General features: G+C 36.9%; 1 protein-coding gene across 6 annotated transcripts; it reads left to right on the forward strand.

Annotated features, from left to right (window-relative positions):
* The first annotated feature begins 1,982 nt into the window (after positions 1-1,982).
* TMEM196 (transmembrane protein 196) lies at positions 1,983-55,116 on the forward strand. Of its 6 annotated transcripts, none has more exons than XM_040472477.1 (5): positions 1,983-2,279; positions 43,643-43,699; positions 47,717-47,971; positions 49,136-49,209; positions 52,373-55,116. In XM_040472477.1, the coding sequence occupies exons 3-5, from the start codon at positions 47,717-47,719 to the stop codon at positions 52,377-52,379; spliced, it is 336 nt and encodes a 111-aa protein (XP_040328411.1). In that variant the 5' UTR covers positions 1,983-2,279; positions 43,643-43,699; the 3' UTR covers positions 52,380-55,116. The 6 variants fall into 6 exon arrangements, with proteins under 6 accessions (XP_040328411.1, XP_040328406.1, XP_040328407.1 ...); XM_040472472.1 differs by having other exon boundaries at positions 2,163-2,565; XM_040472473.1 differs by having other exon boundaries at positions 2,163-2,547.
* Positions 55,117-65,025: the final 9,909 nt, after the last annotated feature.

Here is a 65,025-nt window from a genome sequence, read left to right on the forward strand (position 1 = left end):
AAGTATTTTAACAACTGGCTGTTTGGTGGACTGGGTTTTCAAGACGTGGAAAATGAATTCACTAGTTAATCAACATAAATGTTTGAGTTGTTTTCCAAATATCACAATAACTGAGGACTATTAAAGGCCTAATAACTTATAATTCTTCCTTCCTGCTTTTATATTTTTTAAGGTGAGAGGACTCAATTCTTTTTAAATGTAGAATATAAACACATCATAAAGAAAGTAAATTATAATCATTTGATAATTTAATAGTTTAGTTTAAATGATTAAATAAGCCCCAAATCAAATTTAAGAGAAAACTGAAATTGACACTTAGGCTATACAATATGTATCACTCAGCTTTAGTGATCTCAGCATTAGGGCTTTAAAAAAAGAAACTTCTAATCAGAGAGATGCCTACATTGCATTAGTCTGCATGTATGCAGAGGACAAGATGCCCAGGTTTGGTCTAGTATATCCTCACTCAATCTTCCTCTTTTTTTTTTTTTTTAATTTTTTAATGCTTATTTATTTTTGAGAGACAGAGAGACAGAATGCAAGTGGGAGAGAGGCAAAGAGAGAGGGAGACACAGATTTTGAAGCAGGCTCCAGGCTCTGACCTGTCAGCACAGAGCACGACATGGAGTTTGGGCCCAGGAACTCTGAGATCATGACCTGAGCCAAAGTCTGATGCTTAACAGACTGAGTCACCCAGAAGCCCCTCTCCTTTCTTTTATTTTCCTCCAATCTATCTCCAACTGTGAAACTCAGTTTTTGAGAAAGATGGCCCACACCCCAAAAACACCTTCTCATCTCTCTGTTTCCTGAGTCTCCCTGATGAGATGCCTTGTGATTTTTCGTGAAGTAAAATCAGAGATATGAAAATGGGAAACAGACACAGTGATTTCCATACTTCTAGAACACCATGTGCATCAGATTATAACACAGAAACACCTAAGCTAGGGTTGGCTCCTGCCCTGATGACTCTGACAACTGTCACTTGTTCAAAGAGCCAGATTTTTGTTTTTAATAATGCCCTTTCCAACGTAATACTTAAATGTACACGTCTTGAATTTCAGTGTGAACACAAGGTCCTAGTCATGCTCAAATCTGGCGACGCATCCCAAACGGATAGCAGTGCTACTGGATAAGAGCAAGGGTCTGCTGAAGAATAAGGACCACCAACATCCCCACTAAAGTGTGTTCGGCCCATTGCGTCTCCACACCTCCGCTACCAACACGCAAGGGACTTGTGGAAACAAAGGAGAGTTGACGCTCCCTATGAGCAGGCTTGAGTCTAGCTCTTTAGAGTGTGGAATTCCTGGGTGAAAGTCCATAGGGGTCCTAGTGAATTTAGGAGTCTGGCCTTTCTCCATCCCTTCGGCTCTCTCTTGCCTTTCTATTTCTTTGCCCACTGTGCCCCCACCCTACCCCGTGTATACGCAAAAGAAAGTTTTACACAGAATGAGCTCCGCGTTGACGTAGGCATCCCTCCCCTTCCATCTGGATACAAACCCAGAAGGGAGCAAGCAGGGGAGATGCGAAGGCAGGGATCGCGAGGATCATTGTGGTTAGGGTCCCCAGGGGGGGCCGATCAGGAGCCAGCCAAGAGTATTGGTTCTAGACCCACAAATAGATCAGGCTTTTCCCTCCTCCATCAACCTCTCAAATCCCAATGAGGTCACTGAAATGAAAGAGAATCAGAGCAAGAGGCAGGGGGAGGAAGAGGACGACGAGGAGGGAGAAGAAACCCAGACGGAAAAAGGCCATCAGACAAGGTCGCTTTTTCTGGCGACACAGCAACTACGAGGAGCGTGGTGCTGAATATATCCGCCCGCTCAGCCTGGGGACCGAGGGACTCGCAGAAGCACTTTGTGTTACCACGAAAACAAAGGAGAGGAGACGAGAGCGAGAGGGAGAGAGAAGCTCTGAACAGTTCCGCTTTGGATCTCTGGGAAGCAAGGCTCAGCTCCTTGGCAAGGAAAGAAAGGGAAGCCTGAAGGGTCTGGGAGGCTACGAAGGAAGCAGGTTTCCTGCAGAGACTTGGGACGCGGCAGAACTCTGGACAGCGCCTCTCGAGCAGGGCTCCTTTCCTCCTGGCTCCGCCAGGTTTCTGGCTCCTTCCTGAAAGCCCTTCGGGTACACTCTCCTCTCCTGACCCCGACCACCGAACCCGGGAAAATCCGACGATCGCTGTCAGAACGTGCCAGGGGGCGGAGCGACTCTTGCCTCTGGCCCGGTCAGGGAAGAGGGTCTCCGGTTCTGGAAATCTAGTCCTTGTGGAGAATGCTTCGCTGGTGAAGAAAGAAAAGTTTTGGGGTCTGGTAGGGGGCGGAAGGGGTAAGGAGGATAGTGGAAGAAAGAAGGTGGATGGTTGGTTTCCCTCTCTGATCTGGAAGGAATGATGACCGAGGAAGGATGTGCACCAGCGGCCAGATTATTGGGAGCCTCTTGGTGCTCTCTGTGCTGGAGATAGGGCTGGGGGTGTCCAGCGTGGCCGTGGGGGCGGTCAGCTTCAGCCTGGCCCTCCGAGAGCACAAGCCGCAGCTCGGAGACTCGTCCCCGGTATGGAGCGGGGTGTGTGTACGTTGAGCCATTTCACTCTCTCTTTACCTCTTTACGGTGATGGTCAGTGTGCGTGCGTTAGTCACTCCCTCCCTGGGGAAGAAAATCATAAATCTCTGGCTTGCATGTAGGTTCTTGTTGGCAGATTATTCCTCTTTATGTTTGTCCCTTTATTTACTAATTGGCTTTTCCCCCCTCACCTTGCTTAAGACCAAATTAAACGGCTTTGTTTGAAGTGGTGGTGGTGGTTAGGGGGGTTCAGCAGTTTCCCCTGGCTGAATCTGCAAAAGGCTGCCTAATAGTGCTGATTAGGGAGTCACACCTGTCAAGGGCAGACTCACTTAGCCTGTTTCTTTTACAAGGAATATCAAAATGAAAGTGTTACATCATTTCTTGTATCAGGAACAAGCAAGGGTAGATTGATGCATGTATTTCTGGGCAACAGTGTCCGACTAAAGACAACACTGATAAAACAGAAAGAGAAATGTGGTACGCGTGTAAAAGGAATATTTTATCCCAGAAAACACTGCTCTTAATTTTTCTTTGCTAGCTTTCTGATACTTCACATCTAAAAACTCTTCTGTAAGTTCTAAGCAATAAGTTAAACAATAAATGGTAGGATATGTAACTACATTCTAATTGGAGAATAACTCGGCTTAAAGAGTACCTAATGCTCAGAGAGAATGTCATAATTTCCTCTAGGTCAGATGTCAGACCCAATGACCTTCTTGTTTACTGTGGGTGGAATCTCCAGGAAAGCTTTAGAGACTCTTTCCTTCCACCAAAGACCAATAAAATAACTCAGCACTATTCCTAGTGTGGCCCTGATTGTGAAAAATCATTTTTTTTCTTCTCCTTTGAGTATATAGAAGCTATATCCTTCTTGGTTTCTAGCTTGATTCCAGTTTTCAAGATAATTTAATAGGATGTTGTTCTGTCACTGATGATCAGTAGGTGTAATTAACAATCATGGCTTGAGTATTTTTGTTTTAAGTCAATGAAGAAGAAAAAAGACTATTTGTTTAAGAAAAATCATTTCAAAGTAATTCAGATTTGAGAGACCTTCCAGCATTCCTAAAACTAGTACAATTGTGCTGTGGAAAATTAGTTTTTATATTTTAATTTTTCAAAGTGAAGCAAATGTTTTTAAACTGCAGAAGTTAAAAGGAAAAGTAAAAATGGTACTCAATTCTACCACTGAATGTTTCCAAAAATCCTTGTTCTGAATTCAGTAAGTTACTATCATCTCCAAATAATTAACTTTTTCTTTATTATGTAAATTTTATCAATATACATTTTAAAGTTAAGTATGAAAGGCTAAAAGGCAAATCTTAAATTTGAGAACTTTACATCTTATATGTATAGTGATTATTTTGAGAGTTGTAGTTATCACTATTTAAACAGAATTAGTCAGACTTTAAAACTTCTATCAGGCAACTATCAAAATTGGATATAATATCAACATTTAAAACAAATGGGGCAAAATGTGACCTTTTGATGACATGAAGGAGAATCCTCAAATACTCTTCAAATCATTTCCCCTCTTAATTTTGAGAAATTGGATGAATAAACATAGGTTGTCTCTAAGTAGAATTAAAGTATCCACTTTATCTTTAAGAATTAAAAGAATGGTTACATTTGCTTGGCATCACATAAGGAAAATAGATTCTTTTTTTCTCTTCCCAGACAACGTACCATTATCTAAATGAGGCAACATATGTATTTGTTACCAAAAATGAAAGTTTTGAATCTGCCCAGTAAAAAGCAAATAAAATAATTATTTATATATAATATACATGTAGTCATCATAAAGAATTATTTCCATCTTTAACTGGCTCTTTAGAGTAACCAAAATTCACCTAGGGTGCTCAAACAACAGTTCTAAATTCTATTGTCTGATTCAATAAAATTTTTAAAAAATACATGTGATTGAACGAATGGATTGAAACAGGGATGCCCCAACAAGTCCCTTTTGGGATCACTTTTATAACCTCAAGTTAAAAAATCAAATTTATGAAGAAATACTCAGTTTTGATCATTATTTATTAAATTATAGACTTCCTAAATTGATTTTTTAAATTGTTTTTCAGAGGTCATTTGTGATATAATCTCAATTATCTCTTATTTCTGTCAATGATGAATTCATATAACCAGTATTTATAGAGGGCTAACCATGTGCATTTTACTATTTAATACAAAGATTATTAAGATAAGTCAGAATGACTAGTAAATCAGACAAGATGAGTATGTCACTAACTTTATCAGTGGTGAGAAATTAAAGTTTGACCTCAGAGAGATATAGGGGCAGATATAAGGGTGAGAGTATGGGGTGGTCAGTGAAATATCCATGGGATAACAATTACTTTTCTCTTGATCTTGGAAGTTTATTGGGACTTGTAATTTATGTATCACAGTGTTAAGTAATGCATCACAGAGTGGACTCCAAAGTCTGCCTGGGTGCGGATCTGTCATTTATTATCGAGATAACATCCACAGTTCTCATATTCTGTAAAACAGGCCTGTTAAAAAGCATAAATGAAATAATGCTCTTAGTAAATATATGGTGTGTAGTGAGCACTGAATAAATGCAAGCCACTAATATTGGGTGCACAAACTGGCAGAAGGGCGTAAGAAAGGAAAGCCTTTCAGACAGCATGGATGAAGGCACGAACTGGGATGGGATGTGTTATGTTCCAGAAAGAATAGGCTCTCCTACTTTTCTGGGGCTTATGTGTGAAACGAAGATAAGGATGGAAAGAGTGGTTGGGGCCAGACCACGATGCAAGGCTGTGTGCCAGTCTAAGGTAATAGACTTATTGCCTCATATTTTTAATAATAATAATAATAATAATAATACCAATTCATACTTCCCAAAGAGATTCAAGGAGAAGCAGAGAAAAACTAGATGAAAAAAATTGTTAATCTCTTTGGTATTTTATGAATTAAAAATATGTGTTAATGATAAACACTAGCTGGGATTTTACAATAATTAACCTGTCAACAATAACCACAGTCTATAATCAGAGTATGCTTTGATTGGTGCCATGAAGTTTTTTTCAATACATTATTGTCATTATTACAAGATGTCTGAATTAAATTTTAGAAATCAATAGAAATAAAACTGTACTGTGAAGGAATCATTTTTTTTATATATGGACTCTGACATAAGCTTTTTATCTAGTCTAGTACAGTAAGAATTCAGGCAACTATTTTGATCTTTGAACCCAAATATGCAAATTTTGCAAAATGTGATTTAAAAATTAAATAGTAAAATAAAAATCTTAGAAACCCAGGGGATATATGCTTATATTTCTAGTCACTGTTTTATAATGAAGCAAAGGGTGATCAGGTTCCTGTCATCGGTTTAAAGATGTGGCCAATAAGCAGGAAAAAAAATTATTTCGCTATACAGAAAGAAAGTTATAAATCCCTTATAGGATTTTTGCTTCTTCCTGTTCATTTGTTATAGCTGATATAGTAACCTTGTTGAAAGAAGACATTACTGCTAGATAACAATGAATGAACTCTTGAGTAAGCTGCTTTGGAAAACAAAGTCATGTGAAATATAATTGACGTGTACAATTTATTGACAGAGTTCAATAGACAGAGCTATGTTTCCAAGTTGCTGTATGATAGTTACATTTCCCCATCAATAATGAATCTGTAATGGAAATGGGCTGTATTTAGTACTACACAGATTCATGGTTCCAAGAGAATTTTATTTTGCTGCTCTAGGTTGGCACTTGAAAATGTAGGGATTCAGATGGTTGTGTCCAGAACAACATCTAGTGCTAAGTTGTATTTGAGATATAGCATGCTAAATTCCATCCATCTATATCTAATACTCATTCTATAAATCAAAAGTATTAAAAGAAACTTTTCTAAGCCTTGTTTAGCCCACAGTCTTTTAAATATTCAAAAAAATATTTACCTTAAAATAATTAAAAGTTTGAATGACTTTGCTTATTTTTCTGGACAATACTTGATTTGTATATTATAACTTTCTCCAGATAATAAATCTGATACTTTAGGTGGGTGAAATTTATAGCATAATCAAGGCCACCTGTTATGTGGACTCCTGATTTACCATTGCAACAACTCAGCCAATTGGAAGTTTGTGTTGAAATTAATCCTACATTAGCAATGTAAGGGAGGTGCTATATATAAAATGATATCTGCCTCAAAGTGTTATTTTTAATTTTTAAATCTATCCAATTCATTTAAGGAAAAATAAAACAATAAGGAGAAATAAATCTGAAACATTTGAAGTTACTTCAAATGCACAAAATTTGAAGCTAATGTGTCTCTAATCAGGTAATATATCAATTTTCTCCAGCTTCAAAATATATAACATAAGAGATTTGTATATCTGAGCATGAGATGAAAGCTCTGCCCCACCTTCATAAAAATTACAAATATACATTTAAAACCAACTTTGGAATTAATTTTAATTACACAAGTAATTCATACATATTCTCATATCAAAGGGTTAAAAAAAGAATCAAAGCTGATATTCTCTTTCAACTCATCAAAATTAGCCACCATTATAAATTTAGTGTGTAATCTCACAGGCATTGCTCCACATATAAATAGTATTGTTTGAACATGTAGATCAATTTTGATTAAGTTTTGGATGTAGTGAAGCCCATTCATGGACTCTGTAAAGCCCAGGCAAATAATCTCTTCCTTATTTGATGTATACGATTATTGTCAAGTGCCACTTTTATCTACTGGGGTTAGGGCCATTAGATATTGGCAATTAAAGAAGTTGGATAAGTCAAACTACTAGGAAGTGTAGTTATTATTCAAGGAACCATACTATGTGTCAAATGAAACATAAATAAAATTCTATTTCTGGTATTGATTGATAATGGTATAATAGAAGAAAAATGGTGACTTTTGTCATTATCTGATGAAGTATTTTGCTTTAGTCTATATTTCATCCTCATAAAGTGACATGTGCTTAAATTTTTATCTAGGGCCTGTGACAAATTATGTCTCAGGATTTTGGCCCTGATCTGAGGGTATAACTATCTTGAAGACTTTGGCATAGGAATATTAGGGGATAATTGATAATAATTGCATCAGTCACCTTTTTGTGGACAGTTTCCTTGATACAAACATGATTTGAATAAAGTCAAACCCTTTCATTTGGATGATTTTGCCTAAAGTGTTCAAGTTGGTTTTCTTGTATTGACATGGTTATTAACCAGATCATCCAATACATGCTTCAAATGTGGCCAAGAGATTTAACTTTCTATATTAGCCCTCAGATAATATTTAATTTTATTGGTTGGTGGCATAACCCACCCATCCAAACTGAAATGCTTGTCTTTAAAGTTCTATAAGAACTAGAATAGATTTTGGTGAAAGTGTGTGTACACAACTACTGGAGGGGGAAAAACCCCAAAAATTTTATGTTCAAATAATGTTGGGTCATTTACTTATGAAGTAAACAGACTTTCATTTTACTACTACACTATATATATATATATATATATATATATATATATATATATATATATATAAACTTATTCATTCAAATGACATTCTATAAATAAATAAGCTCAGAGTCTTAAATAATATTTGACTTTACTGTCTTAGTAATTTAGTAAAATTACCAGGTGGTCACTCTGCAGGTAGATGTTTATTTCAACATGCTAAATGGACAATTCGAGAATAAGTGGGTGGCAGTATATATTTTCATTGAGTATATTTCTAGGAGACAGAAGAAATTGTATGAGTACTTTTTTCTATTATATCGAAAACCATGCAACTTTTCTTGTGAATGCAGATCCAAGCTATATATACTATAGTCAAATTGAATGACAGGTTGGATTCATATATCCTACTCATTATAACTGTGGCACTGGATAACTTCTGTTTCTTTATGAAGTCAAGGAGAGAAATGCCGGTACCAGTTTCATGGATTACCGTCAATACCAACATTGGCATAGAATAAGTGCTCAGTGAGCATAAATTGCTTCTTTCTTCAACTGCCCTTATACTATCCTAGGACTGCCTGGGACCTAGATAACACCAGTACTACACTGGGTCTCAACATTTCTTCAACACCGTTGATCAATTTTAGTTTGACTCACCTTTTGTTTTTTTTTTTTTTTCATATGTGGTATGTGTCTAGTTACCTTTTGATTTAATTCACAAGGTACATTATCAACTACAAAAATGTACCAAAATATCTGCATTAGACAGGTCATGTAAAATATTCAGCTTAAAACTGAATGGGGAAACAGCAGTAAGGCACTTTCTCTCTCTCTCTCTCTCTCTCTCTCTCTCTCTCTCTCTCTGTTTTTCTTTTGGGGGTAAAGAGAATGGTAAAAATTCTATCATAAAAATATTCAGTAATAAGATAAATTAGACAATTATCTAAGTCAGACAAGTCAAACAGTGAGGATGTAGGAACCATTATTTATGCCATAAATCAAAGTCCTTGAAAACATATAAAACTATATATGTTCTCATCATTAGTCAAAATAAAAGTACAAATTAATACTTCTAATAAAGACACATAGTATTGGGACACCTGAGTGGCTCAGGTTAAGCATCTGATTTTGGCTCAAGTCATGATCTCATATTTCATGAGTCCGAGCCCCGCATCGGCCTCTGTGCTGTCAGAGCAGAACTTGCTTCAGATTCTCTGTCCCCCCTCTTTCTGCCCCTCCCTTGCTTGCACCCTGCCTCTCTCAAAATAAATAAACTTAAAAAAAGATACATAGTATCTTGGAGGTTTTTATGGTTTTGCTTTTGAAGCAATATTTATTACATGTTGTAGTATTAATAGATGCATCAATGAAATACCTAGATTTCAACAATGATTCTTATTAATTAGGGCTCATGGTTTTTAGCACCAGTATCAAGATTCCTGAGAAGAAATTCTTAGCTCCATTAGTTCATGATTTATTATTAAATATTGGACAAAATTATGTGGTCAATACAAAAAAAGAAAATATTAGTGGCTTAAGAAGACCATTTTGGGAGACAGGGTGCCTTGAGCTATTTGTCTTGTAGAAGTAATACAAGATATGATTTATTAATAGTTAACTGTGTTCCAGATGTTTTTATACACATTATTTTTTCTAATCTTAACAACGTTGTAAAGAATGTAGTATTATATAAAATTTATGTAGGGAAAAGGACCTAGAATCCACTTTTATTTAATCAGCTGAGTTAGTATTTAAAGATGGACAGTCTCATTTTAAAATCTGCACTTTTTCTATTGCATTGTGTGGAACATGGGAAATTGTCATGAAAAAGTCATTCACTGAAGTCTGATCTCATTATTTGCTCCCATCCCTGAATATATGAGTCAGGCAGAATGGCATAAAGATCAAGTCCCCATCACTGTTTGTACCTGTTTCCCAGAAGAGACTGACATAGTCAACTGATGAACAAGCACAACTTCCATATTCCCAGAAGAATGTGAAATATTAGACCAAATCGTTCTTACCTTTAGAGCTTAGGCTTTAGCCTTAAAAAGTAAACTGAAATTATGCATCTCAAATGATCATTACATATTATGAAAGCAAGTCAGGAATATACAAACCATATTTAAACGTGGTTCAAAATGTGAGTTATCAGTGAGGGATCAGGGTTGACTCCCTTGTGGGGGGAGCTCTTTATCCAGGCCTTGGAGATTGGGCAGGTTTCCAGTGGGCAGAGGAGAAAAAGAAGATGTGCTAAGCAGAACTATTAACATGTGTAAAGTCATGAAAGGGACGATAAAATGGAGAGTTCGTGGAGGATTGAGGAGACTAGACTTGTTAAAGCAAAGAGATGTTCACATAATAACTGGCAAGTGAAGATGTAGCTCATCCAGATACGATAAGACCAGCTTTAAAAGGGTCCTGAAAGAATGGGAAGACTAATCTGCCTTTGTGCCTTTGATTCCTAACTAAATTTGGTGAGCTTTGCTGGTTAGAACTTGATGATTATGAGGCTAAAGCAGTTGGACCGGGCATTGGTGCTCATTCCAAGGCAAAACACCAGCTCTTGATTCCAAGACATGTATCCTGTATCAGAAGAAAGATGTGAGGGAACTCTTGAGACTTGAGGGAAGTGTGAATCTACCATCACAAACGTAAACCCACGTCAAGTGGCTTTCCTGTTGATGGTGCATTTGTAAGATGTTCAATAATTCTTACAACTGCCTGACATATAAGAGTTCACTTATTTAATTGGAAACATCAGCATTACATTAAGAAATGAAAATAGATTTGGAGGCATTAAGACTTGGGTTCACATTCTAGCTCTAACATTTGTTAGCTTAAGTTTGAGTAAGTCACATTATCTCCCTGAGCTATCAGCTAAGTTATCTGTAAAATAGCAATACTAATACCTATCTTATGGAGTTCAAAAAATTAAAATGAATACTTATATAAAGGGCTTGATACATGTTAAGTATTTAATAACTATGATGAGCCCACAACAATGACTGCATGCTATTGCTGTATGTCTGGAAAATCAATTTTCTGTACGTGGTTTCTATTTTTGTGTTAATAGAAATTTTATTTTTATACATTTCTGAAGGGTAGCTTTTTGTAAGGCCATTGATGAAATTGATCTTGGACTCAATGCTTGGTAACATTTAGGTCATATACCCTCTCTTAGAAAATATGTGCTTTTCATAACCAATTTCAAACATTAATAGTTGTGATTTAGAGTTCATTTTCCAGGGTCCCAGGAATATTATCTAGGTCAACATTGGGATAATTTTTGTGTGTTCTCCCAAATAGAGATCATGTATTTGAGTTTATCATTATTTTTGGCTAGGCTGTTGGAATTCTTATCTCTTTCTCCACTTGTTTCCTGCTGACTATTTTCCTACATTGTTTGCTCTGAAGAATTAATAATAATAACAGTCACATTAACAATAGTAACACTGGCAGCTTTTATTTCGAATATGCTGTATTGCCTAAGATTTCCAACTGCTGTGTTAGACCATTTATCTCAGCAGGATGAGTTTCTTCACCTAAGGAATGAGTACCTAGCAGATTTAGGATTTAGTGATCTAAATCACCTGAAGAGATAATGTGTGCATGTGTGTGTGTGTGTGTGCGTGTGTGTGTGTGTGTGTGTGTGTGTGTGAACACATGCATGTGCTCATATGCGTATGCAGGGGAGATTAAAAGATAAGAAATTCATACAAGGAAGTTGATAATTGTCACTGATATGCACTATATGCTGCGTTTAGGCTGCTAGTAACCCGACTTGGGTACAAGTTCACAATGCTGTGATCCTCTATGAGCTGCAACTTATTTCCATAACTGGCTGGGTTTCAGAAACTGCCAGGCATGTTGGGTGGACATTCTTCTATGGTGTTGACAATTCTTGGGAAGAACATAACTTCTACCCTCTAGTCCCCTGGAGTCCCTGGCTATTTTCAATTCTGTGAGAACAGGTCACAAATCACAGACTCAAAGCTGGCACGTACCCAAGGAAGTATTTTTTGTTGTTGTTGTTTCATCTTCACCAAATGTATCTTCTACATTTTAAATTTTGTTGTGTTTTCCACATGTATCAAGTTATGGACATTATATTTGAGTGTTGTCCAAATACATTACAGCGTCTATGTTAATCTTACTCGAAAATGACATGAAGAAATCTTAAACATAAAAATATAAACAAAAATTATGCAAACTAGGATAGCCCACATTAATGTAAAATTACCTTAAGCTATATACAAATACTTACTAAATTGTCATCACGACATAGGTCATAGAAAGGCCCTATATTTTATATATATATATATATATATATATATATATATATATATATATATATATATAAAGTTTAAGCTGCTTTAATAAACAGAATGTTATTGACAATGTTTCCATACCTGGGTGTTCAATATTGATGACAACTTCTTGTACTTCCCTCCAGAAATAATTATCTTAAATTTTTATGTGTTTGAATTTTGAAATTCATTTATTTGTTGTAATGGCTAAAATAACAAAAATTTGGACTCAGAAGATAAACTCTTCGATTTTGTTACTGCTATATATGAGATAGTTTTATTTTGTTCCATTTTAAGGATTAACATGAGTAATGACTATACCTAACAATTATTTGGGTGATTGACACCTAAATGTGTAGTACTGCAAATTCAGTCCCTCCTACCAAAATTTATAATTTTCTTGCTACTTTTGGAGAAGAAACAGCTCTAACATCAAAAGCCTTATTTACTCAGCATATTCAAAATAGTCAACAGATGATTTTTTAAAAGAAAAACTATCACAAAGCAGAATTGGAATAGAACAAGAAAGACAGAGTTCCATGAACACTGAAAGGGAGATGTGAGGGAATGGTGTTGTGAGAATCAAGGCTGATTCTTTCTATACATTGAGGGATTTGGATCCAGGGGCAGTCAGAAGTTTCTGAGGTTTTTGGGCTTGGATTCATCTAGAAAAGTTTGACATGCCAATCAGCTACGTGCTATGTTTGATGATTTCTTCTGAAATTCATTCTTGTGATTGTTGGTTTCATTCAGTTACCTTACAGTCTCTGAAAAAGGTTTACCTCACTGCCTGCTGTGCATCCCTTTTTATCACTGTGGGGGTTTTCTTCCCATGTCTCCCTTGAGTGCTTTTGGTTCAATTTATTTTTTCACTGTAGTTGCCTCTTGCCCCATGCTACCTGCTAAGTCACCAAGATGGCCTGATGCTAATGGAGAACTGTTCAGCACAACAACATTATCTGTTGGACATTTTATTCCTTTGGTATTTTATTTTTTGTAAAGGTGATCATATTTGTGAGAGGTCATGACTTTCTTGATAAAAATGTACACTTATCCTTTTCCAGTTGAATTTTTGAAATATTGAAAACTTCATAATTTTGTGGAGTGAAAGAAACATGGTATATGGATCTATGTGCTTTGCTTTTTTCAGTGCTCTGTTTTGGGGTGGAAAATAAGAAATTAGTTCTAGCTTAAGGGAAAAAAATGACACTGCATAATTAGCAGGGTTTTCCATGGACTAAGAAAAGAAAGAAATATAAATAGGAAAGTGGAAAAGTGACTTATTTTAAAGATGAACATTATGCTAAAAATGCAAAAGAATTGGGAGAGGGGAAAGCAGAGGTCATTAAGGAGATTTGTAAATCTAATAAAGGCAGACAAATCCCAGGGAGCTGGGTTGTGGGATAGCATAGCTCAGGGGCAAGGACCCCTAGGGGTTAGGGATATGGAGATGGGGACCATTCCATGTTGAGATCAATGGTAAAGACATTTAATGGGCCTGAGCTCATCCCACTGGGTTGGGATGAGTCAAGAAGAGGAATGACAATGTAGCATGGAGAAAGAGCTAAAACAAATCAGAAGAGTCAGGTTCCCATTCCAATTCTCATGCCAGATGCTTATTCTCCTTAGTTCTCTTTCCTATAAGATTTTGTCAACAAATATTGATTCTACAGCTACAGCATTTTACAGTCTGAGTTAGGTTCTGAGGATCTAGCAGTGAATACAATAATCATGATTCCTGATCTTCTGAAGCTGATAGATAGATAGATAGATAGAGACATATAGATAGAGATATATTATATATATATATATATATATATATATATATAATATATATTATATATACAATGAACAAATAACGCACAAACATCTAAAACATCTCAAGGGAGCAGTATTTTCTGAAGGATGATGAGGCATTACCCGGATGAAACAGGGGAAGAACACTGTTCCAACTAGAGGGAACAGAATGGATAAAGACCCTCAAATAGGAAAGGTTTGATGTATTTGAAAAACTGAAAGAAGGCCAGGGTGACTGGATTTATGGCAAATGAGCAGAAGGAGATAGAATGCACTCAGTGAGGTAAAGAGGCAAAAAGGAAAAAATCACTTAAGGCTTTATACACAATTTGCAATGTCTTGATTTTTCCTTAATTATAATAGGAGACTATTAAAAATAATGGAAAGGGTTTAAACATAAAAGTGAGAAGATTATATTTGCATTTAAAGAAGCTCATTTGGGGCTTCAGTTTATAAAATATATTTGAGTCAGACAAGAAGTTACAAGTCTAGTTAGGACGCTACTGACATTTATGATATTATGGTTACATGGATGACAGTGAAATATTGAAATAAAATGGAGGAAGCACAGATATTTGAGATACAGAGTTGACAAGACTTAGTGTTTGATTAGATGTCATTGTTGAATAAAGCATTAAGAATGATGGGGCGCCTGGGTGGCTTAGCCGGTTGAGTGTCTGACTCTTGATTTCAGTTCAGGTCATGATCCCAGGGTCATGAGATCAAGCCCTGTGTGGGGCTCCATGCTGAGCATTGAGCCTGCCTGAGCTCCAATCTCTCTCTTTCTCTCTCTTTGTCTCTCTCCTTCTCCCTCTGCCCGTCTCCCCTGCTTTCACTTTCTCTCTCTTTCTCTATCTATCTAAAATAAAAGAAATAATAGTAATAATTAAAAAACAAAAGAACAAGTCTCAGATTTGGGAACTTAGCAACTGGTAGGATCCCATTTACTCTTTTGAGAATTAGATGATTAGAAAAGGGAAAACTGTGTATGTGTGTGTGTGTGTGTAGGATATAATTGCGTAGGATGTGGACAGATCAAGAATTTATTTGTGATCTGTTAGAGGTACCTGTGAGACAGAGACATGCTGTGGACTATTAGATGGGTCTAGAGTTCAGAACATAGGACTGTGGTGAAATCTAAACATGGGAACAGTCTATAAATACATTAAATACATTTAAAGGTATTTATAATATTTTTTTTAATTTTTTTTAACGTTTATTTATTTTTGAGACAGAGAGAGACAGAGCATGAACAGGGGAGGGGCAGAGAGAGAGGGAGACACAGAATCAGAAGCAGGCTCCAGGCTCTGAGCCATCAGCCCAGAGCCCGACGCGGGGCTCGAACTCACGGACTGTGAGATCGTGACCTGAGCTGAAGTCGGACGCTTAACCGACTTAGCCACCCAGGCACCCCATTTAAAGGTATTTAAAGCCATGTTACTGGTTGAAATTACCCAAAACAAAGCCTTTAGTTCCTCTGAAATTCAGAAGCTGGATATTAATATGAAGGTAAGAAAGAGAGACTGAGAAGTTGTGACCAGAGAAATGTATGGAAAACCAAGAAAGTGTGGTGTTAGAGAAGCCCAAAGGAGAGAGCTTCCTTGTAAGATGCGGACTGTAACATGGAAGTCATTGGTGACCTTAGCAAAAGCAGTTGAAGTAAAGGACACATACTCCAGTGTGAAGTATGCTAAAGAAATAATGGGAAGCAAGAATACAGAAATAGTAAGTGTAGTGGTGTAGTGGTGGTGAAGGGGTCTGTGTAGAGAGAGAGAGAGCAATTAATGTGAAAGGATTTGGAGTCAAGGAAGGTTTTTGATTTTAAGGGAGATTTTGGAACACTTCTATGTGCTGGGGTAAATAATGGAGTAGGTAGAAAGGGAGAGAAAGTCTGAGTAGACGAAGGGTGATTTAATGTAGAGATGAAGTGCAGGTCTTGTGTTGATACATTGTATTTTTGTGTATTTAAAAAAAAGAAGAGCAAGATGAATATGACTGAAGATGTAGTTTATCACACTGAATGGCAAATGGTGAGAGGAGCCTTGATGGCTTCTGTGTTCTCTGTCTCATCTAAGGTCTGTCATGGCTATAGGGGTAAAGAAGAGAATGCCATTAAAATGTTTCCTCTCCCTATCAGTTGAGAAGTATAATTAAGTCACACAACATAAACTGTATAGAGACATAGAAGTAATTTATTCCAAATTCATCCTTTTATAGATAAGTAAACTAAAGCCCTGAGAGTTAACACTGCTGGCTAACTATAGAACCAGGACAAGAGGGCAGTTCATCTAATACTTAGTCTAACCCAGTTTTCATAGATGCCTCAAAATATTGAGTAATCCTTAAGATAAATGCTGAACCGAAAGGAAAATGCAGTTATTTGTTTACTCTCTCAAACTGAACAGGAATGATCTCAAATTATTGGCACTGCTAAACTATCACGAAGATGTAAGTATTTTAACACATTTTAGAGGTCTCCCCCCAGTTGGGGGTTTCAAGAAAACAGCTTTTTACAGAAATTATGGCATGTTCTCTGTGGTGCTTTTCCAAAGCAACAGGGAAATTGTAGTGAATTTTTAGAGGTTAGCAAATTTTCCAAACCCACAAGAGCTAGTGATCAATTTAGGTAAGTAAGTGAATTGCTTTCAAGAAGCCTCTAAAAAAGAGATTCCAAAGCTCATTTATCAATGTATACACATTCAAAGAGCTTGGATAGGGAATGTCAAAGTCATATAATTCTGAATATTTTCTGTCTGAGGGTTTTCTTCTTAATTCAAACATAAAGAAATCAAAATTAAGAGTCAGATTTAGTATACAATTGGCCTAAAGTGGCTAGGAACAAATATGTGTATATGCATTGTGCCTTTATCCAATACTGTCTTAAAAATTGTCAAAATATTTTATAAAGATAGATGACTTTAAAAGGGACACATTTAAAAAAGGTGCACTTTTTCACAAATGTATCCTTGGCTATAGATACAGCAGAGTGTATTTACTAGTGTTAGGGTAAGCTGAGTTTTCCACTGCAATGTTAATAAATTAAAATATCATTATAAAAGATAATAAGTATTCTTATTTATACCCCAGTCACTTATAAAGTAAATGATTTCCTCAAAGGAACAGGTTTTGTTTTTTTGTTTTTGTGTTTGTTTTTGTTTTTGTTTTTGTTTTTGTTTTGGAGAAAGAGGTATAACTTTAACTCATGATTTTGCTGTAGCCAAGGGGTATCACCAAACATCTTATGTCTTCAGACCTTCAAAATAGTCTTGGAGGGGTACATAAGGAGTTTAGGAAATATCAAGGGGAAAGTATCTGATAAGTTAAAAAATACAAATTTGGCAGACATCACCCATTGAATTATCAGGGAAACCAGGCCAATAGAAATTAAATTGTCTCTAGAGCTCACACATAACTGAAATGAACTTGTTTTGGAAAGCATCGTATCTCCTGGGTGATATTTGTGGGGGGAACTTTTTTCTTTGGCTTGTGACTGTAATTAAAATCAGGTGTCATCTAGATTTGTACAACTAGAGTAGTCATTAGCCACATATGGCTATTGAACACTTTAAATGTAGCTGATCTGAGTTGAGATGTGCTAAAAGTATAAAATACACATTTGGATTTCAAGGACTGAGTATGGCAAAAAGGACTGCAACATATTTCAAACTTTTCAATGTTGACTTCATGTAGAAATGATAGCAGCGTGAATATATTGAGTTGAATAAAATATATTCAACTTTTCATCTTTTTCTTTTTTAATGTGACTATCAGAAAATGTGACGTTGTGTATATGACTCGAATCTGTACCTTATGTTGGATTTCTAATTTCTCCAATCTAGAAACATTTTTCTTATCAAAAGAAGTAATTAGCTCATCAGGAAAATCTTCATTCTTTGTTTACCTAAGACGTGAACTATAGATGAGGAAAACCTTTAAGACTATTTGAGCTATTAGTGGACTAGAAGGCTAAATTGACTTAGTTGGCCGGTAGAAACAGTATGCTAAGTGTTCTGGTACAGTATTTCCCAAAATGGACACCCAAGTTACCTTCCCCCACGACATAAGCCTTTCAGCCTTTCTTTTTTAAATGGTAAAATCCAAATCTTTGTCTGACTTTTCATTAAGGGGATTTCAGGTATCATTTGGCAAATACCAAAAGTGTTTTGAGAGAGGAGAGGCTTTTCCCCACCTCTCCTACTAACTGGAAATTCAGTCATTCATTTATCCATTCATCAATGAGTTTTCATTGAACTTTTTGTAAGTATGAGGTCCTGTGTTAGTGCCAAAGTTTTAAAGGTAAAAAATATGTAATACCTGATTAGGAGTTCAGAGCCTTCGGGAGTGACAGATATGCAGTGAATAATTACCATAAAATATTATCAGCGCATCAGTGTTATAATAGACTTGAATATAATATATTTTGTTAGGTTCTGACTAGGAGTACATGCAGGGATTGAAAGGACTTCACAAATAAACAATATTTATACTGGATCTTGATGTGTAAGAAAAAAATTTTGCAATTAGAAGGAGAATATAAACATTTATTGGCACCTGCCACATACCATAACAAGGCGAGCACTTTCACTGGATTGTTTCTTTTAATTCCATACTCATGTGATATTAGTATTAGTCTCCTCATTTATATAAAATGAATGAAGAATAACATTTATTATAAATGATATATTCAGTGTCAGAGAGCTGTGATAGTGCCATGGTAGATACTCAAGAAATACCTCATAAATACTGGAGAAATGTCTGCTAAAAATGAGTGGGGTAGAAACAGGACCACTTACATTAGGAATCAGAGAATATCAGAGCAGGGAGGAACTTATGAATCCTATACAGTCCAACTCTCTCCTTTTAAAGATCAAGCCCCAGAGAATTCAGTTGACTTGTCTAATATAGTCAAATGACAAAGGAAGACTGAATGGGAGCCTAGGGGTTCTGTTATAAAGTACAGAACATTTTTCTCAATCGTGCATGGTCATAGCCTTTTAGCCCATGACTACAGAAAACAATTCCATCAAAAGCTGCACCTTGGTAACAACACATATCAAACTCTACCGTCATTTCTCATAAGTCTTCAGCTTGTTTGTACAAGATTCCTTTGTGTATTCTCCTGTTTAGAGTTGCAGTTACAATATTATTGATAATGTTTTCACATAATTTCCTCCCTTTTAAAAATTCTAATAATTTTCCCTCCCTTTTCCTTGCTTTCCTGAATATTTGCTCCTTCAATAGGACCTTTAACAGGATCTTATTAAAGCAGTTATGGTAATACAAAGCCTTAAGGTATACAGGAACCTAGAACTTTGCAATTAATCAATTTGACAGATAATTACTGGTCTTAGTTTAAATGAAGCACTTTGCTGACAATTTGGAGAGAGATAATTATCTGTGCTTTGGATCCAAGAGCTTTATAGCTGGTGACACATATGTATGCAAACAATAACAGATATCGAGCACTTGAATTCTTCTAAGTGCTTTGCACCAATTATTTTATCTAATTATTTACAGCAATTCTATGAAGTATGTTCTCTTATGCATCCAATTAAAGAGAAAGCTGTGGCAAATCATTTAAGTAACTTTCTCAAAGTTGCACAAATTGAAAATGATGAAACCATGATTCAAATTCAGCCATTTGACTCTGGAGAAGACATTCTATCACTAAATTATAGTGCCTCCTCCTAAATCCAAATAAATGTAGTTAAATGCAGAATGTAGTGTATGAACATCCTGTGGATGCAAAAAGGAAAGTAAAAAGGGAGACAGATGACTTCATGGAGGATGTGACTTTGGTGGCAAGTCTGGAAAAATAAAGTAGGGAGGGCTTGATGGGAAGTGAGGAAAGAAGGGCATTCCAAGTTGGCGGAGACATGATGCATGGAAAGCTTGAGAATGGAAAAGAGAACATTGGTTTCAGAACACACAGTGTGCAGAAAAAGAAAGTGTAAAGCGGTAGGTCTGACCTAACTGTGAGGAACTTGAGTAGTATGCTATGGAATTTGAACTATATGTCTTTAAAGAAATGAACAGGTACTGGGCGTCTGTGTGGCTCGGTCAGTTAAGTCTCCGGCTCAGTCTCAGCTCAGGTCATGGTCTCAAGGTTTCCTAAGTTCAAGCCCCACGTTGGCCTCTGTTCTAACTGTGCAGAGCCTGCTTGGGATTCTCTCTCTCCCTCTCTCTCTGCTCCTCCCCCAGGCATGCTGTCTCTGTCTCTCTCAAAATTAAAAAAAAAATAAAATAAAATAAAATAAAAACAAAAAAACTTAAAAAAAAATGGACAGGTACTAAGAATGTTTTAAAGATTTTGAAAGACAGGAGTAACATGAGCCATTGTATTTTAGGAATAATCACCTAGGCAGCGGTGTGAAGAATTAGAGCCATGGGGATTATGTACATCTTTCAGGTTAAAATTTAGAATCAGAAGAAAGCTAACTTGAATTCAAATGGATATTAAAGGGCATATGTGAGAAACTTTATGGAGGCAGATTCAACAAGAATCTGGTGAGAAACAGGCTATGAAAAATGACAGTGGAAGAGATTTGAAATTAAGGCTGAATTTCTGCCCAGGTTAAAGAGAGTAAAAGTATACTGAGCTCAGAAAAGCAAAAACAGAGGCATGTTTGTAGGGCAAGAAAACAAATTAAGTTTAGACAAGTTGTGCCTCTTTGATGCATTTATTCATGAAATATTCATCCATCAACTTATGATACACTCTGTATTATATTCTGGTGATACTATAAAGAACAAGAAGATAATGTTCCTGCCTTCAAGACACAATCTATGGTAGGGATACAAACATTAAACAAATAAATATACAACTAAGCATTTAATTATAACGCTATAAAGGGAAAAGTCAGGATGCTATAAGAGTTTAAAATGGAAACTTAGTCCAGAAAGTTAAGGGGGGGGGGGGGCTTTCATGAGGAAGTAATATTTATGCAATAATATTTAGGTGATATTTAATTCAGGAATAATAGTTAGCCAGTCAGAGAAGAATGGGACTATTTCAGGCTATGGAAATATCAGATGTCAAGTCCCTGAGGGGGAAGGAATTTTATGAGTTCCAAGAAGTTAAGAGAGAAATCAGTGAAGGCTGAGACTGTAGAAGAAGGCAGATTATGAAACACTTTATTGACCATGTCAAGATTTTGATTTTTTTCTTAAAGGCAATGGGATAAAATTGAAAGAGTTAAAATGTGGACATAGCAAGTTCAGAGAAGAGTGGGTTTGATGAAGGTAAGGATGGAAAGAACAATTTGGAAGCTTTTGCTCTTACACTGATGAGGTTTGGAATAGAGTGGAAACAATGAGAGTGAACAGAGCTGATATATTTCTGAGGACACACCGAATACTGTGTGGTTCACTGACATACCTGAGGGTATGAAACAGGTGTCAATAAGGAGTCCCAGATGTCAAGAATGAGAACTCAGTGGATGGCTGTGTTATTTCCAGAAGTGAGAAATTTTGGAGAAGGATATCTCCAGGGGGATGATGACAGGATTTTCAAGAGAATATTTTCACAATATTTTCAGGGAATGATTTGGGCACTCTGAAGGGTAAAGTATTTTTATGAAGCATCTTAGTGTCTATTCTTCTGGTTGAATTCATTCTTTTTTTTTTTTTTTTGAAAGAGAGCAAGAGAGAGCGAGCAAGAGAGAGAGAGAGAGAGAGAGAGAGAGAGATGAGTGGGGGTGGGGAAGAGAAAGAGGGAGAGAGAGAATCCCAAGCAGACTCCATTCTCAGTGTGGCCTGACACAGGGCTCGATCTCATGACCCTCAGATCATGACTTGAGCCAAAACTGAGTTGGAAGCTTAACTGACTGAGGCACACAGGCACCCCTGGTTGATGTCATTCTTAGTTTTTACAGTGTACCCCCTAGTATTTCTCAGGTCATATCATCACCATACATAGGGCAGTGGAAAAGACAGTCTGTTTCTCTGAATGATGAAATAAAATTTCTAGAATTCATTCTTTTCCCTCTGATTGGCCTTACTTGTATCTTGTGGTCATTTCTGAAGCAATCACTATGACAAAGGGGACAGAACATCCTAATTCATTAAAGTTGGTTTACAGAGCTTTGTGGGGTGAGAAACCCATGACTGAGAGTGAGGGATAGATGCCTTCCTCAGCAGAAAAATGAGGTATAATTGCTAGAAGATGGGTAAATAAATTCTGAAGACCAAAATAATGGCATTCAACCACCACATAAGATCATTGATACTGTAGAAGTGAATACAGAAAGATAAAAATGTGTAGTTTGAAATTTTGGGAGGGCATCTTTGTAAAAAATATAGTTGGAACTGTTTCAGATAGAGGCCAGTTCTCAATCTATACATGTGAGAAGTTGTTGGCAGAGAAGTAATAGTTAGAGCTGCAAAAAGTTTAGATGAGAAGAGACTGACACTTCAGGAATACCAGCTTATAGTAAGATAGGGAAAAGAGAACCCAGTAACAGAGACTGAGGACTGATAGATGGAAAAGAATGGGAAAATAAGTGGAGTTGAGTGCCGGCGTGCCTGGGTGGCTCAGTCACTCGAGTGTCTGACTTCTGTTCAGGGCATGTTCTCACAGTTGGGTTTGTGAATTCAAGCTCTCAGCTGGGCTTGCTGCTGTCAGTGAAGAGCCCACTTCGGAATCTCTGTCTCCATCTCTCTCTCTCTCTCTCTCTCTGCACCTCCCAAGTTCATGCCCTCTTTCTCTCTCTCTCAAAAATGAATAAACATGTAAAAAAAGAGAGAGATAGGAGCACCTGAGTGGCTCAGTTAGTTAAGCATCTGACTCTTGGTTTTGGCTCAGGTGATGATTCTCACGGTTCCTGAGTTCAGGCCCACACAGGGCTCCGCACTGACAGTGTGGAGCCTGCTTGGGATTCTGGCTCCCTCTCTCTTCTGCCTGTCTGCTGCTCACTCTCTATCTCACTCTCAAAAATAAATAAATGCCATTTTTAAAAAATAGGGGAGAGCTGAGTCCCGTGGAATCCTGTTAGGAGATTATTTCAAAATAAAGAAATAATCAGTAGGGTGTCATTGATAATCGTTGAGCAATTTTATGAATTATGGGAATAAAAACTGCACGTATTACTTTACACAACAAGGAATTATTGAGAACCTATTGACTGATAAGTACCATGACCAAAGACCTTCCTCTTCCATTCCAACAATTTAATAAGTATGTACTATACATACACCAGGGAGCATTCTAAATATTCTGGTTGGGAGTAGGGTCCTGGTGGTAGTTATAAATATGAAAAAATAGTCTCTTCCTTAAAAAGCTTCATGTCTAGTGATACAGGTAATAAACATAAAAATGACTAGAGTCAAAATAAAAAGATGTACATTTGGTACTATGAGAAATCAGAAAAAAAGATGAAATCACATCTGGTCAGAAAACTTAAGATGGACTCTGACGAATAGGTAAGAATAAGAACAAAGTTTTGCAAATAGAGAAGTGGATTTAGGGAAAGATGATAAGCTGAGTGTGTGCAATGATTACTAAGTCCCTTTGGCTGTAGGATATCAGCAGGAGACTAGTTTGCAAATTGGATTGAAACCATCCATTTAGGGTCTGATGGCAGGCCAAGATATTTGTTGAGTCATTAAAAAAAAGTGTATGAAGGAGTGAGGTATTAAAAATCATGCTTAGGATGAACTTCAAATGACATTAGAAAAACAGAAGGCAGAGAGAGACCCTCTCTAGAAAGCTCATAGATAATCCAGGGGAGGGCTGTTGATGGCTTGGATGAAATAAGAGATTCACTGTGGATGTAGAATTAATGGCTCACAGTAATTGGATTGATAGGAGTGATACAGAAAGGGGAGGGGAATCAAAAGTGCCTCTGAGTTTTAAGAAAATAGTAGTAAGAGTGATAGAAACAGGAAAGTGATGAATGGAAGCAGACTTGAAATTCACTTGTGAGTATAGTACCCTGCTGGATCTCTTTTGTTGACTTCCATGCATCCGGCTGTGAACACACTGAATTGTAAAATGATTGTAGGCTAAGCTAAAAACAGACAAAGCTTTCATGATGACCAACATCCTGTGTTATTCTCTGATCTCTTAGAACATGGACCCACTTTGGAAATGACATTTTGTTTTGAAATATCACATTCAGGGCAAGTATTATTGGCAACACTTAGAAGACTTCATTGGTATCAAGTAGAAATTAATACATTTGATAATTACTTTCTAAAAGGTAATCCATTTATAAACCTTAAAATCTTGTTAATTGCTGCTCAGCATATCACAGCTGGAAGTTGGAGAGAATAATAGTGTCCACATTCCTGAGTAAATATTGATTTCATATGGGACAATCCACCTCCATGAAGGAGGAAACATGAGCAAATATACACAGTTTTGCCATAATGCAAGATTCTGTGAATGAGGAAAATAAACAAAGAATCAGTATCTGAAATATTTTGTATAATTCCTCTCAGGAATTCAGACACTAGTCTGTACTCATCAGATACTAAAAAATATTAAATAATTTTGTTAATAACTCCACTTACTTATGGTTTATTGGGTCATAAAAATTATACCAAATACATCATAAATATTGTCTCATCAATCCTTTTAATAGCACTGTAAGATAAGTTTGAGGATATTTGTAGTAGTATGCCCATTTTATAGGTGGGGAAGTTCAGATTCAGAGAATTTAAAAATTTTTTTTTCAACGTTTATTTATTTTTGGGACAGAGAGAGACAGAGCATGAACGGGGGAGGGGCAGAGAGAGAGGGAGACACAGAATCGGAAACAGGCTCCAGGTTCTGAGCCATCAGCCCAGAGCCCGACGCGGGGCTCGAACTCCCGGACCGCGAGATCGTGACCTGGCTGAAGTCGGATGCTTAACCGACTGCGCCACCCAGGTGCCCCAGATTCAGAGAATTTAAATAGTTGCTATGAGTCCCACTACTTTGTGGCATAGCCAGATTTAAAGCCCATGTTTTCTTTACTCCAAAGTCTGTACTCTTAGTCATTATGCTCTATTCCATCCATTTGTTTTAAGCTCTGGCTGTAAAGAATAGTGCTGATTCTATATTCCAGGCCCTAGTGGACAATACCCATCAACCAAGCTTTTCCTAGAGCAAGAAATGTCCTGACACATACATATAGCTCCTCTAATGATTCAGAGGACCCAGCAGTACAATATGGAAAGCTGTTGCAGATACCTTCTTCCTGTTTATAATCTCATTTGTATGACCATCATGCTATATCTTGTAAGGGCAAAGGGATTATTTTCTCTCCCAATATATGTGTTTCCTCTTCATGTCATTTAATGGTAGAAAAATCATGCCAACCTACTTTCTATTTCTGCATCAAAAAACAATATAACCATGATATCTTCTTCATCTAAGCAGATGCTTTCCTTACTGTTTCCCAAGAAATCAGGGTAAAACTTAAAATTGTATTGCAGTTTTGACTATTGTCCTCAGCATGTTCTGACTGTTATAGCTACTCCTCACAGATAACTTTGGAAACAAAACACTATTCGAGGAAATGCACATTGGGAAATTGTAATCTTCAAAAAATTATTTATTTATTTAATATTAATTTATTTATTCATTTATTTATTTATTTATTTATTTATAGAGTGAGAGCACCCTTGAACGGGGGAGAGGGGCAGAGGGAGGCAGAGAGAGAGAGAGAGAGAGAGAGAGAGAGAGAGAGAGAATCCTAAGCAGGCTCCATGCTCAGTGTAGAGCACCACTTGGGGCTCCATTCTGCACCCTTGAGATCATGACCTGAGCCAAAATCAAGAGTCAGAGTCAGATGCTCAACTCATTGAGCCACTGAGGCACGCCTAAAAAACATATTTTAAAAAGACATAATACAAGGCACCTGGGTCACTCATTCGGTTAAGCTTCTGACTCTTGATTTTGGCTCAGATCATGATGTCATGGTTCCTGAGTTCAAGCCCCATGTTGGGCTTTGGGCTGAGAGAGCAGAGCCTGCTTGGGATTCTCTGCCTCCTCCCTCTTCCCCTCTCCTGTTCATGTGTGCTCTCTCTCTCTCTCAAAACAAATAAATAAATATTAAAATCAATCAATTAATTAAGTAATTAATTAAAATCAGTAAATAAAAAACAAAAAGATATAAAACATGATTGTTCCTCATTCATAGATTCTAAAGCTGCATTTTGGTTACAAATTGTGCAAGCCTCACTTTATTTCTGAGGGAATGATGTCATTTCTATTGAGTTCCATAAATTATAGAACTATTTGTAAAGGAAAGGAATTGGATAATGTATGGTGTTTGTTTATAGACTTCTAAACATTGTAGAGCCAATATATTTTACTCGCTGTTGTACTTTTTGACAGTAGAAAATGGCCTGGAATTGACAAAGAACAGCAGAGGGCCACTGCTTAAAACTACCTCCCACCAGACAGAAAATCTCCATAGGTAAAGATAGATATGTGTTAATTCTTGTGAGATACAAATACCTCTAGGGAGGGCAAGTGTTATAAGCCAGACGTAATAATGATTAGGAACATCAATGAACTGGAAATTTACTAGAAAGAAATCTCCTGACTAAAAGAAGGTCTGCCAATTTATCGATTTGCTTACCGGGCAATTCCATGGCTGACTTTTTTTTTTTTTTCCTTAAAGAGACACAGAGAGAAAGACAACAGAACATTTATGAGAGAGCAATCACGAAGATGACTGAGAAACCAGGGCATGTTTGCCTAGAGAACACACAGGGTTGACGGTGTATTTGTCATAAAATGTGGGCAATGGGTGTATATCACAGGGACAATGGCTTCAGGCTTACTGAAAGAAAGAAATTTGTGGCAATCAGAATTATTTAAAGACGAAAAAGCCTGCCTCTCTTAATGGAAGAGACTGATCCTAAACTGTAAAGATTATTATCAAGTAAGAAATGCAAATAATATATTGATGTTGGGCACATTATGAATCACTAACATTCTAGTTTCCACAGACTGAGCTTAGCCCCAGTAAGCAGAAGTGTTTGTGAATGTTGTGTATTTGGAAGAAAGACGATTAATGGTAGAGAGGAATCTGGAGGAGCTGTTAATGAATATAAGACTAACTCACAAAAAGCTTTGACCTTCCCTTTCACTGAAACAGTAATTTCCAAGACGTTTAGCATTGCATTGGATTATTATCAAAGGTTCTCACATACACATAAAATAGGAAAATCGTGTTTTTCCCACATAGATATCATTTTTTTGTGTGTGTAAAAGCCACCCAAGTTAAAGGATGGATTTTAAATGGATGCCTTTTGGGGATTCTGTGACTTAATTCAAATAAAGCATTCACATGGTGGGAATTTAAAAGCCAGCAAGGAAAATATTTTGATGAGCTCTTTCCATAGCATATTTTATGAGTAGGTCTTCCTTCACTTTTAAGAAGGTTGCCTCGGCTGTCTTATTTTCCATCTTGTTATATTCATTAACTCTTCTAAATGCTAAAGCCATAGACCAATATGATATGATGTGATGTGATCAGAACAGTTATGGAAAGATTAAATGAAACATCCTGTTATTTTATATAAGTTTACCTCAGAGAACTGGGAAAATACAAAATTGCAAAAATGATGTTAAAATGACCAGTGATCCCACCACTCAGAGGTAATCACTATTTACATGGTGATATTATTGCCTTAGCTTTACATGTATGAAAATAGTAATTTTTACAATATAAAAAAAAATATGCATAGTGTTGTATTCTGCTGTTTTGTTAAAATAGTGTTATAAGGATTTCATCATGGCCTAACATATCCTAAAACAAAATGTACATTTAAGTCCTAAATTTTAGTACCTTAATCCTGTCTTTTGCTTTTAGATATTTCCATAGAATTATTTAAGACTGATATTGTCTAAACCTCCCCAAAAAAGATTTGCCTTAGCTCATTTAGTAGATGATTCCAACTTTCTACCTGACTTTAAAACTGAACAAAATGCATTCTGTATCACCATAAACTCATTTCTTCTTTTCTCTACGTTGGAGAGTGGAACATCCTTAGAATTTTGATACTCCCTTTTGAGCCCCCAAATTAGAAGTCTTTTGTGACGGCTTTCTCCTGTAGAGTAATAATACCATTGTCAGAAAGGCAGCATGAGACAGTGGAGAATGCACATGCTTTTGTGTCAGACTGATCTGGATTTGAATTCTGCTTCTGCCATTTGTTAGCTGTGTACTCCATTCAAGTGTAGGTTGGATAAGATCACTTATACTTCTCTGAACCTCACTTTATTCTTCTGTAAAGTGAACTGTACATTAGGACTGAGAAAACATGCTTGAAGTTTCTTTATTATTATGAACACATACTAAGTTAATACTGATTGATTATATGTTCCCTTCTATTTATGGTTTGATAAGCCATCCTGTCTGTTATTTCTGAGCTCTGTCATTAGCCTATTTTGGTCAGCTACACAGTGAACACCTCTGAAGCTATAAGGTTGAATGGAGGAAACTGGAAATTTTCTATTTTCATTATGTATGATCTTCATTCTAAAGGGAAATCCAAGGAACTGAATGATGTCCAAGACAATAATTAATAATAATAACAATAAATATATTTATTGGAAAATAAATGTATTACATGAAAAGGTTAATGAACTGAAAGGAGAAAACTACTTCCAAATAGGAATTAAAGACCACCACTTAAGTTCAATTGAAAAACAACACTGTGAATTAATTGGTAGCTACTGCCACCAAGTGGTAGGAAAATACCTCTTTAGAGACTAGAAACCAGTAGCCTTTGAGGGAAAAGCTCCCTTATCACAATTTAGTAATTACCTGTGGATCTGAATTTATTTCATCCCTTCCCATTTGCATCATAACCATCCAAGATCTGATCGTCATTATGGCAAATTACCTTGGATTTCTATTACCACACTACCAAAATATCCACCTGTCAAAGAGAAAACTTAGGGCTTATTTGGATCTTTGTCCTGGAGCATCCTTTAAAACACAGCACTGGAAATATACAGCACTGAATACTGAAAAAATTGGGGTAAAATTATTATTGGAAAATATGAAGTTAGTTCATCCTCCAAAGTTTGAAAGGCCAGTGTTTGAATACCAGTTCTGCCAAATGCCAGCTGTGTGGTATGAAAAAATTGTGTGAGGATCAGTTTTTTCAGCTGAAGATGTGAATTAAATTGGGTGATGTATGTAAAATGTTTAGCCCAGAGCCTGGCAAGTGCTCAATAAATGTTATCTCTTATCTTTTTGATAATGGGCTATTCTAACAGGCATGAGGTGATATCTGGTTACGGTTTTAATTTGCATTTCCCTAATGACGTGGAGCTCGATCTCAGAAACCAGGGATCATGACCTGAGCCAAAATCAAGGGTCAGTCACTTAGCGGATTGAGCCACCTAGGTGCCCCTGGGGTCTTTTTAGATATCAGTTGTAATGTCTCTTCTTTTCATTTATAATTTGTTGGTTTGGGTCCTTTCTCTTTTTTCCTTGGTTAGCCTAGCTAAGGGTTTGTCTATTTTGTTTATCTTTTCAAAGAACCGACACTTGGTTTGGTTCATCTTTTCTATTGCTTTTCTGTTCTCGACTGCATGCACTTCTGTTCTAATCTCTATTACCTCCTTTCTTCCACTAACTTTGGGCTCCACACCTGGTACTGGCTTTGCTCTGGGGTGGTCAGCTCTGCCTGCCCACTCTCTGCTTCAGGGCCCCCGAGCTTTACCAGTGCTCTGTTGTTACCAGCCCTTCTGGTCAGATGGGGCCAGAAGACACTCTCCACAGCAGGCAGTGCTCTGACTCAACTCTTTGCCTGGGCCTGCGCAAACTAGGCTCTCAGGCCAGGAAAACTCCCCGACTGAATGTCTGAATCAGGCATATATGCCCCCTGCTGAGTTCCCCGAGCAGAGTGTACCTCTCACTCAGTTCTAGAGACGTACAGAGCTGCTGGTTGGGATTACTCCTTGGGCACTGAGGGTGTGAACTCGGTCTGCTGAGATCTATCTGTGTGCTGGTGGTTGCAAGTCCCTACCCTGCCTTCTCTGTCACAGTCGCTTCCCCAGTGTTTGAGTTTTGTAGATTCCCCTGCAGTCACCATGGTGTGAAGCCAGAGTAGGGGCTCCCACAGAATGACCCACAATGCTGGTGGGGGTGGTTGTCCCTCTCGGGTTCTCTTTTCTCACTGGAGGGGCAAGAGGCTCAGGGGAGACCTCACTGCACGGTAAGGTGCTGGCCTGGGGAAGGGGCAAGGTGGTCAATGAGTAGCTGCTTCTCTTACTCTTCGAGGGCCGTGTGCCTTGGTCTTTGTGGTACAGGGGGTGCTTCAGTCCCAACCCCACGTTCCAGGGTTTTTTCCAGTGGTGTCCTTGAACAGTTGTTAGTTGTTCTTCTCGTGAGGGGGAACAAAGTAAGGAACAACCTATGGCACCATCTTGATTATGTCACTCCTGAGTTCTAAATCTAGTTCTGGCCATAGTTCCTTCCTGCTGAGGTTCTAGGCGGAGTGATAAAGTCCCCTAACTCCCGCAGTGCTCTAAAGAACATAAATTAACTGATGTTTTGGAAAGTGGCCTAAACCAGAAAATCTGTATGTGGATGCCAGTTATAATTTTATACACTAGGAACCATAAAGAGTCATCTATTATTAACCTTAAATAAAAAGAAAGGTAAAAATAGCATGGCTGTTTCTGCAGTTACAGTAAACCGTTAACCAGCATTCTATATTCAGTGGTGTCAATTAACCATACATTTATATATTGTCTTGGCTAATTTAAGGTCACTACGATAAATAGCCCAGGACACAGAGGAGCCTGAAATGTCTTCTGTTTCATCAGAGAGAGAGACTGCACAGAGCCACTTTTGTCCCTGGGTGCCAATTTTTTTTTTTAAAGTGATCTTGTAGTCATGTGGTAAATTAATCTCATTCAGAATGTCAGTATATTTCATAGAATCCTACTTCAGTCCCTCATCAGACTTCGATCAACTTGTTCTCTGCACCCTAAGAGGTGGTCACTCAGTCACTGTCCATACATTTCCAAAGGGACCTCATTAATGTTGTGAGGAAGTCCAAGCTACTTTGTGGACATGAGAAAAATGTACTTGGTCATGAGTGAAAATCTCACTCCATATAACTCCTATCCTTTAGTCTTCATTATAACATTTAAATCCAGAAACAATCAGCAACGTTTTAAACTGCCCCCGTTTCCCAGATACATCAATGAAGAGAATTTTGGCTAGTCCTCATTTCACCCTATGAGTACACACGTCCTGCAGAACCAGAAGCACTTATGTTTGAATCAGGTAATCTCATAGACAGGCATTTTTATGGTCTTAGCACTTTAAAATAAATAAAAATAAAGGTTCTCTGAGTTATTTCATCAAAAAAAAAATCTGGATAGAAAAGAGAATGAAATGCAAAAGAATCACCATTTTTATCAAATCAACTCACATAATACTCAAAAAAGTAATTTTAACTGGGAGCAGAAGAACCCGGAGTGGCCCCTTACACATTGTTTCTTAGGTTTGGCATCCTCTTAGAATCGGCAATCCTGGGTCCTTCAGACGGGATGTGGGATGGCACAGGCATGCATATTAGATGAGATATGCATCAGGAGGGGACCATTGCCCTGCATCTTACAATTTCTCTGTCAGTTTTGCTCTTGTACCTCTTGGTTTTTTATCAAGTCCTTTTGTAAATGTCAGCTTGTTTTAGTTGTCTTGAGGAGATAGAGGTTTACCTTACTTTAGGTTTTAGCCACACTGGGCTCGAGGTACAGCTGGGAACCTGAGGCCAAATATGATAGTGACTATAGGAAAAAGAGAAAACGGGTACCTGGGTGGCTTAGTTGATTAAGCGTCTGACTTCCGCTCAGGTCATGATTTCGCGATTTGTGAGTTCAAACCCTGCGTGGGGCTCTGTGCTGACATCTTGGAGCCTGCTGCAGATTCTGTGTCTCCTTCTCACTCTGCCCCTCCCCACTTGTGCTCTGACTCTATCAAAAATAAATAAATGTAAAAAAAAAATTTTTAATAAAAACAAGAAAACAGATTCCAGAGGAAAGTTAAAACTAAGGTGATAGTCATTCTTGTATACCTGTCCTTCCCACCAGGGAGATTTCTCTCACAGGCTTTTCATTAGGAACATTTTATGACTTGTGTATTAAAAAGGCTATCTTGGGGCGCCTGGGTGGCGCAGTCGGTTAAGCGTCCGACTTCAGCCAGGTCACGATCTCGCGGTCCGTGAGTTCGAGCCCCGCATCAGGCTCTGGGCTGATGGCTCGGAGCCTGGAGCCTGTTTCCGATTCTGTGTCTCCCTCTCTCTCTGCCCCTCCCCCGTTCATGCTCTGTCTCTCTCTGTCCCAAAAATAAATAAACGTTGAAAAAAAAATTAAAAAAAAAAAAAAGGCTATCTTTGGGGGTGCCTGGGTGGTTCAGTCTGTTAAGCCTCCGACTGGAGTTCAGCTCAGGTCATAATCTCCCAATTTGTGAGTTTGAGCCCCACATCAGGCGCTGCGCTGGCAGTGTGGAGCCTGCTTGGAACTCTCTCTGTCTGCCACTCCCAGCTCACTCGCTCTCTCACTCTCTCTCTTTCAAAGTAAATAAACGTAAATAAACTTTAAAAAAGAATATTTTTGACAAGTGTTTCTAATATACTTAGAGCTAACATGAAATGGGGTATAATGCACAATAAGCAATGAATTGGAAACCCCAATGTTCAGCTCTGGTTGAACTCCTGCCACTGACTTGCTGTATGATTATTTTTGGCTTCTTAATTCTTCTACCCACAAAGTGGAAATATTAAAGACTGTTTTTTTAGACTTCCCAGAAATATTGGAAGAGAGAACCCAAATAGTAAGTGTTGTGAACTTTTGAAAAAGTAAACTTTGGAAATTTGAGAATTTATCCCAACAGAATACTTGAGAAAGTGTTGCCATGTGGGGTCCTTTAACAGGAACCAAACTAAAAGGACTGGAAGATGAGGGTAAAGGTCCATCTGCTAAGATATCTTGTAAACTTTCTTCCAGTAAGGCAAATAATCTTTGTGCTGAAGGATATTGATGGAGAGTGCAGTGTTTAATATTTTCTCCAAAACCCATTACCCAAGTGTGTCTTTTGATGTTCCAAAATTATTTCTTTTTGCTACATTATTATTTCTTCCTGTAATCTTTGTGGGTTTTTCAGTAAAAACACACCTTAACTCCAGGAAATAGAAAATCTGTCAGGCTTCATCTTTTTGCTTAAGAGCCAGCACCTCTTGTCTGGCTCTACTGAATGTTTAACTTATTTTCTATTCACTGTACTATCACGTTATAATACTACAAAGACAGGTAAGTGTCTATACAATTTCACCAGGATAATATAGTTATTGAGCAATGAAGAAATGAATCAGTGGGAGGCTGGAAAGAGGGCTCAAAATTATCTTAGGCTAATCTTCTTTATCCAAAGAAAGCTGAAAGCCATCACATCAATAACATAAATCATTGAGACTCAGAAACCACCATTCAGAGCTATTCTGAAACAATTCAGAAACTCGGCATCTTCCCTGGGTCCTTTGTTAACTTAAGTTTATAAATCTTCTACACCATTATTGCACTTCAATTACAATGATTTCTTCCAGACTTTAGTCCTCAAAAACCTCACTCTCCAGATTCACTTCCCAGAATCTGATAGTCTTAACAGCCTAATTCAAGTTCTTTAAAGATCTTATTTTAGATGTTTTAAGGCAATGAGAAATTTTTGATCAGTTCTCAATTTTGTACATTTGTTAATGATCTCTATGGAGGATTGACTTACAAGTCTTTTACCTTGTCAAGGTTTTAGGGCTCTCTGGCAATAAAACTGAAACAAGTTATAGGAAAGATATAATGCACATTTGCCATCATTTGAAACCAGTTTGAAGTTAACTAAATTGGTAAATGGAGACAAAAGATACTTCACCCTTAGTAAATTTCAGGTGTGTTATAAATAGTGCTCCGCAACTTTGATTACCCATGGAGTTTGGAAACATCTTATTCTAGTTTACTCTTTCCAACCTAATGGTTTTCACAGTCCAATTATGTATACTGACAGGCTCTGGCATAAATATATTTAGAAAGAAAACTATAATTTCCTACCTGATCCAAAATATTCATTATGAGAACTGTAGCAGACACAGAAACCTGGCTAAATAATATAAACTGTAATGCTGAACCACAGAGTGGGAGTAAAATTCTTCTCTGTACTTATTTTGCAAGACCCTAATCAGGATTCCAGCTTCTCTTAAAAGAGAGTAGACAGGGGCACCTGGGTGGCTCGGTCGGCTGAGCTGCCGACTTCAGCTCAGGTCATGATCTCGTTGTTTCCAAGTTCGAGCCCCATGTCAGGCTCTCTGCCCACAGCTCCGAGTCTGGAGCCAGTTTCGGATTCTGTGCCTCCCTCTCTCTCTCTGCCCCTTCCCCACTCATGCTCTGTCTTTATCTCTCAAAAATAAACATTAAAAAATTTTTTTAAAAAAGAGAGTAGACAGAAAACAATGAACAGAAAAAGTTGGGCAAGAAAACTTTCCTTTTGTTAATGTCCTTTAAAGAAACAGTTCTGCCATTTCTTAGAGGCTCTATGTGGAGCACTAATAGCCCCACCTTTGCTTCAGTCTGGGTGTACCGGCCCCCCAAAGTCTTTTAACCCCCAGGGAAAAGGGGGGGGGGGGGCGCTTGAAGACCCTAACAGCCTCCCTTCTTTGATGGGGGAAATGGACCTGGCAAAGATAAGCCACTTAAAACTTGCCTTGCAAAGGCACAGAATGTCTAAGATAAGATCCCAAGAAAGCAACATCAATTTCCTTCCCCACCCCACCCACCATGGTTGATGGAGATATGCCTGAACAAAACCCCTTTACTTCTGCTGTAAGGCTTCTGATAACTGTCTTAATACCTGGGAATTAAGAGACAAATACTCTCTATTAAATCCTTCAGGAAAGAGAATAAGCTTGGTTCATCATATAAGCCTAGGGAGTCTTCGAAGTCTGATATTAGACATCCATCCGTTGCTGCTCCCTTCAGGGCTACTACTCCCATGCTAAGGTCCCACATCCAGCCAGTTCTTGGCAGGGCCAGCTCACCTAAGTCAAACCAGAGAATTAAATCAGTCCTCGGTTCTGTAGCTAAGGTTCTCAAACTATAAGGAGCAAAGCAGTTACCCTGGAATTTATCCAAGATGCAGAGTCTTGGATCCCATGCCACCAAAAATTGATTCAATGGGGGCCCATAACTCTGCATTTGTGACAAGTATCCCCATGTCACTCTGTTAAAAATGGTTTACAGATGCCATTGTTTAAAAAATTCTTGTCAGTGTTTATATCTAAGATCATTTGAGCCAAAGTAGGTCAAATCATTAAAGCAGCCAAAAGTGTATTGTCAAAGATTATCCTGGCAGAACAAAAAGGGAGATAGCATGGGCAGCTTTTATTCTCTGCCTAAATCTTAACAGTGTTAGGGCAAATCTTACGACATGAAACTGGATGGATACATATTCAGATGTAATTACCGTGTGAAACATATGTCCTCAAATGGGAAGAGATCCCTTCACTTTGAGATCCTACAAAAGATTTCAAGTAGGATCCCTAAGGTCAGGATTGCTGTCATTGTGACCTAAGGTCTAAAGTTGGATGAAGTCGTTTTTAGGGATCCTTCTCTGCCTACCATAGTATTCTCTAAGGGAACACACGAAGATGGTAGTTACCCACCTCTGATCATAGTCCTTCCAGGACGGGCCATTTCTTCTAATCATAACATGAGGAACTACTCTCCTTCCTTTAGAATCTCTGTTTTCAGACAGAAAGGCTTGCCAGCTATAGTACCCTGAGGGCTTGAAAGAACTCCAAAGTAACAAACCACTTGATTCCATGGTTAAAAAAATTATATTCTGATTTTTTAATGTCCTGAAGCTTTTCTGTGATATCCGCTGACTGTTTTTTACATTATTTGATCTTGTCTAAATGAAAAGTATCCAATTTCTTCCAGGAGTAAATTTGAGAATCTTACTGGAATAGTGTGTGCATCAAGAGATGCTGTCTGCATAAAGAGTATTTAAAGGTGGCGGGGTGAGGGTGGGTGGGAGGATGCTTGGTGGTTCAGTCATTTAGCCTCCAACTCTTGGTTTCAGCTCAGGTCATGATCCCACAGTTCCTGAGTTAGAGTCCCACATCAGGCTCGCTGCTATCAGTGCAGAGCCCGTTTTGGATCCTCAGTCTCCCTCTCTCTGTGACCCTCCCCCATTCTCTCTCTCTCTTTCTCTCTCTCTCTCTCAAAAATAAATTTAAAAAAAATTTTTAAAAAAGGATATTTAAAGGGGAGATTGCCCTATAATCACTCAGAGTCATTTACAGAACAGACTAGCCAATAGTAGGTAATAACATTCAGCTGAGAGTGTTACACACTGCTCAATTTCTAGTTTCACCAAGGGGAAACACCTACACTGTGTCTATTGAGAGAAAATAAGTCAACAGCTGGAATATATACTCCTGGGCCCTTTCCCAAATCGTGTTCTGTCCAACATAATTAAGAGCACAAACTAATATAATGTTATATGTCAATTATACATCAATACAAAATTTAAAAAGAATACAACCCTTTCTAGTTTGGGAAGTTACTTCTCACATTTAAAAAGGATCTACTAGCAATTACCACTCAGTGTCAAGGTAATATCTTTTTCAGTGACTTTTGTGTGGAAAAAGGTCCGCTGATGCTGACATCTCAAGGACATCTGAGGTTTGAGAAGGAAACTTTTGAAACCCACAAAGCTATGATTGTGACATTTAAAAGGTCAACGCCATCCCAATTATTTTCAAATGCCACCATTGAGAAGAGAATTGCCCTAATCTGACCAATCATGAGTGTTCCAGAAAAACAAAAAAGAAGTTAATTGGATTTGATTCAGTGAAAAGACTAATTGCACCCAGTTATGTGTCTTGGAATTCGCTAAATTTGATTAATACTGTGATACATTCATCCATCCATCTGCTAATTCATTCATTCAGTTTGAAATTCCATCATATTATCCAGAAATTTGATCGCAACAGCAGAGCTTTGTCTGAGGAGTTATGGCAAGGTTGGATATAAAAATAGATGATTCCCTCACCCCAACAGTACCAGTAATGGCAAGTGAAACAGCACATTCAATTCCATTTTTATGTAGCATGCAGTTTAAAACTGTTTCTTTGCTTCATAATTTCTTTTCTTCATTGACTTGCCCATCATGAAACAAAATTCCCTTTTTCAATACATTTTTTGCTAGAGAATTGAGAGAGTATCAAAATGCTTTGCAACACAAAAGCTTTATTTCAGCCACTATTATGAATATGTACAAGTAAAAATTTTTTTCTGAGTAAAAATGAAATATGGTGGTCATTGAAGCTGCATCTATTTTAATATGCGGTGGTTTATGATTCATTATATTTAACTGAGAATAAAACCACTCATCCTGATGGGTCTAGCCAGAGTATCATGTAAGAAAATCACAATCATATCGTCACAGTATCAGGAAAAATATGCACTATGTTGGCACACTAGCATTTTGTGTGCTAAATTACAAAATAATCCTTGAAGAACTCCAGTTATCATGCTTTAATAGGTGATTGAAGTAGAATAAAAATATTCAAGAACTGGTGGTAGAAAAGGAAATTATCAAATTTTTGATCCATGTACAAGGAGAAATACACTATTTAACCAGAAATAGATTTCTTTTAAATCCATCCCCCCAACATTTAATGTCTGTTTTCCTGGCAATTTTTCTATATATTTTAAAGAAATGTCAATTTTGGCAAAACTGCATAAATCACTAATGGTATCAAAGTATTCAGTTCAATTTTGGGTTCAGCTCACTACCCTAAGGGGGAAAAAGTAGTGTCATTTCTACTTCATAGTATGTGTATCTTCTGTAATGGCTAATAAATTTCAGTGAAAATTGTTTCATCTGAGGTGGTTAAGTGTTACGCTGCAAAAACTACAATAAGCTGTCTTAGAACAAGATTGGCCGGCCATCTTTCATCATCTCATCACCCAATACTTGCTTGTTCTGGCCATTGTTTTTGTCTGCTTCCGTTACAACCATGGTTTCAACATTTTCCATTATGTAGTTTAATTTTTTTTTTTCAACGTTTATTTATTTTTGGGACAGAGAGAGACAGAGCATGAACAGGGGAGGGGCAGAGAGAGAGGAAGACACAGAATCGGAAACAGGCTCCAGGCTCTGAGCCATCAGCCCAGAGCCCGACGCGGGGCTCGAACTCACAGACCGCGAGATCGTGACCTGGCTGAAGTCGGACGCTTAACCGACTGCGCCACCCAGTCGCCCCCATTATGTAGTTTAAAATTGAGAAATTCTACAGTAGACTTTTTTACTCTTAAAAGTAAAATAAACTTTCTTGGACAGAAAGAAATACTAATAAGGAATTCATTAACCAGCATTTAGGTCAATGCTGAGAGAGAAACAGAGACAGAGAAAAGCAGAAGGAATAAAGAAGTTTTCAATCATTTATTCATTTTAGGGATCTTTGAACAACCCCTTTCCTTCTTTACCTCGTAGACTGTTTTTTCCCTTCTATTTTCCCTCTTATTAGGAAAATTGGACACATTCACATTTAGTCTGATTGCTTACACTATTGAAATTATTTATACCAACTTATTTTATAGTTTCACTTTATTTCCTTTCACTTTTAAAAAAATTTCCCTGACATCTACTGGTTCAATCTTTATTGTCAAATTGTATTTTTCTCTTTATTTTTATTTTCTTAGTTGCTATATTGTAATGCACAAATTTAAAGTTGTACTTATCTGTCAATATCTAAAACTCGTTAGTTCCTCTGTTATTCTGATAAATGATAAAAGAGTTTTAGAACCACTACTTACATCTTTACCCCCACCTCACCATCTCTTACACCCAAATCACCTGGGATACTCATTGTAAACAGATATTAATTTTTCCAACCAATACTTTTCAACCTAAAAGATTTACTGGGGGTTTTTTTTGTGCTTTTTCTACTACATTCCTTTCTTATCTCATGTCTTTCCCTGTTTGTTTTCCTAAACAACGGCTAGTAATTCTTATAGGATGTCTCACGTGGAATAATGTTTTGGAGCCTGTATTAGTTTCCTAGTGCTGCTGAAAAAATTGCCACAAACTTAGGGGCTTAAAGCAACTGAAATCTATTCTCTATCAGATCTGGAGGTCAGAAATCTAAAATAGGTCTATGGGACTAGATTCCTTCTGGAGGCCACTGGGAGAATCGGTTTCCAGCTCACAGAGGCTGCCTTCATCCTGGCCTCAGGGCCCTCTTCCTCACCTTTCAAAGCCAGCAGTATGGCCTCTTCAGATCTCTTTCTCTGTGTCTCTGTGTCTTCTTCAAGCCTTCTTTCTCTTTTGACCTTCTTGTCTTCCTCCTAAATGACTCTTGGGATTACATTTAGGGCCCACCTGGACAATCCGCAATAATCTCCTCATCTTCAGATTCTTCATTTAATCACATCTGCAAAGGCTTTTTTTTTTTTTTTTAACATACAAGGTAACATGCGTAGATTCTGGGGAGTAGGACACACATATCTTTGGAGAGTCATAATTCAGCCCACCACAGTACTTTTACCCAAATGCTCCTGTCTTTTTTGTAATCTCTTGTGGGAATGGAGTTTGACTATACATACAGCTCAAAGTTCAAATGTTCTTTTTTTCAAAATCTTGTATTTTTATCTTAATATTCTTTTAGGCTGTTAGTTATCTTTGGTGCAGATATCTTTTTCTACTTTTCCTGTAGTTACAGTTGCCATCCACATTTGCATATACCCTGGAAATGATAGGCTTTGCTACCCCTTTGCCAGGGGCTTAAAGCATTTGCTTCATAAGAAAGAAGACCTAAGGACAGAACAGAACTTGGCACCACCAACCTCCCTCTCCCCACACCTACTTACGTGACAATCCATGTCCCCTCCTCCTATCTCTGTAACAAATGGCACAGTTTGTGTATCCAGAGTTTTCTTCGAGGGCCTTCTACCTCTTTAACTGCAGTTATTCCACTTCCCTGGACCTCGACATTGTGATGGGCTTTCAAAGTTATCAATCTATAGTTTTCTGCTTTCTCTTATTGTTTAAGTGGAAATGGCATCGTTGTTCTTTCTACGTCTTAAGCAAAAGCACAAGCCTCCATGGGCATTCCATTAAGAAAGTCCACTCAAAATATAGGATGCTATTTCCATAATTGCTCCATTTTATCCTACAGTGAGTCGCAACTCTAGTTATCTATTAAATGTAATCTAAATTGGAATCAAATGAATTCCCTTTGGAGGGCTAACTGGTTTCTTTACATAGTGGCACTTCCTATCAGTAGATCACTTCATTTATGTAACTTTATAGTAAGAGCAAAGCAAATGATTCTCCCTGGATTTAAACAGCCCATCTTCTCAGAAATAAAATTATATTTTCTCACGTAAAATTTCATATCTAATTTAGATATGTTTCCAGCCATCATTTTTACTTTTTTTAATAAAACTATTTTTTCACTTGTTTCATGTCAGGCAAGTGCTTTGCATTCTTAAAAAAGTTCTATTGAGCACAAACAGTATTTTGAAAAATAACAAATTCTCTGTATAATAAGGTACACTTAACTTTGGACTGTAATACAATTGATTCATCTTGCGATCATTTTTATTACACCAAAAATTAACCATGGCAGGGGGAAACAAGCATTATAGATGACCAAATGTTCATTGAACACTTCTGGTTGGACATAATGTACACTGTACTAGCACTGAAAAATCCTTTTGAAAAGCATTCCATTACATTTTTAGAATTAACTTAAAGAAGTAAGAATATTACATGTGTGATTTGTGACCTTGATGAGTGACATTGAGCAAGTTGCTAAGCCTGTCTAGACCTCTACTTCCCCGACATGCAAACTGCAAGGGCTGAATTAAGTCATCTTTTAAGATCCTTTCCAGTGCTCTGACTTGGGGTTCAGATAGCCAGTGAAATAAAAGATCATATACTGCTTTTTTTGTGCTTCCTTTATACTTCTTTATAAACTGTGATGGCTAAATTTCAGCTAAAATCCTTTAAATCGTCCTCAGAAATTCCATGGTTTTTATATACTGCCCATTACATGGGTTAGTTTTTTTCCTCAGATTCCAGGTTTCCTCCAGGGAATGTGAATTTTGGATACCCTGACAGATGTGACTATTGAGAAGTATTTACACTCCACCCCTGATTGAGAGTGGAAAATATTGTTTGGCTCACCTCATAACTCTACCTTTCCCCTCCCCAGCCCTGAACTTCCTTTTCTTAGTGGACGATAGAAGGAAGCGATTTTATTGCCACCTGGATCTTCTTTAAAATTTTTTTTTAATGTTTTATTTTTGAGATAGAAAGAGATAGACCAATTGTGAATGTGGGAGGGGCAGAGAGAAAGGGAGACACAGAATCCAAAGCAGGCTCCAGGCTCTGAGCTGTCAGCACAGACCTTGATGCGGGGCTCAAACTCAGGAACTGTGAGATAAGGACCGGAGCCGAAGTCTGACACTTAACCCACTGAACCACCCAGGCACTCGTGCCACCCAGATCTTCTAACCAAGTTGCTGGGATGGAGAGCTCTGCCTAAGCTCCTGAGGTCCCCTCAGGCTTGGTTGTGAATAAATAATGGCAATGTTTACAGATTTCAGAAGAGATCCAAGGAACACAAAACTCCACTGCTTTCAAATTATTTCAAGAATGAGTTCTGGGTGAATGGACTTTCAGGGTGAGTAATGGGTTAGTCAGGCAAGCAAGGAAAAGGGCATGTTGAGGCTTTGACCTGAAGCTTGGAAGCACTGAGAGGTACAGAACTAGTCCAAATCTGGAATGGCTTGAGCCAGCCTTGATAGACGTGAGATGGGGTCATCACTTAGAAAGAGTCCACATGAGGACAAGTTCATCTAGACCCAGGACACAAAGGGGGGTGACAAATGGTTACTCAAAAGTAGCTTTTTAAAATTTCTGAAAAGTATACAAGTATTTAAGTTTTATGAAGTTCTGAGCTTTTATCTTCCCATGATTTTATGGTATTAAAATTATTTTATTAGCTCAATTTATATAGTATATTAACCCTTTGTCTTTCATATGCTTTCTAAATATAATCCCAATCTGTTTTATGCCTTTGAAAGATATGTTATTTTTTTACTATCAAAAATATAATTTTATGTATTAATATTTATAAGTATTTTCCCTTTTGGTCTGTGACTTTGCTGTTATGTTTAGTGAATCTTTCCCTCTCCTCCAAAATTATATAAATACTTAACTTTGTTAAATGTTACTATACTTTTTTTATACACTTAAATATTCAAACCATTTCCTAGACATTTTGGTGTATGATGTTAAGGACAGTTAATGAACTATCCCAATCCCATTGGATCTTGATCTTTTTCCCATTAATTTGAAAGATTATATAAGAAGCAAATTATAGCATATCCTTGTGTTCCCTGATCTGTCTTGCTGCATCATTGCCTGCTTTATAATCACTTTGTTCCCCTATATAGAAAGTTCCCTGAAAAGGGAAACTTCCCTTACTCATTAGTTCTTTATCAAATTTTGTTGGTGTTTCTCACAAGCATATGATTGATTTCAGATAATTAGTAGAATATTTTTATGTGTATATTTAAAAATCTACCCCTGTGTGAAACACTCATTTAAAACCACTTATGTTATTAGTTCAGGCTTGAGATAGAAACATGTAAAAGAAAATCAGAAGGAAAATCTTAACAGCATTCAAAGCTTTCTTTGCTAGTCTGAAAGCCCTTAGCAGGCTTATTATTTATTAATGAATGTATTATTTTATTTATATGGTTTTCTTCTAGCCAGGTGTATGTATAAATATACCTTGAAATGGCTCTAAATATTTTTAAACAATTTAAACGATTTGCTGTTTTCCAATAACCAAAATATCTAATAGTGTGTCACTGGTAGACGATTTCATGCAGCAATTATGTCACCAATATGCTCATTTACAAGAAATTACATGCCACCAATATTCTCCTTGAGTTCTTCCAACATACTCACAAGGACAGTATTTCTGATAGAATGAGGAAGGAAGTTACCATTTTACTGACATAGTTTGAGAGATACAAAGAATGTCTCTAAAGAAAAACATCTCCCTGTCTGATGCCTTATTTTTTGTTTGTGTGAGATTCACTACCTGTAGTAAAGCTCATTGATTTCTAATTGCTTAGAAATCTATTATGAATGAATGTATCATACCACTTCTCTCCCTGAGAAAATAGAAAGGGATAAGAAGACAGTGAAAGAAAACAGGAATAACAAAACTCTAAATTTATTTACTTCCTAATTTTGCCTGGTGTAAAACTGATTCTGGTTTGCTCAAGTCCCACAATTACTTATATCAACCTTACAAAGAACAAATTTTCATTAAAGTTTGCATTTTTATCTCTTACTATCCTAGAATGAGGCATTTTTCTTTCCAGCTTTTGATGGGAATATAACATTTTCAAGCTTCCCTGGAACAAGTGTCATGAGTGAGCTATAAGCTAAAAACTAGAGGTCTTCTTATCTTTGAATGTGGAATAATTGTTATTCTTTTCCTTTTCAGTTTCTTCTTTGTGGCATATGTGGAATATTGTGCGCCAAAAAAAAATCTGGACTTGTCGTAAGTTTCTGCCTTGTTTGTATCGTGCATTGACGTATTTGAAATGTTGGAACCCAAAAATGGAAATGATGAGAAGCCAACTTTCACATAGTGAATGTTACTCATTTAGGATGAAAAGAAGACTGACAAATAACTACTGGCTTTTTCATTTGCAAAAAAAAAAAAAAAAAACCCAACAACAAAAAACAAAACAAAACCCATCAAGATTATTACAGACTATGACAAAAGAAAAAGAAAGAAAAACTTTGATATACTCTTTAAATGCATGAATATGCAACCCATAATGACTGCTGTGGTTGACAATCTCCACTTTTCCAGTTTATAGACTCCCAGACACACATGAATTCTTCAGTAAGCTAAAAAAGACATGGCTTGAGTTCATGGGAAATTTAACTGTTTAAATGTGGAACTGGGCCTACAGATTACTGGCTTTGACTGTGAAGTTCATTTTGCAATGCAGCAAAACAGCTGTGTTGTTATAGTTACAGTTAATTCCCAATGATTTTTTTTATTTAATTTTATTTTATTACTGTGAATGTAATTGTAAGTGTTTTCAGATGTTTTACGGTACTATCACGACTTTCCGGGTTGTAAGTCATTCGCCCAGTTAACTCTGATAATGGCTGGAGTACAATTTCTATATGCTGAAGTGTGGATTCCCCATATCCCTCCATGATGTTTTTTTGAGAGTTCAAAAGAAAGAAACGGTGTTGTTTATTTTATCATGTGCAATAGGAAAGATCATAGACCTTTCTAAGTTGGAAAAATTAATACTATGCTTGGACCTTACAAAGCAGGATTTGAGCCTAAAAAGAGTGTTCCGGGGGAGGCCAGTTATCTGAGGAGGACAGGGATAGGAGTATTACAGCTATTTTTGTTTAACTACTTTTTCAATCATATATTTTTTTATGAAAATATCTACTGTGACAAAAAAAAATGAAGCACCCATTGCTTTAGACATACGAGGTATAATTTTTAAAAATCATATAAAGGGAAACCTTTACATACAAATTTTTGGAGGCTCTTAATTTTCATCTATGATTCTTCCATCACTTTTTAGATTTGGCCTTCATTCTTTGTATGCTTTTATTTTACTACTGTCTTTATAGCCATATAAGAATAATTTCTTAGAACTTAGAAGAAAGAGAGAGAGAGGGAGAGAGAGGGAGAGGAAGGAAGGGAGGGAGGGAGGGAGGGAGGAAGGAAAGGCAAGGAAAGAATGAGAGGGGGGGGAAACAGGGAGAGGCAGAGAAGGAGAAAAGGAAGAGGGGTAAGGGAAGGCAGGGGAGATGTCTTCATCCATTTGGGCTATTAACAAAGAAGGATATACTGGGTGGCTTATCAACAACAGAAATTCATTTCGCACAGTGCTGGAGGCTGGACCTCGATTAGGGTCCCTGTGTAGTTGGGTTCTGGTAAGGTTCTCTTCCAGGTTGCAAATTTTTGACTGTGATCTCATGTGGCAAAAGGAAAAAGAGAGCTCTCTAAAAGTCTCTCTTGTAAAGGCACTGACCCCATTTATGAGGGCTCTATTCTCCTGACCTAATTGTCTTCCAAAAATCCCATCTGCAAATACCATAGTATTGGGGTTTAGGCTTCAACATTTGTATTTAGAGGGACACAAATATTCAGTCATAGGAGAAGGGGAGGGAAGAAATTTTTTTAAAGGCACTAGTGTCTTTTTTCTGTCTTTCTAATTCTCTTAAGAGTTATAAAAGAAAAAAATCATAAGTGCTAAACTTTTTAGAAACTACCATTCACTTTAACTTCTTTCACCCTCTGATATTCCCATTGATGACATTTAGCTATCAAGGATTCTCACCCTTCAAAGTGCATGGTAATTTCTCCACTCCAAGTATCTCTAGAGTCTAAATTCTGTAGTCTGGTGAAATTCAAACCTCGTATATGGTTTTAAATGTGGGTATAGATTTTAACATTTTAATACCTAGGTGAGAATGTTCTGTTTGCATATGTTAAATGAAGTAGCAAGCCTTTAAAGAATGAGTAAGAATAATATTAGGAGAGATACATTGTGTTCTTATGATAGCCAAATAATTTGTCATTAACTTTCTTAATTAATAGTAGTTCATCATTTGAAGGCTAGAATGTCACATCTTTCCATGTTTTCTGAGAATATGTAAACACCAAAGTATTTCCCAAGAAACTGCATGCCATCTGAATATCCTTTAAAAGGTAGTATATTGATTCTATGTGAAACTAGGAGCTACAGTTTCCCACTTTGGATGATTCAGTTATTTGGTAATTGATATTCAGTATTATATTTAATTAACTATAAAAAGATACAGTCACCCATCATTGGATTTTTAGGCTTGGTAATAAATACTGTGAGACGGACACAATTAGGATGCTGAATTAAGTGAGAGAAACAAAACAAACTACTTGGTATTCTTTCTGCCCACCATCCTATTTCATTATGCTATTTCATACATCCATGGCCTTACCCTTTTCTGGGAGTGGCATGCACTTAGTTTAGATGACATGTTATCAGGAAGCCTTGTCTGAAACCCTTGGTTATGCTAAATTCTCCTCCACCTACTCTAAGAGCAACCAATTCATCCCTCTTTCTTAATATCTGCTATGCCATGTTGAAATGTTGGATCTTCTCTCACACAAGACTGCTGTGTACTCAAGGACAACAACTATGAGCTATTATTTTTTGTAATGCCAACAGCTGCCTCACTCAGGGCCTAACAGATGCCAGGTACTCAATAAATGCTCACTAAAGTCAACTAATTGTCGACAGCAAACGATTCCTAATAACGTAAAATTAAATGCCAAATTAAGTTAAATAACTGTTTGTCCTATGGAATTATGCCAAAGGAAGTCAGTAAATCCAGGAAGGCTTTCTGAAGAAGGTGAGGCTAGATTTGAGTCTTCCATCTACCAATCCAAGAAAAAAGCAAACTAATTTCCAGGAAATGGGAAATATCACTGAGGCGGGAATGAACAAGCTATATGATTGGCAAGAGAGGCAACTGGAATAGAGACCGTGTTCTGGACAAAAATGGAAATAAGTTTAAATAATTATATTAGTATCACACGCTAAAGTATAAAGGAAGCCCATAGGGGAACTTAGAGAATACAAATACAAAAAAAAAAAAAAAAACCCACGTTGAAGCTTTTGGAATATTCAATATTCAGTTACATATTTATGTAACATTTAGGTTGAATACCATCCACCCCCACCAGCTCTCTTTATAGAGACCCAAATCAAACCAATAATGAGATCAAAAGTAAAGCCACATCCTGTGTTTCCCCAAAACAACCAGATAGTATTTTTGGAATGTATATTGTGTATTCTTCATTGTGGTGCCACAGATTTAAAAAAGATTTGTAGTATAAAGGACCAGTTCACAGTCCCTAACCTATCCTATGGGGGAAACAGATACACGATAAAACTCATATAAATGAAGAAAACAGGTTAACTATATTCTCTAAGCTCACTTAGCTAGAGCAGTATAAACATTTGAAGTTTGTTGGAACTAATGACAATTCAATGAGAAGATATTTGGATATTTTAGGGGGATTAACATAGTGAAACTGGATTTAGAATCAGAAAATCTGGATTCAGTCCCTACCTAACCTTGAGTTTTGCCTGTTCACCATTTTCCTAAGTATATATCACGATTTCTCTCAGGGGTTTGCTGGGTGGGTTAATTGAGATGATATCTGCTCAAGTTCCTAGCACATGATAGATAGTAAATATTTAAATCTGAATCTACCTTGAAGACAAATTTTGCTTACTTCAGGGTTTTCAAAAAGATGTATCCCCGGCCTTTACACAGTCAACTATTAATTCTGAAACACTGGTCTGCACTCTCTTCCCTGAGTTGGGTTGCATGGGAACTTGGTGAAACTATGGCTCTCGTCCTCTAAGACCCAAAGCACTTTCTCTTTATTGTAGCTCAGTCTTCCGGGAGGTGCGGCAGGATGGAGGGCTGTGTTAGGTTGGCTTTGCTTCCTCATCTTTGACACTCTCTTCCTTCTTCCTATCAGATGATCCTTTTTTCTGCCTGCTGCATCTGTGGACTCATTGGGGGCATCCTGAACTTCCAGTTCCTGCGGGCAGTGACAAAGAAGACCTCTTCCCTCTATCCTCTGCATCTCGCCTCCATGTCTCTCGCGTGCATTGGGATTGGTGGCTGCACCCTGTCTTCCTGGCTCACGTGTCGACTAGCCAGCTACGAGCAGAGGAGGATGTTCTCTGAAAGGGAGCATTCGCTGCACCACTCTCATGAAATGGCCGAGAAAGTGAGTTTTGTACCTTTTCTGCTCATTGCGAGCGTGGGATGAAGACTGTCGTCAAACCTTGGTGAACCAATTTGCAGCTTAGATGAGAATTTGAGGAATTGGGATTTTATAAAAGTTTGGCCCTATTGGACTAGGAGTAGAAAATTTTTATTATTTTTTTCTCTGCTATTTTGGGTACACCTATTTTCAATCTCATAGCTATCTATATAAAAACACCGTTCCTAAAATAGCATTTCATAAAATATTGAATGCCTTATAAATATGGATTTGTATGTATTGTACTGAGGAAAAGCACATAAACTAAATACACTTGCAACTCAATAATGCCAGTTTCAGAAATCTGATGAATTCCCCTTTCTAGCTCACCTCTTGTGCTTGTAAGTAGATGCATTTGATTATGTAAATTAGATTTTCGAGCATAAAAGGACCTTTTAATAAGGCCACAAAAAGCCTTGCCTATCAGTGCCCATATTACAATCCACATAAAGCTTCGCTAAATTCTCATCTAAACTTCATGCATATTTGGATAGCTTTGCCTGTATTTTAAGTAATATTCTTGCATAATTGTTTCATGAAACCCATTTATACCGGAAACAACACTTATTGCTTAAAGCACAAATAGTGAGCTGTGTTTCTGTTACATTTTGCACATATTTCTTAATTCAGTTCCTGTTACTCGACCTCTGAAGGAAAAGATAAAAGATCTGTAAAATAAACTTGCTAAGATAATGGCCACATCATATTTCACTTGGTATCATGGAAATAAAACTGCATGATCACAGGATAGAAGAAAGAGTAGCAAGAGTTACTACTGCATATTCCTTTATAATGTTATCTTGAAGAAAAAAATATTTGTTCTATAGTTTTATGCATTTCCATTTTGTATCAGTCAATACATTCAAATAAGGGGAGTAGATATTGGATATTCATTCTTAAATTGTTCCGTGGAAAAAGCAATTTTAAGCAGATGTACACATGTTCTTGAAAAGAATTTTATAGTACAAATAGCAGGACTGGTAATTTAAAGAAATGGGTTGTTAAAAATAGATTATCACTATATATTTGGATAGTGGCTCTTTTGTTCTCTATTTGTATACTAGTGTGCTTTAGTTTGTTTTGTGTATATGTGCAATATTTATTATATGATTGTTATATTTATATTAGAGATTGAGGGCTATTGAAATAACCGACTTGCCCAGCTGCCCGGTGGTGCCCCCGACACCAGAGTTACCTACAAGGTACGCTGATTTTTAGGGAGTTACCATGTTGTAATGTCACTGCAGGAAGCAACGCCTCTTCTAGGAAGCCATGATGTCAGCAGATCAGTCTGCTGTAATGTCTGTTGTTCCTCAAAGTATTGCTTTCATGAGAACTACTTTGAGGACGCAACATGAACCTACATGGCAGAGTCTTGCAGCTTGAAACTTGGTTGAGTATTTAAAATATTCAGCCTCCTATAAGCATCCAAACACATTTCTGTTTGGATGATTCATGACTTCTTTATTTTCTGCTACATCATGATTCTGACTCAATACCATCATTCACAGACCAGAGTTTTGTTTTTAATAATAGGTGACTCTGATAAAGACAAACTGTATCTCCCTTGTGCCAAAACTACATGAGCAGGTAACCTAAGTTTGACACAAATATAGTAAAAATGCTATATGAAAGCCATCTTTTCATAAAATTATCTGATGTGATACATTTCAAATTTATTTACTGTATTTTTGGTTGCTAAAAATAACTTAGTCACCCACCATTCTTGCCTTGATTAAGCAATATAATTGGAAATGTAGAAAGCTAGACAGATACTTTGGCCCCATTGCAGAAAGTTTATCCATTTGCAAATAGTCCCATTTGATCCTGCCCAAATTTAGAATATATTCTTTGTGTTAAGTTGGACATGCCTATTTGCAAATAAACTGAAGATGCTAATACATTTAAAACCTAATTTAGGGGCACCTGGGTGGCGCAGTCGGTTAGGCGTCCGACTTCAGCCAGGTCACGATCTCGCGGTCCAGGAGTTCGAGCCCAGCGTCAGGCTCTGGGCTGATGGCTCGGAGCCTGGAGCCTGCTTCAGATTCTGTGTCTCCCTCTCTCTCTGCCCCTCCCCTGTTCATGCTCTGTCTCTCTCTGTCCCCAAAATAAATAAATGTTGAAAAAAAAAATTAAAAAAAAAAACAACCTAATTTATGCTGTATTCTCTTATCAGTGATTTTACTTTGTCCATACTAGTATGAATTTAGTTAGAAAAAACTCCTTTATTTTGTAAGATTTTTGAACACTGGGTTTTTTCTTCACCCTGAAATAAAATATTATACATTAGATTAATTTTTATGGGTTTTAATCCAATTTTTTAAAATTTGATTTATTTTTAGAGAGAGAATGTGCATACCTGAGCAGGGGAGGGGCAGAGAGAGTGGGAGAGAGAGAATTCCAAGCAGGCTCTGTGCTGTCAGCATGGAGTCTGACACAGAACTTGATCTTACAAACCATGAGATCATGACCTGAACCAAAACCAGGATTTGGCCCTTTAACTGACTTAGGTGCCCCTGAATCAACTTTTTGAATGCAAATTCACTTTAAGAGAACAAGTACCTAAGAATCTTACTTCTATAAATTCATTAGGAAATTGTTTTTGTACTAATAGAAGGAATAGAGAAAGCTGAATGAGTAAATTCTGTTACAGATCATTTTTGAAGAATCATTTCTATCTTATCTCGCCACCCACAGTGAGTTCATGAATGAAGCCTCAAATCAGGCTTCTTATCTATAAACTTAACCTCAGGGCAACAATTCCACCACATTTCCACACTTACTTGTACCATGTACATTTCTAGCAAAGCCAACCACTCAGATAGACTGAACCATCGCCAGGCCACCAAAGCAGGTTGCTGGCACCGAAGGACCTTCACTTTCCCTCAGTCTTTACCTCCAAAGAGTTTGAGTTTCTAGGCTTATTACTTTGTAATTCCTTGGCACCTTACTGAGGAGGCACATTGTATACCCAGGTATAAGACAACTCCCTAGGGCCTGGAAGGAGCCAGGCACTTTGCAAAGAGAGACAAATCTTGATGTAAGAAGAGGTTAAGTCTCCAATGCATATTGTCATCTTTCTCAGAATTTTCTTGGAAGGAACTCTACCAAATCTTTAAAAGACAACAAAATTTTCAAAAGCAAAGTTCTAAAAACCAGGTCAATTCCTACCTTCCGGTCCTTCCTGGATCCTCCTAGGTAACTTTCCAAACCACCCAATACAAGAAGCATGAATCTTTATTCTACTTCATCTCCTATATTGAATTTTCAAAGAGAAGAGATTCAGAATAAGGCATGGGTACCTTTTTACTTTTCAAATAAATATTTGGAAGAATTTCTAAAGTTTACAAAAGCAAGTACATTAACTTTTAATGTACTTAAAAGGTGAATTTAAATGGTGAATTTCAATTCACCCAAATAGCAATTAGATATAAACTGATGGGCTTGAGATAAATGAGCAAATAATTTTGATTTGAATTTTATTTACTATATATTTTGCAAATAGGCTTGTTAAAGTGTAAAATTCTTTTAGATATTTTTTGCCTAAATATTCTTTATAATATGGTATACTAATATTATAAATGGGAATGGGCTTCATATCTCCTCATATTTCTTTAATGTTTAGGGAAGATTTTACTGTTCAATAAACATGAATTCAAAACATCTAAATTTTTTTAAAATTAACATTTTCTAAAATTGCAAATGGAACTTATGTTAGTTCATCCATTATATCTAAATTTCGTTTGCCTTCCATGTAGTTTTCCTTATTAACATCTTAGTAATTGATCCCTTAAAAAACATGTTGAGGTTTTACTGTTTGGTTGGTTGTGTTTTTTTTTTTTTTTCACTGTAGCATTGATAGTGTCATGAAAACCAATTATTGTGATTTATTAGTAACCCACCATTACATATAAGCAATGATCGCCTTGTGGGCCTAAAAGGCCACCCATTTTTCTATAGAATAAGGTAACCCCTAGAATATGTTGGCATTTTGTTGATATGCTCAGCAGAGAAGCCTATGCAATATGCAATGTGCATAGGCTTAATCATCTAGTTTCTAGGTGAGGTATTTCCAAAATAAAGTTGAGGAACAAAAGGAGAGACTCAGGGCACTGGGGACAGATTAAACTGTTTTTGTGTGTAGAAGACTTTGGTCTAACAGACTATCATTTCAGCATTTTCATGTGCTCCAAGATGCCATGAAATTTCATTTTCTCAAATGCAACAACGATATCAATCCTTGTCCTTCCCCAAAACTCAACAAGTTGTTCAGTGGCTTGAAATTTGTTTTGGAAATTCATTAACCAAATCAGTATCTTACTCTGGAAGTAAACTTTAACTAATTCATCTTATTTTTTGTAACAGGAAATGACAGACAACATGAGCAATGGAGGACCACAACTGATATTTAATGGAAGAGTATAATCAATGTTTTAAAGAACTGAACATTTTTTAGGATTTTCATGAGGAAAGGAAATACCAAAGGAGTAGGAGATAAAATTACAACAGTTCTTGCATTTGCTGTTATCTCTCTTGAGCACCCACTGTAATTATTCTCCCACAGTTTTGCCTCATTTATTTCTCCAGCTTTTTTATTGGGTGAAGCCTTCAGTAATGCAGTAATTTTAGCAGAATTTCCAGATTGTTCTAAAGACTTTTCAGGAAAAAAAAAAAAGAGGAATAAGCAGATTCATATTCTACAAAACCACTATTTGACTAGCATGAGTGTTAGATTTGTAATGATATATTTCATATAAATAATCAAAAGTACAAATATCAAGAAGTAACAATAACCTACTGATGTCTTTGTTTTGAAAGACAATGGCTTCAAGAATACCACAATTCAAAACCTCAGCAATGCCTTGTTGTAAAAACATTATAATTATTTCCAATTTGTGAATGAACTATATTTCATAATTTATTTGTAAATGATAAAAAAAACCAAAAACATAAACAAGAATTTTTTTAGAGAGAGACAATGCTAATCTGTATGATATTTTTGCATTTTTGCACAAGAGTGAAAAATTATAAATGAACATCATTTAAGGAAAATAAATATGCTTTCATTATACCGTGCAGATTGATCTGCATGTTCATGAATGAGCCTAAGAATAAAATAAAGTGTGTGTGTGTACATATACTGTAAATATAGAAAATATATACAGCATATATTTATAGCACTCATGAATGTAAATAGGTAGTCAAAAAGAAATTATAATACTTGTTGGGATATTATCAAGATTCTATCCCCAAAGATATGGGAAAGCAATTTTTCAAGGCTTTTATGTGCCCACAAAATCACACATTTGATTTCTACTAAATTTGTTCATTTTTATTCTTTTTATTATGTCTGCTGTGTGTAAATTTCATTGTGACTGACATTTATGGAGTTGAGATATCTGAATAGGGTAGTATAAAGATAGATTACTTATTTGGCTATTTTACTTTTAGGGTATTTATGTAATAACAATGATCAAGACTGATTTATAAACATAACAACTTTAAATCACATACTTCCACCTTATAAATAGAAACATAATGACTTGTGATTATTCATGATACTTATATTTCAACACCTTACAACCCCGATGATGTATGCCCAAAAGGTAAAGTTATAATTAGCTTTGGTAGAACTTAATTTAGTTTTTTTAACTTTATAATTTACATGAAACAATACAGACCATTTTTAAAAATACATTTATTCAAAGAACCTGAAAGAGTTCTTTGTAGAAGGAAATAGGCCTACATTTATATAGCTAGATTTAAATCTTCCATAATGGAATGTTAAAATAGAAATCTATGACAAAATGAATAGGCAAGAAAATAGCATAGTCTTTGACATATTTATGAGAATAAAACCTCTGGTAATAGATTTTAAAAATGTAATATTTTAAAATATGTAATTCTCACTGTATTGTATACTTTTATTTTGTCCCCAAAGCTAGTCAGTTTTCAAGTCATTTTTATGAGTTACTTATTGAGCCATAGGTAAATTCAACCTTTAATGTTCAGGATGAGAACATGTTATAATTTAGAAACAAAATATGGGTTTTAATTATAACAAAATAATAATTCCAGTTAATGGAAATCTGAAGGTATTTTAGTTTTAGAGCAACATGATCATCACCTGCCCCAACTCATAAGAAAATTCTGGCTGTATATAATCAAAAGAAATAACTGAACTATGGTTGGTGTAGTGTTTGAAGTCTTCTAACTCATATGAATAACTTCTTTATCCAGCACATTACAAAAGTTGCCCATAAATGCAACCTCAATAGTGAATCAACATTATCACTGTTCTATTGATGCCACAAACAGGCATAATCATTGTCACTGAAAATATAAACTATACAATGCAGATATTTTGTATATATCTGGCTCTACTGAATTTACACAAGGATGTAGTTTTGTACTGAAGGAATAACCACTGACTCTAATTTTAGGTGGCATTTCTTTGTAGACGTGTTTGTACAATACAGAGTTATAATACATCAGTAAGATGTTTTAATGCCTTTTGAAATAATCTATGAAATCACCCATCAAAGGACAAAAGTAAGCATCTCATTGCTTTGATATAGAGTTACGAAGAGATGCTATCATTACAATTATCCACATAGTCTACAGTGTATATAACCAAGTATAGATATGTCTTTAAATGTAGTTATTTTAACCCAGTATTTTCAGGGCTCAGTTATTTAGAGGGATTTATTTGTGATTTATAGCGATTCTTTCTGAATTAAACAGGGGAAGTTAGGAAGACATTGTTCAAGTAGCTGAAAATTTAATTTTCACAATAAATTGAGCTATGAACTAGAACATTTTAAGTGACTGCATTACAGTTTTAGTATGAGCCTACCCTTGGGAGAAAGTAAGTTAGGAAAAAAATATGTGAAACTAGTGTGGTGGTGTGCTATAGAGACTAGCTACAAAAAGATGCAGTTATTAGAAGCATAAAAGAATAAAAGTGGACTCTGGAAAATTTTAAACATATATGTGCATATATGTATAAACACACATACACACATATATATACAATCGTTTAGAAGTGGAACATGGTATGATGACTCTATGGATATGTCTATGTAATAAAATGGTGTGCTTTGAAACTACATACGGTGTGAACTTTCTTTTCATCATGAAAAAGTAGTTTCTCCCAATAGGTTCTGAGATTGGCAGGGGACAGGATGCTGTGCATGAAGAGGCAGCAAGAGTCGCAGTAGTGGATACGGTATTCAGAAAAGCTATTTTATGAGATAGGAGACACTGAAGTCTGTTGAAATATAGAGAGGGAGTGGTTGAAGATACAGGACAAGATGCACATAAGAAAGTGAGGTCTGGAGGAGGCAGGAGTTAATAAGATACACATTATAAGAGACAGATTTAGCTATAAATAGGACTGAAGTTGTAGGGGATCTCACAAATGAAACCACAATATTCAGAGAACTCCGCTGACCTGTCTCTGTCAAAAGGTTGCTACTGGCATTTGGGGTAGACAGTAATTCATTGTACAGACTGTCCTTTGCATTTCAGGTCATTAAGCATCTCTGGTCCCCATCCACTAAATGTCAAGAGGATACCCCAGCTGTAATAACCAAAAATGTCCTAACAAATTTTCGCCTCTTTGGCAGGTAATATTGCCCCCTAATTTAGAACCAGTGAGGAAAACCCTTTAATACAATCCAGAGCAGCCAATGTTAATGCTACTTACAAATGTAGACTTGAATTGCTCAGGATCATAAGTTCACTGTTCTAAGGTCTACCTATATTATCTAATAAAGTAGCCACTAATCTAAGCACGTGTGATTAAATATATGTATAAATTAATCAAAACAAAATTAAATGTTCAGTTTCTCAGTTGAACTAACCACTAACAGTTAACTAACCACCAACAGTTATAGAATATTTCTCAGAAAGTTCTATTGGACAATGCTAATCAAAAGCACACAGAGGGGAACTGTCCCCAACCCTCAGTCAGCCAATTATCATTACAATAAAATATGTGAAAAGAATCAGTAAAGTCTCCATGGAATTTGAAGTTGATGGACCAGTTAAATCCATGGACTGAAAAAAACTGCCATATATATACAGTATATATGTATGTATGTATGTATGTGTGTGTATATATATATACAGTATATATACAGTACACACACACACACACACACACACATATATATAGTAGGCCAAGCCCATTATAAAGTCTAAAAGTTGCTATAGAGATTTCATGTTTAAATCTGTTTATGAAAGATTCCACTAAATAACTAAATATTTTATGTTTAACAGGTAAAATGAGATGTGTAACTCCCATTTTTGAAGAAGTTTATTCAGCCTATTACCATGCGTCAATGAAAAATTCTGCATTTCTTATGCTTGGGAAGGTGAGAAAAATATGCTGCCCTCCACTTTTTTACTGACTTAGCTCAAAAGTGGCATGTTCAGAAACCGTATGTCCAAGGCTACATTTTCAAAGATGATTTAGCAAACACGTTCTAGAAATTCAGAGAGAGCATCTTAAGTACCATTTGGTTAGAACACAGTTTCCAAATAAAGTTTCAGAACTTGGCATCACTTCACTCTTGTCTCCCTTAAATCATTTTCTGGAAACATATGTGATATTTTTTAATTCAAAGTATATGACAGCCAAGAAATTCAGTTATTCCAAAACCATAAATCACAGGTTGTGAGTTACTGAGAGCAGAGGAAACCAATTCAGAAATTTCTGGAAATGTGGATGCCTAGTAAAATTATACAAAAGGGTTTTTTTTTTTCTCTTTTTTTCCAGGAAAATTATTTACTGAATACAAAAGGTCTTTTACCAGGAATGTAAATATACAGGAACATATTGTAAAAAGTCAAACCATACATCTGAACAAATGTATTTAAAATGTTAATAGTTTGATATTTTCTACATTAACTAGTTATAGGCATATAGCCTTCATTTAACTGGAAATATTTAAGAACTAGGATCCATCTTTACTTTCCTTCACATCAACTAGGGACTTTTGATTTCAGAGTTTTTCTTCATTAACACCCAAGGGCTCTACTCTCTTAGCCACACAATAGGTTACAAGCCCCACCCCAAAAGCCATTATGTATTTTGTTACTGAAAATTGCCAGAGAGACTCTAGAAGTTGTCTGAAGCCCCACAGAAAATCCTAAGATCTTGTCAAATGTGCAAGTGTTTGATTAGCCTCAAGGAATCAGGACTCATGACTTCTCCTTGTATTAATTAATCAAGATATTTGTCCTCACCTACTCACTAAGAGGTCCTCAAATGCCATTTCACGGCATCCCGATGGAGGACGGGAAGATGTCCCTTGGGCTCTCCAAGATCATTGCTCTGGAAAGAAAAGCGGCAGATTCCTTTGTGGGGGGCTCTATCGTCCCTTGCTCCGTCCCTAATTGTAAACCAGCCAAGGAAGGTTTTATTCATATAAATACACTCTAAGGACCCTATGCTGTCTAGATGTTCACTCCCCCTCAATACTATCTAAAAAGTCTTTTGAGATCTGGACCTCTGTGTCTTTTCTATTTATTTTATTAATCACTTCTGCATCTAATCTCTGAGACAAAATACATTTTTAAATTTAATTTAATTTTAAAAGGCTCTAGTTCTTTTATAATAAAAAAACTGTTGGAGAGGATATTTTTTAAGTCATCATAAATCATTGTGATATTAGCCTATTGCTATCTATCAAAAGAAAGGATGGTAGTGCAGCAGGTGAAAGGTAGCCTTTGGTCAAGTGCTATATAATGTACATTGGCTCTAAATGTGAATATTCCTCTATCATATTAATATAACTTATTTAATATGAAATATGGATAAAGCGGTAAGACATTTATATTTCACCTGAAAGATAAGGTCATTTCTGGTTGTACCCATGAATCTTAAAGCTATTCAACCAAATAATGCAATTTGTACACCCTTAAGTCCATAAAACAAACCACAACTCCAACCCCTGGGATCCACTGCCCTTTATTTGTTCTGCTTCTTTTGATTTCAGATCCAAATTTCTGGTTTTGTGACAGTGCTTTGATTTCAGTTTTTAGTTCCTGCACTTGGACCTGAAACCTTATCTCTGTAGTTGTCAAGTTTGACTACGAAAGCTACTCGCTTTACTCAAGGCACCCAGGTTTGTTTAACAGGACTCCCTACTTCTGAATCAGCTAGTGAAATCCAGCCAGCAGCAGCTAGTGGTGACAGAAGCGGCTTCAACAAAAATGCTAGTCACCTGGTAAACAGACATGTGCTCCAGTAGGAAACGGAATTCAGAAGAAGGATCCCAGATAAGTAAACAGAAAACGTGAGCTCTCCATACCTTGAATATACAAAGGTTGGAAAATGTATGAGATCATTGGAGACAGGCAAGGAGCTAGAAGTGAGAAACTGAGGCAAGATTATTCCTTTCCTGGGTTTCATTGGGGGATTGTCAGTAAGCTCCAGAGAAAATTAATTGTGTCCTGAACAAAATTTTGCCGTCATATATCAGATATGTTCTTTTCTTGCAGTATCTTTTTCTTCTTTTAAATCTCTAGCTTAACTTATTCCCTTGTGCCAAAGAATTGGAAAAAGAGGTTTCATTCAAGGAACACTGTAGGTGTGACTCTAGCGCTGATATGGTGCATGACAGCAGGAATCAAGGGCAAGTGAGACACAAGGGGTTGTTTTCATTAGTCACTGGTCCTTCTCAGCCAGAAATGCCCCTTTCAGTGTGAATCTTGGAGTTAATTTAATTGTGCTATTGGGTATTTACCCCCCCAAAAAAAAACAAAAACACTAATTCAAAGGGATACATGAATCCCATGTTTATAGAAGTATTATTTACAATAGCCAAATGATGGAAGCAACCCAAGTATGCATCAATAGATGAATGGATAGGGGCGCCTAGGTGGCTAGGTCAGTTAAACGTCCGACTTTGGCTCAGGTCATGATTTCACCTCTTGTGGGTTTGAGCCCTGCATCGGGCTCTATGCTGACAGCTTAGAGCCTAGAGCCTGCTTCACATACTGTGTCTCCCTCTCTCTCTGCCCCTGCCCTCCTTGTGATCTCTCTCTCAAGAATAAATAAATATCAAAAAAAATATCTAAAAATAAATATCTGTAAAAAATAGATGATTGGATAAAGAAGATATGAAATATATATATATACACACACATACACTATATATATATATATATATATATATATATATATATATATATATATATAGTGGGATATTATTCAGCCATAAAAAAGAACGAAGTCTTGTTATTTGCAACAATATGGATGGAGCTAGAAAGTATAATCCTCATTTTACTGTTTAAACCAATCCTTTTTAACTAGAATCTTTCATCCAAATGGTATGTAGTTGCCTTCCTGTTAATAATTGATACCTAGATAGATACTTGCAACCTCAGGTAAGTAGAGCTGAAAATTAGTATGATTTTTATCAAAGTCCATATTTTAAATTATATATGTATATATCTAGATCTATCTATTGAATTATAATACACAAATATAATACATATTCTTAGGTAATAATCAGAGAATCTCAACTACAGCCAAGAGGTAAAATCCAAGCAAAAAGATCAGGGAGGATGTTTGAACATTATTGTATCTGGTTACCACACAAGTGAGAAAGACACAAATAATTCCATTGTTAGGGAGTGAGAATCTAATGTGATTTACAAATAATCCATTTATTAAAACTGTAAAAATTGTGTTTATGCCTTATGGACAAGAAGACGGGTTGCATTTAGACTGCAGAAGTGGAATAAACACTGCCTCTTCATGGGAACCAGAAGTTTATGTGTTCGTTGAGAAATTCTGAATTAACGCAAAAATTAATAAAAACATTTTCAGGTAGGAAGGTAATTGAGGCAAAACAGTATTTATAATAAAATTATCACAGTGATAAACAATTTTTGCATAACTTCTCTTATTTACAAATGAAAACGTGGCCTGTGTATATTTGTAACTAATTAATTAATTTAATTTTGAGCGAGAGAAAGAGAGAGGGAGACAGAGTGGGAGCAGGGGAAGGCAGAGAGAGACGGAAACACAAGATCTGAAGCAGGCTCCAGGCTCTGCACTGTCAGCACATAGCTCCATGCTGGGTTCAAACTCGTGAACCACGGGATCATGACCTGAGCCAAAGTGGGCTGCTTAACCGACTGAACCACCCAGGCAATCCTGTTTGTGGTTAAATTAAATAGTTGCAACTCTTATTGCAGTAACAAAATTGCAGGGAATTAACTATGCCTGAGAGAGCACGGAACATGCACACGTGTTAATACAAATTCCCTTTATAGGTAATTATTTTCCTTCCTTCCTGAAGATCGTTCTCTACTCCTTGGAAATAATCATATTTTGACTTAATTTTGTTAGTTTAGGTAAGTTCCAACACACAATTTACCATAATTTATCCCTTTTAGTACAGTCTAGTAGGGAACATAAACAAATTTTCATTGAGTATAGGAAATGTGTGACAATTAAGCAACAGCATTCTATGTCTCTGAGTCTATGCAAATTGTGTACTATTTTATGTTCCTTACTTTGCGAACTTTACTGTGTGTGAACACTAAATCACATGAAAGAAATAATCAACTACATTGTTAATTATTACTGCATTTATGTCAATTATATCTGAATAAAAATGATCAGTCCAGAGTCTCTCCCATAATTCAAATTTTGTTCAAGGCACTGGTTCTTAAACTTCAGCAGGTATTACAATCACCTGTAGGGCCTGGTAAACAGATTACTGAGCTACATCCCCAGAGCTCTAATGCAGTAAGCCTAAGGTGAGGCCTAAGAATTTGTATTTCCAACCATATATCAGGTGATGCTGATGACAGGCAGGGCCATTGGAACCAAACCCAAATCCATCTTCCTGATGGATGCACAGCAATGCCAATCACTGAGACATCAGGTGTGTAGCAAGGAGAGGGTTTATTCAAGAGGCAGCCAAACCAGGAGACCAGAGGACAAGTCTTAAGTCCACCCCCCTGAAGGGGAAAAGAGCAAGGTTTTTATAATCATGGGGATCGAGATTACATATTAATGAAAAGGGCAGGAAAACTTATGACTATTCATGAAGAAAGATGGGGTATGTGCACTGAGCAGACATATATGTAACATATATCCCATGTTCACTTTGGGGTGGAGACTTGACAGCAAGGAGGCAGGATTCAGCCCCTGATGTCAGGAGATTGTTTTAGGACAAGGAGAAAGGACTATGGGCATGCTCCAAGAGCCGAGAGCCGCTATCAACTGGATGGGGACTTGGACTCCTTATATCAAGGTAAGGAGCCATATCAGTTGACCTTGGGTCCAGGTTTCTGCAGAGACAGCTAATGAATTTGTTAGTAGGGTCTGAAAAAACACAGTAGCTTGTTAGGGGAAATTAGTTCTCTGAAAAACAAGCTTTAAACTGCTAGTTTCAACCTCATTAATCCTCTGGGGTATGGTTTCACTACCAATAAAACAAAACGTTATTAAAGCAGTTGTGTCTTAACTTACAGACAGACACATCTGAATTACTTCATTTTTATGTATTTTCAGCAATAGCTATAGTTTGCAAAATATAAAATCTAGCAAATTCAATAAAATACAATGTCTTCTTTTTTTCCCTCAGTGTAAGCACAGTGCACAATCCGTCAGTTAAGCAATCTAATAAGCAAATAGGAAGAGCTTTCAGAGTTAAAAATTTATGCCAGTTCCTTTTTTAAGGATTGTAGGTTAAAAACAAGCCACCAATAAATATTTGCCTTGATTCTTGCCATTCCTGCAGTACTTTAGGCTAACGCGAAACTTTACAAATTTAAAGCTCACATATGCCATCTGCTGACACATTTTGTGAATTACAAGAATAGCTAATTGGACATCAACCAACAGCTAATTGATCTATTAGTATAGGTTCAGACTTAGGTTTGTTTCTTTTTTTTTTAATTTTTTTTTCAACGTTTATTTATTTTTGGGACAGAGAGAGACAGAGCATGAACGGGGGAGGGGCAGAGAGAGAGGGAGACACAGAATCGGAAGCAGGCTCCAGGCTCTGAGCCATCAGCCCAGAGCCTGACGCGGGGCTCGAACTCACGGACCGCGAGATCGTGACCTGGCTGAAGTCGGACGCTTAACCGACTGCGCCACCCTGGCGCCCCTTAGGTTTGTTTCATTTCCAAAACCCATTAGGCAAATTTTAAACATGCATTTTCCCCCAAAGTACTGTAGTTTTTCAATTTATTTAACTACTAAAAACTTATTTCCCAAAACACATTTTTATTTCAAACAGTGTGTTTGTACTGAAGCTATTTTATTCTTCCTACTGACAAAGGAAATTGCAAATTGGTATCTCAGTAAACATAGTTCATATCTACAGTGAATTTTATCAGTAAAATATTTTAAGAGGATATTATCTTGAACTCTGTTGTAAGCTGAATCAAATGTTTATGTATATAAATTGTTTAAAGGGGTAAGTACATTGATGAGGAGCTGAAACTAATCATGCTAGTAACACCAAAGCAAAACAAACAAAATTCATTCATGAAGATGGGGCCAAGTTATTCTCCAGTTTATTCATACTGTTACATGAATTTTCCTCTTAGATCCAGGGCTCTGCCTCACTCTTCATCCAAAGAAGTCATAGCTCCTGTTCACAAAGTCAGCTTTACAGCCTTAATCAGGCTGCACCAGGCATATTATACCTGAAGTGTCGCTCATGGACTCCAACATGCCTATATTATTAAGCACTTACTATAGGCCAGTCACCATGTTCAGTATCACACTGTCATTATCTCATTTACTCCTTGCAGCTTCTCCCTATCATTATACTCCTACACTGCAGACTGGGAAGTTGAAGTTTAAAAAGAGTAGACAGAGGCGCCTGGGTGGCGCAGTCGGTTAAGCGTCCGACTTCAGCCAGGTCACGATCTCGCGGTCCGTGAGTTCGAGCCCCGCGTCGGGCTCTGGGCTGATGGCTCAGAGCCTGGAGCCTGTTTCCGATTCTGTGTCTCCCTCTCCCTCTGCCCCTCCCCCGTTCATGCTCTGTCTCTGTCCCAAAAATAAATAAACGTTGAAAAAAAAATAAAAAAAAATAAATAAAAAGAGTAGACATGTTGTCCAGGGTGAATGAGGCAGGACTGAGACCCAAACCAGCGGACTCTTGCACCCGGTTCCTACCCTTCCTACCCGGTGTGCCACATTGTTTGAATTACTGTCTGCAAGATGGCTAGCACTCACACTTTGGCCCAAAGTGGTGCTTCTTTGACATCTTGCCAAGCCTGTTAAAAAGGTATTATTTACCAGTTTGATCTGATTCCCACTTTACCGTTTGTTTTTAGGCAGAGGCCAACTAAAATCAGCCACCATTTTCTTGACTCTTAAGATTTCTTCCTTTATCATCTTTGGCCCTGTGTATAGGAAAAGTGAGGATTTTTAGGGATTCAAAGTGTGAGTTTTGCCTGGAATGAGTCATGCCTGGGTTAGCTTCCTTGATTAGCAGCTGTGTATCCTTGGAAAACTCATTCATTTGCTCACTCAAGAAATATGTGCTAGGCAGTAGGCCTTCAGCTTTTAACAATACAGACAGGATTGCAATCTTCATGGGGCCAACATTTTAAAATCTTCCGTAGATTGTAGTCTCCTCATCTGTAAAAATAGTTAATAATGGTAATAAGTGCATAAAGATCCTGTGTTGGTGATTAGTTTAAGGCACTTACCACAGTGCCCGGCAGTTTTATCATAAAGTTTAGCTGTGGTGATGATGATCGTGGTGATGTTGATGAAATCATCATTCATGCTAATGATTTCATAAAATTAATGCATAAGGGAGATGAAACTCTTCTTGTCAGGACTGTTATTACTGTATGACAAGCAGGGGCACTTTTAGGGACTTCCCGTGCACACCTGGTATATGATAGAAGTAGCCCTGGATCCTTTCTTAGGCAAAGGACAAAGTACTCGAGATCATAAGTATTTCATGCATTGTGCAAGAGGCCATGTTTTCTCTGGTGCACTCCTTCACTCTCTCTTGCTCCAAAAAGTACACAGCTGCCAGGCAAACAAGGCTACTCTAGCCCGTTGGAGGATGAGACACATGGACCACCCACCGCTGACTACAGACGCTTGAGTGAGTCCAGCTGAGCCCAGCCCAAATTTGTACTCACAGAATGTTGAACTGAATTAGTGATTGTTATTAAAGCCACCCAATTTGAGGATGGTTTGTTATGCAGCAAAAGCCAACTGATGCAAAGGCATTTTTATCTGAATTGCCCTTTATATGAAACTACCTTATGTAAACCTTTACACATAGTTCAAACTTACTAATTCCATTTCTTCAGTAAAGTCTACTCTAACAATTTCAGATTTTTATTAAAAAAAAAAAAGAACTTGCCCAATGCCACACATCTAGTAAACGGCAGAGCCAGGACTCAGACTCAGTGTAACTTTATCACCCAAGGCTCCTTGCGTTGCACTATATTAAACTGTTTAAAAATTGAGTATATCTTGTAACAACCAAAATCGTCAACAATGGGAACCTTCTTGATTTTCTACTTTTTAAAGATATAAAACAATGCATACTCATTACAATAATATGTGAAAATAAACACAATTTTAAAAAGCAATTCACCCTCCAGATAACTAACACAGAATTTATACATCCAGATTCTTTTCTAATCATATAAATGTGCATATTTTCTATAAAAATCAGAGCATATGCCACAAATTACATTGTAATTTATTTCAGCAAACTACCAACTATTGCACATTTATATTGCTCCAGGGATTCACTGATTTAGAGGAATAGAAACTAACATAATATAGAGTGTGTGCATGTGTTAGAGAAGAAGAGGTCAATGGTAAAAAAGATAGTTGCAGGGACATTTTTCTCTTTTTCTTTGGGGTCAGTGGACATAGAGTCAAAGTCACATCTAACCTTCTCTCTTCTCCTTATAGAAAAGGGGTTTTCTTAGCACATGTTTGATGACTTTGACTTGACAGGGCTTTTCATGAAACAGGGAACACCAATGCCTGACTTCCC

The sequence above is a fragment of the Herpailurus yagouaroundi genome, unplaced genomic scaffold, assembly GCF_014898765.1.
Source record: "Herpailurus yagouaroundi ecotype Mexico unplaced genomic scaffold, PumYag 100, whole genome shotgun sequence".
Classification (NCBI taxonomy): Eukaryota; Metazoa; Chordata; class Mammalia; order Carnivora; family Felidae; genus Herpailurus; species Herpailurus yagouaroundi.

What these genes read in the sequence shown, in the direction of transcription:
- TMEM196 (XM_040472472.1), top strand. Translation starts at nt 2,401, where the DNA reads ATGTGCACCAGCGGCCAGATTATTGGGAGCCTCTTGGTGCTCTCTGTG. An exon ending in CGGTATGGAGCGGGGTGTGT is followed by an intron (nt 2,566 to 43,642) that starts GTACGTTGAGCC and finishes TTTCCTTTTCAG; the next exon opens with TTTCTTCTTTGTGGCATATG. An exon ending in AAAAAAAATCTGGACTTGTC is followed by an intron (nt 43,700 to 47,716) that starts GTAAGTTTCTGC and finishes TCTTCCTATCAG; the next exon opens with ATGATCCTTTTTTCTGCCTG.